The 72,089-nt window shown below is 40.5% G+C and overlaps 1 protein-coding gene across 1 annotated transcript; it reads left to right on the top strand.

Moving 5' to 3' along the window:
- Positions 1-19,240: 19,240 nt before the first annotated feature.
- On the top strand, positions 19,241-60,317 carry LOC122099527 (zinc finger protein 717-like). The gene is made up of 8 exons (XM_042670071.1): positions 19,241-19,370; positions 20,258-20,394; positions 47,339-47,465; positions 49,108-49,226; positions 55,672-55,798; positions 56,470-56,559; positions 58,083-59,025; positions 59,194-60,317. The coding sequence occupies exons 1-8, from the start codon at positions 19,241-19,243 to the stop codon at positions 59,480-59,482; spliced, it is 1,962 nt and encodes a 653-aa protein (XP_042526005.1). The 3' UTR covers positions 59,483-60,317.
- Positions 60,318-72,089: the final 11,772 nt, after the last annotated feature.

Genomic DNA, 72,089 nt, shown 5'->3' with positions numbered 1-72,089 from the left:
CCAGCAACTTTAGGCTATATACCTAGGGACCTCAGACTTGTCTTCCCAGACCTTATCCATTAGACTGTGGAATAAATTGTCTCCTTCCCTCATCTGAGATGCTATTCATCTCTCTTAAAGTTTTACTGTGATATTTGCTAAAACTTTGCATTGGTTCAGGGAAGGTTTGGGTAGAAAACTTTCATGACTGATATTCAGACCTCCAGTGTGTGGGTTCTGCATGCCTCTTTTGTGGACTTGAGTTATTCCTCATGAAAATGGAGATCATAGGGCATATATGGATGTACAGACTTCAACTTAAGAGCACCTGTAATAATATAAAGGAAAAAAAAATAATTTTATTGTGTAAAAGTACATCCTTTGGAGCCAAGGAGATAAGGATCAAGTAAAAACAGCAGTGCTTCCAAGACTAGCTGTGTAGTGTTATTGTAGATGTCATTGTTCAAGGTTATATTTTTGATAAATTTCTTATTTTTTCTTTCTTTTCTTTCCCTCCCTCCCTCCCTCCCTCCCTCCCTTCCTCCCTCCTTCCCTCCCTTCCTCCCTCCCTCCCTCCCTCCCTTCCTTCCTTCCTTCCTTCTTCCTTTCTTATCTTGGGGCTTAAACTCAGGGCCTAGGCACTGTCCACAAGCTTCTTTTGCTCAATACTAGCATCTTAGGACTGGAGTCATAGCACTGCTTTCTGATTTTTCTGTTGATGTGGTAGTGAGGAATTGAACCCAGGGCTTCATGCATGCCATTCAAACACTACCTCTAAGCCATATTCCCAACCCATAAATTTATTTCTCAATGTTTTATTTTTTATACTAATGTAAATAGCATTGACTACATTTTTTAAAAATTACCATTGTTCACATATATAAGTCCAGTTATTTTATGCAAATATTACATCCTGTTACTTCGTTGTTCTCCACTATTGCCTATAATAATTTTTATTGTATCTTTGTGATTTTCTAGATAAAAGATAATGTCAGCTTTGGGAGCCAGTGGCTGCTACCTGCAATCCTAGCTACTCAGCAGTCTGACTTGTGAGCTTTGCAGTAGGAAGCTAGGCTGGGCATGGAAGTATATGACAGTCTTGTTTCCAGTTAACCATCAAAAAGCCAGAAATGGAGTGGCAGCTCAAGTGATAGCTGTGAGTGAAAAGCACAGAGACTGCACACAATCCCTGAGTTCAAGCTCCAAGATGGCAGAAATAGAAAGACAATGTTACCTGCACATAAAGAGAATTACTCTCCTTCCTATATGCATCGATACTTATGTTTCTGTTGTCAAATTGACCTTGCTAGCAATTCTCCAGTACAGTGCAACTTAGAAGTGGTGAGAGTAGATATATTTATCTTGCTGCTGATTTTAGGATATAAGTACATATGGTTTCACTATCAAATAGGATATTTTTATTAACGTATTTTAGTTCTATAGGAGAGTTTCATGGTGATATTGTAATACAAGAATACAGTTTACTTCATTGAACTCACTACATCATTGTTCCTCATCCCTCTCCTCCCCAAAATAATGTTAACAGATTCCATTGCTCTGTTTTTATAAATGCTTGTATAGTTGACAGAAAGAGAATAAACATAATCAACATTGTTTGAATATATGAGAACAATACAATGAAACGTGTCAAAACTATTTTACAACATGATGAAAGGAAGGAGACTTAGGGGTGATACTGAATATCATACATTTTAAACATGTATAAAAATGTCACAGTGAAATCCTAAGTATATAACTAATGTGTACACTTTCTTTTGTTCCTGTCTTGGAACTGTCCTTGAGGTGTTTTTTCCCCCCCAAGGCTTGCTCTCAGCCACTGGAATGATTCCATTTTGATTAGGTTACTGGTGATTACAGTGTCATTGATTTTCCTGTTCAGACTGGCTATAATCCCTGATCCTCAGATCTCAGCTTCCTGAGGAGCTACAATCACAAACATGTGGGTATGTCTACACTTTTGTTATTGTTGTTGTTGTTGGTCGTGGGTCCTGAACTCTGGGTCCGGGCACTGTCTCTCAGCTCTTTAGGTCAAGGCTAGCACTCTACCACTTGAGCCACAGCGCCACTTCCGGCTTTTTCTGCTTCTGTGATGCTGAGGAATTGAACCCAGGGCCTCATGCTTGCAAGGCAAGTACTGTACCAATGAGCCACCTTCCCAGCTATGTCTACACTTTTTTATATGTACATTTTACATTCAGTCACCTTTACCATTTTCCCTACCTCTGCCACTGGGCTCATCTTCCAACTGAGACTATATGTTCTGTATGTCATTATTACAATTTTTTTCATACTTTTAACTATTAGTCTGATATCTGGCTTCTCTCACAACAGCCACCTTTTCCCCTGGTTGTCACACTTACTGTCCCTTTGCATATCTGATATTGTTAAAAAAGTTAGAACATTTAACGTGATTGTGGACAACACATTTCTCTGATTACTAAAAGACTATTGTGGAGAATTCTGCTTTTCCACAGAGTTGTTCTAAGGGTCAAACCTGAGCATGCACACAGGCTCTTCAGGGTTTGCCTAGCAAGCTGCTGCTTCTATTTGCCCACACCACACTGAGAAGTTCCACTAATACTAGCTGATGGTTGTCTTGTAAGAGGAGAATGGGAGCCTAGGAAGAGGAGAGATACCTGTTCCCACTCTTGGCAGACAGACATCTCTGTAATTATAGTCATGGGGAAGAGAGGCCTCTGTGGTTGTCTCTCACTGCTTGGTGGAATTTCTTTCCCTTAGAGATGGAGGATATAAATGGTTTACGTACATGGCCGAAATGATGTACTTTTTTGTTTTAAATTTTTGTTCTTTAAAAGCCAAAAATCTCATGAAAAACTCAGAAATTTTTACAAAGTTTTAGTGTTTTCTTCATTTGCCCTATGCCCTTTGGCTACATCCAGAGTGTAAATGGTAGTTGTGGTATGTTGCTGTTCACACAGTGAGACCCAGGAATGCAGTGTCTGGTAGGCAGAAAGGGACCGTACCATGCACGTATAGACAAAGTTTATTAAGACATCATACACTTATATATGGCATAGGGGCATAGAAGTAAGTCTGCAGTCACAGGACAGTCACAGGACAATCACAGGACAGAAAATTGACCTTAACCAATTTTGGGGGAATGTAGAGAATAAAATTTAGCCACTTTTAATCAGTGAGCAGGAAAAGTTGTCAACAGAGGTGGAGCAGTTCCTTGTGATCAAAGATAATAAAGAAAAAGCAAGGTGTAGGTGGGCCTCCATTATAAAACACTCAATGCCTCAAGATTGAGGCATTGTTCTATGGGGTTAACTAGGAGGCACAAGAATGCCACTTGCCACAAACCTTCACCTGAGTCTGAGATGGGACCTTTTCCCTGACTTGAAGGGGTGTCCCCCTTCCTCCTCCAGAGGGAACGCAGGCCAGCATGCACTCTCATAGCACACAGGAACTCAGATGGAGTCATGTGAGTCGATGCCTCCTACAGTGGTATTATATAAATATTGGGGTATGTCCAATGTATTTCATAAACCCCACAACCACCACTACTAACCTACTATTGCCCATTTTGATTCTTCCTACCCCAACTGGGAGATGCAGGTCTGAGTCATTCCAGGGGCAATGAGTCTGAGGAGAATATCCTTCATCTTGGACCTTCATAAGCCAGAGCAGGTATAATGGTTGCTTACCTCTTGCTAGTCCGAGATTAGCTCCCTGGTCTATTTCCTAAATGTATCATTCTGTCCTCTAGGCCTAGACTAGAACCTGGCATTGAGTGGAAGTTTTTTTCCATATTGGTTGAGTAAATGTTTGAAATGATATTGCTTAGGTAGAAATTTAGGGCATCTAGTGGTAAAGGAGAGAAACAGGACTGGAAGTATTGTTTAGAGAGGTCCCAGTGGAATAGTCTGTTTTATGTTCAATTTTTTTCAGTTATAGTTAAAAAAAATAGTTCTATTCAGATTGGTCAGATCAATTAATGGAACAAGATCAAGAAACCAAAAGTCCATCCCAGCATCAGTGGCATCTCATATAAGGGAAAATGAGTAGGGCCTGCAATGAATGATATTAGCACACCAGTCTGTCCTCAGTGTCAGTCTCTTATTCTTTAAATGACTATAAATTCCAAGTCAAAATTCTACAATTTCATTAAAAGATGCTTTTTTTTTTTCAGATCTGTATTGTGTATACCCCCCAAATTTACCAGCCATCTTGAACATTCACTATCTAGTTGTGGTCCTTTTTTTTTTTTTTCAGTCATGGGGCTTGAACTCTGGGCCTGGGTGCTGTCCTTCAGCTCTTCAGTTCAAGGCTAGTGCTCTACTACTTGAGCCAGAGCACCACTTCTGGTTTCTCTGAATGGTTTATTAAGAGATCAGAGTCTCATGGACTTTCCTGCCTGGACTGGCTTTGAACTAAGATCCTCAGATCTTAGCCTCCTGAGTAGCTAGGATTACAGGTGTGAGCCACTGGTGTCCAGCTTGTTGTGGTCCATTTTATTCCACATATTGCTTATCTTCATTTTCTTTCCACTTCATTATCTGGAATCAGACCTTAGAATAAGTGTGCTTTTCTTCATAATCTTGGTATTATCTCATTTCAGAAATGGCACTAAGTCCTTAATATCATCAAAGAGTGTTGCCATGTCCAGTATCTGTCTCTATGCTGTCTTAATTTGATTGATTTAGGGAACAAATAATATCCACACATTATGTGTAGACGTGACTCCTTAGGCACTATTTACCCTTAGGCCCAGACTCTTTTACTTTACCACACTTTACTAAAAACAAACAAAAAATCAGTGGTCCTGTGGAGTCTCCCAGTGTCTGGATCTTTCTCTGTGGTTATTTAAGTTTTGCTTGTTTCTTGCTTTTGGATTTTCTTTCTTTTTTTTTTTTTTGGTTGGTCATGGGACTTGAACTCTGGGCCTGGGCACTGTCCCTCAGTTCTTCAGCTCAAGGCTAGCCCTCTACCAGTTGAGCCACTTCCGTTTTTCTGGTGGTTTATTGGAGATGAGTGTCATCGACTTTCCTGCCCAGGCTGGTTTTGAAATGTGATCCTCAGATCTCAGCCTCCTGAGTAGGTAGGATTACAGGTGTGAGCCACCAGTGCTCCACTTGCTTTTGGATTTTTGAGACTCAGTCTTGTAATTTAACAATTCTGGCTACACTTCTGGTGGTCAGATCCCAGACTTCTTAATAGCTAGGATTCTAGCCATGAGCTACCAGAGCCCAGTTCAAAACCCTCTTTTAAATACAGATTATATTTTTTTCTTTTTTCTGGCTCTCTGGTTTTATGTAATTAATTATTTTAATTAATTTTGTTTTTGCTGGTGATTGGACTCAGAGCATTGTACATACTAAGTGCATATCAAACATTTAGCCTTACACCTATTTCTTCTTCTGTTTTTTTGGAGTTGGTGGGCTAGTGGTGATACCAGAGTTTGAACTCAGGTTTTTATTCTTGAGAAGGTATGCTGCCACTTTAATCATGTCATGCCTTTTGCTTTAGTTATTTTCAGATAGAGTCTTGAAGTTTTTCTAGTCCTAGACCACAATCCTGTTTAAGCTTTCAGTGTAGCTATGATGACAGGTGCATATCCCTACACCTATTCTGGGTGGAGATGGGGATCTTTATAAACTTTTTGTCTGATTTGGCTTGGAACCATAGTCTTTTTTTAATTGTGAAAATACCGTACAAAGGGGTTACAATTACACGGGCAAGGTAATGAGTACATTTCTTATCAAGCATTGTTGCCTCCTCTTTTGTTTCCCCTTACAGATTATATTTCTAATATAATAATCTGAAATAGAAAACTTCCAATTTTAAAGGTTGGGTATTCAGTCACTAGTGTTTATGAGCATAGTCTACATATCAAAACAAAAAGAAAATAGCCCATCCTGAAATCTGTAGCTCCTGATCTCAAGAATTCTGGAAGGGAACACTTAGCCTATAAAAATTGTTTTAAGTAAACTAAGAAAATATTCTTGTGATGTAGAAAAACCCAATACTAATGTGCAAACATTGCTTTTATATGATTCATATTGTCTTTCCTAGCAAAAACCACCTCACTGAAGTATACAGGGTAGACTTTAATTTTTTTGTAAATACTGTAAAGTTGATTTTATTTTATATGAACAGTTTTCATCCTATGTAATTGCGTAAAAACAACAGAACTCTGGATAAAAGAATTTTATGTGGCCAGGCGCCGGTGGCTCATGCCTGTAATCCTAGCTACTCAGGAGGCTGAGATCTGAGAATTGCAGTTCAAAGCCAGCCTGGGCAGGAAAAGTCCGTGAGACTCCAGTAAACCACCAGAAAACCAGAAGTGGTGCCATGGCTTAAGTGGTAGAACACTTGCCTTGAGGTGAAGAGCTGAGGGACAGTGCCCAGGCCCAGAGTTCAAGCCCTACAATGGACAAAAAAAAAATTTCCTATGTAATAAACCAACCAAGTACAAGCAAAAGCACATAGCTATTTGATTTGTTTTAAATTTTATGGATCTACATTTTGAGGTGTCAGGTTGGTATTTTGTGTTGATATTGTTTAAGTAACATATAAGACTTTTAATCTTCTAATTCCTTGGCTGAGGATGGTTGATTGGGATTTTGTCACTCCTAAAACACAGCATTTTAAGTTGTGTCTTTATTAGGCCTTGTATCTCCAGCAGGATGGCCAAGGTTGTTCATAAGTCTGTTTAGGAATGTATCAGGGACTTCTCAAGTCTGTTTACATTATCAGTAAAGATGTCCCTTTGGCCAAAGCAGGTTAAATGGCAGATTGCAATCATTTCACAAGGGTACTCTGAACATTTGTATACATGGAAAGGTGCCATTTGACAACCATTATTGAAACATTATAAAACAGGAAATTTGTATACCTTTTCCCTATATAACTTTAGGTGAAAATTTCTGAGTTATACATGTTCTCCATGGTGTTGAAATATGTAAATAAATGAAGTAGAACACAAATGCTCAATGGAGTCTTCAGATACCTTTGGGGTCCGGTCATGGGGCCTGAACTCTGGGCCTGGGCGCTGTCCCTCAGCTCTTCAGCTCAAGGCTAGCGCTCTACCACTTGAGCCACAGCGCCACTTCCGGCTTTTTTTTTTTTTTTTTTGCTTATGTGGTGCTGAGGAATCGAACCCAGGGCCTCAGGCATGCAAGGCAAGCGCTTTACCACTGAGCCAACTTCCCAGCCCCTCTTCAGATACCTTTGCATTAATAGAAAAATAGTTCATACATCCCTCCAGTATTTCCGTAATGACTAGTTTTAATGAAGATGTGATGTGTTTATTTGGTTTCAAATATTCAACTGTATTCTGGGACCATTAGTTTTTATGAATTCTATATGTATATTAACCTAGAAATGAATTGCTTTCATAATACCTACTTTCATAATATCTACAATTAATGGACTGTGGATTTGAGTTTAGTGGAGAGTTTAGTGCTCTACTTGAGACATAAAAGATTCTTCTCCCATTAGAAGGCTTTATGCTTTTCCAGCCCATGTATCATGTTTTGAGCAGGAAAATTTGGGGCAAAATCACACAGGTTTTTTTCCTAACTACCTCATTTGCCTTCTCTCCCAGCCTTGCTTGCAGAATCTTTTGTTCATTGTCAAAAGAAGGAAAGAATGAAAGGATCTCTGGTGAGTTATTTTTATGCCCCTGCTAACTTTAAATATCAAAAAGTCAGGGACAGTGGCTAGGCCCTGAGTTCAAGGTCTAGGACCAGCACTAAAACAAACAAAATACTAAAACTTGATGGAGCCTGGTAGACTTGAGAAAACAAACAAACAAAAACTTCATGTAAACTCACCAAGTCTTGAGTTCAAGCCATAGGACTAACAACACCAAGATTAAAAAAAAAAAATTAGAAATCAAACTTTGGTTCAAATTGTACTGCTAGCATTGAGAAAAAAAAAATCTCAGGAAGGGTTTACTACATCCTGAGTTAAAGGCCTGGGAACAGCACCAAAACAAAATGAAAAAAAAAATTAACTCGTGCCTAAAGTTGTAGAGACTACTAGGCTTGAGGAAAAATAAATAAGTAAATGAAAAGGATGGCTAAAGAAGGGAAGAGCCAATTAAGGTTTGTAAAATCATGGCTTACACTTTGAATCCTAGCTGCTCAGGTCACTGAAAATCTGAGGATCACAGTTTGAAGCCAGGCAGCAAAACAAAACAAAACAGAAGCTGAGCTGTTGCTCCAGTTGTAGAACCTGCTACCTTTGTGGCCTTGTGGCAGGGTGGGAGTGGGGTGGGGGGGTATGGCTGGGATGGAGACTTAGACACATGGTCATGAGTTTAAGCCCTAGGACTAGGACAAAAAACAAAAGCAGAAATTCACTATGGGAAAATTGTAGAACCCTCTAGCATCTAGGGAAAAAATAGCCAGAAGTTCAGCTGAGGCTCAAGGTGTGGAGCCTGCTAACCTTGAGCAAAATAAGAAAAATCAAAGCAAAACAAAAGAAAAACAAACTCAAGGGAAGTTGCAGTCCTTAGGATCAGCAAGATTGGCACTCAAAGATAAAGTAGTCAAAAACTGAGCTTTGGCTCATATTGTACAGCTCATTATAATTGAGAAAGAAAAAGAAAAAAAGATCAAAAGTTGGTATTTGGGCCTGAGTTCAAGGTCTAGGATTACCAGCTCCCTCTCATCAAAATAATAATAATAATAAAAAATAAAATGAAGGAATGAAAAAGAAAGGAGGGTAAAAAGAAGAGAAAATCCCTTGAAAGTTCTTGAAGTCATCAGGGTAATATTTGCTCATGCATATAATTCTAGATTCTCAGGAGGCTAAGAGTTGTGAATTTTAATTTTTATCCTGCCCAGGTGGGAAAATCCATGAGACTTCTAACCAAGGTGCCAGTGGCTCATGCCTGTAATCCTAGCTACTCAAAAGGCTGTTGTCTGAGGATCAGGTTTCAAAGCTAGCCAGGGCAGGAAAGTTCATGAGACTCATCTCCAATGAATCACCAGAAACCAGAAGTGATACTGTGGCTCAAGTGAGAGTGCTAGTCTTTAGCTGAAGAGCTGAGGGACAGCGCCCAGGCCCAGAGTTCAAAACCCACAACTGACCAAAAAAAAAAAAAAAAAAAATCACACACATGACACATACACAAAAAAACCAAACAACCCCTCCCCTCAAAAATAAAACAGGGGAGATAGAGCTGTAGTCAAGTGGTAGATCTGTATCCTTGACAGAAAAGCTCAGGGACAATACCTAAGACCTGATTTCAAGTTCCATTATCAGGAGAAAGGTTTGGATCAAATTGTACTGTTGGCTTTGAGAAAAAAAAAAATCTCAGGAAGGGTTTTTCCCTTTGTCCTCAATGGGGCAGAGGGAAAAACAATTTTAAAATGAAAACTAGAAGAAGTTGGAAAAAAGAAACCCTGAATGAATTGTTTAATAAGAAAAAAAGAAAAACTTAAGAATTTTTTTAAGGGAGGAAAGAACAAAGCAAAGAAGATTCAAGTAAAACCAAGCTGAGGGCTGGGAAGGTGGCTTAGTGGTAGAGAGCTTGCCTAGCATGCATGAAGCCCTGGGTTAGATTCCTTAGTGCCACATAAACAGAAAAAGCTGGAAGTAGTGCTATGGCTCAAGTGTAGGGTGCTAGCCTTGAGCAAAAGTAGTTCAGGGATAGTGTCCAGGATCTGAGTGCAAGCCCCAGGACTAGCAAAAAAAAAAAAGAAAAAGAAAAAAAAAAACAAAACAAGCTGACCTGACCAAAACTGTACCCCAAACAATAACCACAAAACCTTCTTTAGAATATTCTCAACCTATTGCAGTGGATCTTTTTTCTCTGATCCATTGGGCTGTGCAGCCTTCGGAAAAACTGATAAGCTGTGCACTATTTGACTTTTCTTATTTTCCTTATATCCTAGGCCCAGTCATAGGGTAGAGGAATTGTGGGCACTGGCAGTGATAATCACTCTTGAAGCACTTGCTCACATGAGGGGCTTGCAGAATTCAACAACTTCACCAGCAGTGATTCACGCAGGTTTCTCTTTTCTTTTTGCTCATAAAGGTGTTTTAGATTTTAAGGAAGGATGGAGTTACATCATACTTATACAATTACTTATAGAATACACAGATTCTTACAGGTTACTTACATAATTCATAGATTGATAGATTATAGACCTCACATATTCTTAGATTGCTTATGAAATTCACAGATTTATACCATGTACATTTCTAAGGGAAGATAATAGGGATTTGTCTACATACTATAAGTAAAGTTAGAATTAAAAATAAATTCAAGCTTAAAAGATAAGGTCATTTAGCTAGTTTTAAAGTGGGAACACAAATACCTCTTAGCTATGCCCATTCATCCTAAGTGTGCTAAGGATGGAGAATACAGAGAAAATGGCATTTCCAAGCAACTGCACACAGTTTGACCTTGTTTCCTTAGGATGATAAATGTTCCAGTTTTGTCTTTAGAGGACTTTCACTTATTTTTCCTAAAAAAAAATCAGTTTTTAGTGTTTTCAGGCAGTACAATTTGTGACTATCAGGTTAGGGGTTAGCAGTGTTCAGAGACTCAAGCTCATTTTCTCTTGCATGTTCCTGTTGTTACAAATCCCCTTGCTGGGGTTGTTTTGCTGTATCAAGATGGGTAGCAGAGAAGCTCTTGCATGTCACTGACAAGGCTTTTGGCTCTCATTGCTTTAGTGTTTTTTAGGGCTCTTCACTGCCTTCTCTGGAACTGCTCTTTTTCCAGGTCTGCAGAGAGCAGCACAATGTGTGAAGAACAGTAACTATCCTGCTAACCACCCTCTTCCTCCCCCTTTTTCTTCTGGAGTTACAGTCTGTGCTCTCATTCTTAGGCTGTCCAGAGGGAAGGGCATTTTCCTTTGATGTTTTATCTCTGTTCCCAAAGCAAGAGCAGCAGGTGTCTTTGCTGAGCATGATGGGAACACAGCAACTTGAACTTTCTGTGCAGCCTCCTCTGGCAGCTCTTTACTTCCATACCAGGCATATCTCCTAGGCCCCACTCCAGGCTCATTGCAGCCCTGCCTCTTGCTAATTCTTCTGACTGTGTTCTTATCTGGGGCTGAGCAGAGGTAAGGGATTTTGCTTTATAGTGCTGTCTCCTTATGTCTCTTAGGAAGGCAGCAGCTGTGGAGGGCAGGCACTGAATCATACAGGGAGTTGAGGCTGGGACTGGAGCTACTCTGCAGCAAGCAGAGGAGAATGGCAGGCAGGGAGACACTGCTGTGTCTCTTCTGCTTCTCATGGCAGATCTGCACAAATTCAGATGGTAATGACAAATAATGAAGCAGAGCAGGTAAACGTGTTCTCCTCTGTAGAGGGAAGGTGGAAAGCCTTGTGGGAGTTATGATCGAATACCCAGGTGCACTGATTTCACTTTCAGAGTACTGATAGTGTCTGGTTTGAAGCCATCTTTTATCAGAAAAGAGATGGCCATGACTTCATTGAAATCCCTCCGCAGTACTGATTTGCAGATCTGAGGTTGTGTATCCCAAGGCACACATTGTGGTGACAACTGTTTGGTCTAATTGGTCAGGTAGTGGCTCTGGATACAGGGAGTCTTCCTCAACTCGATCAAACCATGGGTGCACCATGAATTGTTGTATATCTGGCCTCTGCTGTGGGTCTACAGTTAAGAGCTTCAAAAGGATGCTAAGTCCCTTTGAAGTCAGGTGAAATGATATATTGTACCTGCCCTGTACAATTTGTGTACATAGCCGTTTAAAGAGGTCATTTTAAATATTTTCCTGTAACCATGAAAAGAAAGATGGTGCCCAGGTGCCAGAGACCCACTTTGAAGCCATCATATTCTTTTTTTTTAATATATTTTTTTTATTTTAAAGATACTGTAGAGAGGGTTACAATTACACGAGTAAGGTAATGAGTACATTTCCTATGAGCATTGTTACCCCCTCCTTTATTTTTCCCTACCATCCTTTCCTTCCCGCCTCCCCAACTCATTCCTTCCCACTTCCCTGCCCCTACCTCTGCTCCCAAAGTTGTAAAGTTTGTTTTCAATATAGTGTCTTGTACATCTCATTGTTACAATGGGTCAACCCTGTATCCCTATTTAAGCATTTTGTTTTTTCTCTCCCCAAATTAGAAAAGTGTAGATACAAGATGCAGGGCACCAGAATCAACACAGTGAAAACAGGGGTTAAACCATGGGGAACATACCAAAGAAACAAACAAAAAAAATCTCATAATGTATTATGAATATGTTAAAAACAATAGCAAGAAAAAAACACTTGTGTCCCTATCTTGGGGTTCATTTCGCCTAACAACATCTTATATGGTCCTATGTACATAGCTTTTGACATTTTCTGTTTGTCCTAGACATATACTAGTTATTGCAAATAAGAGAAGCCATGGGACCTATGTTTCTTTGGGCCTGGGCTTACTTCACTTAATATAATTTTTTCCAAGTCTTTCCATTTCCTAACAAATGGGGCAATATCATTCTTTCTGAGGGAGGTATAGAATTCCATTATATATATATATACCAAATTTTCTTGATCCATTCATCTACTGAGATACTTCTGGGTTGGTCCCATACTTAGCTATGGTAATGCTGCGATAAACATAGTTGTGCTGGTAGCTTTAGTATGGCCTTGTTTCGATTTGCATTTCTTTTATGGCTAAAGAAGTTGAGCATTTCTTCATGTGTCTATTGGCCATTCTTATGTCCTTTTCAGAGAAGTTTCTCTTTAAGTCTTTATCCCATTTGTTAATTGAGCAATTGTTTCTTTGAGGATTTGTTGTTGGGGGATGTAATTTTTTTCAGTTGTAAGTTTATTTTAGATATGAGACCCTTGTCCATTGTGTGGCTAGTGAAGATCTTCTCCCAATCCGTGGGCTTTCTATTCATCTTGCTAGCTATGTCCTTTGCCATGCAGAAGCTCTACAGTTTCATGCAATCCCGTTTGTCCAACCTTTCTTTGATTTGTTGTGTTTCTGGGTCTCTATTAAGAAAATTTTGAAGCCATCATATTCTTGTTGCAGGTACATTTTAGGGGCATGGAATATGATGATACCACACTTTTCTGTGAGTAACTGCCCCAGGGCGATCTGACACTCAGCCTCAAATTACCCACCTTGGCGTTGCCATTTACATCCAGTAGGATTTTTTTCTGGCTTTAGATCACAGTGTGTGATTCTGACTATCTGCTTCACAACCCTCCTGGCTAAATCCTCAAAAAGGCAGTGGTGTAAGTCTATGAGCCATGACAGGTGATTTCCCTTGGTAGCCATTTCCAACACCAGGTGTACATATTTCTCTCCCTGGATCACTTTGTACATTCTGATCACATGGGAGTGATGGAGATTTTTAATGATGTTTATCTCATTTTCCACCATGCTGAGGTGCTCTTCTTTCTTGAGATTTTCACTGCCACCTCGCTGTCTGATAGGTGGTGATAGGCCTTCACCACCACACCATAGCTACCACCTCCAATGATCTCATCAGTATCATACTGGTTGAAAAAGATCTTCTCCAACACAACACAGTATGACATGTATTCAGCCTGGCTCCATCTTAATAAATATGGTGGATAGTAAATCTTAACTAAACTTAGCTCAATAAATAAGGCAGGTAGCAAATCTTAGCTGAATGAATTTGGCGGGTAACAAATCTTAACTAAAATTAGCTCAATCTAAACCACAGAATAATGGAAATCCACAAACCCACACAACACAAAAATCTCCCTTTCTCGCTCTCCTCATGCCCCCAAAAGAAAGCATCAACCTAGCTCTGATTTAGTCTAGCAGGTCATCTAAAGGAGAGCTCCCAGCATTGTAACTGACAAAGTTAGAGCAACTAACCCCTGCAGGGACCTCACAATGGCATGTGAGGTCAGTGAGGAAATGGACCAATCACAGGTGGGCCTAGTGACATCAGAGAGGAATGGCCAATCACAGCCAGGCATGGATCCCTTGGAGATCTAGCTCCCAGGCCTGGAGTACTGTTGTCAAGGGCTCCAGGTAGCCTGGAGTTGAGGTGGGCTGCTATGTTTACCATCATGGCAGCTTTTCCAGAACCATGAGGACAGTAGCCAAGCACCTCCCTCCTCCAGGGACATCAGATCCTAGGACCTGTTTCCTCAGAGACACTGTCCCTGTGCTCCAGACACAAGGACCTCAGGCTTCTTGTGGCTAGGTCCTGGGACTTGCTCCAACAATCAACAATCAATCTGGATCAACCATTTGATCAAATCATCGTGGATCCCAATGAAGTCCTAGGCATGCCTAGGGTAGGAAGAGTCTACCAGAATGGCCTCTAGGTTTAAAAACACCCTGGTTCTTCATGTTTGGTGCCAAATTATATTATTTAAAAAATGACAAAATGAAACAAAACAACTCAAAACCTTTGGTATATAATTTGAAGAAATGATTTTAAATTAAAAGGCTACAAGAAAAAAGATGAAATCACAAAAGAACAAACCCTGAGAAGGAGAAGCTTCAAACCTAAAGCTGAGGCATAGGAGGTATTGCTAAGTAGGATACATTGTGACAAATATGTCCAAGAAGGATTAAACCAGGGAGATGAGGGGAGTGGGAGTCAGGAGGTGAAACCAGGTGCAGGCTGCTTTCCTCTGCCTTCTGTGGATTTCCATCATTTGCTTGTGCCTTTCTTTCCTTTTATTCAGGGTTCCCGGCACTGGATTCACTGGGTCACAGGGCCTCTCTCCATTCTCTCCCACTTCACTTGGTGGTGGAAATATGAGCAATTTCTGGTCAATTTCCACTCCCACTAGGAGTTACCAGCAGTTACTACCATCACCAAGTAAAAGAAAACATCATTTCCTAACAGGTCCTCATCAATTACTTTGCAATCCAGAGGCTGTGGGTTATGTACAAATTGATGAAGGGCAAGGGCTAGGGGAGGGGCTTCAAGTGCTAGATCCCCTGCCTAGCAAGAGGGATCTAGTTTGAAACTAGAGATTCTGTTTGAAACCTAGAACTTCTCTTTTAAAAATCTGTAACTAGTTATCACTTGTATTTCTGGCTTTAAAACCACAAAGTCTTATTTATATTTACCAGCTTACTTATGTTTACCCTCTTCATTGCTTTTATTTCATTCTTTGTGTGTGTATAGGGAAGGATGCTAGGGATTGAATTTGTGACTTTATGTTCTTGTTTGACTATCTTTTTCTTTTTGGGAGGATTGAGGGGGCTGGTTATAGTACTTGATCTCAGGGCATAGATGTCAACCCTGAACTTTTTTTTTTATTCAGGGCCAGAATTCTGCCACTCAAGTTGGCTTTATTTTCTCTTCTTCTTCTTATTCCTTTTCTTCTTCTTCTTCCTTTTCTTCCTCTTCCTCTTCTTCTTCTTCTTTTCTTTTTTGATAGTAATTGGAGATAAAATTCTCCTGGTCTTTTATGTCCAGACAGGCTTTGAACCATGATCCTGCAATCTCAGCCTTCTGAGTAGGTAGGATTACAGGCATGAGCCACCAGTGTCCAGCTTTGCTTGGAATACTTGCTTTTTTTTCTCTTGCTCTCTCATTTGAACCACACCTCCAGTTTGACATTTTGCAGGTTACAGGAGATGACATCTCATTGATTTTCTGCCTAGCCAGGCAGAATTCAGCATCATGAGTAGCTAGGACGACAGGGCCCAGCCATTGGTAATCATCTCATATCTCACTTTTGAAGGGAAGTTCTTCTCCTTTTATTTATTATTTATTTTATTTACTTATTTTTGTGCGTTGTAGGGCTTGAATTCAGGGCCCAGGCACTGTCCCTGAGCCTCTTTTTATTCAAGGCTAGAGCTCCGCCACTTAAGCAACAGTGCCACCTCTGGGTTTTGAGTGGTTAATTGGAGATAAGAGTCTCAGGAACATTCCTGCCCTGGTTGGCTTTGAGCCATGATCCTCAGATCTCAGCCTCCTAATTAGCTAGGATTACAGGTGTGAGTCATCTGTGTTGGGTGTCTTTTTCAAAGCCAGCCCAGGCAGGAAAGTCCATGAGACTTTCATCTTCAATAAACTACTCAGATAAAGCTGGAAGTGGTGCTGTAACTCAAGTGGTAGAGCACTAGTGTTGAGCTCAAGGACAGGGCCTAGCCCCTGAGTTCAAGCCCCAGTCCTCAGACTTCATCTTCCTGAGTATAGGGTTACATGTGTGAGCTACCACAGCCAGGCAACACTTTATTATATATTATATAATATGTATTACATATATTACATATTATCTCAATGCCTGTGACTGCCTCAATAGGAGGGCTCAGTAGCAGTTCTGGTTTCACTTTCAGTCAATTATCAGGTCTGTTTTTCCCCTGCAAGTAGTCTTGTCTCTGGGAAGAGGATAAGGTTCCAGAAGCCCCTTCCCTTGCTGGGTGCATCATATATTGCAAAAGTGATGAAAGAGGCCTGAGATTAAAGCTAGGATAGATTCCCTATTGGGGGGAGCCTGGATTGGTGTGCAGCTTTGATCAACAAGTGACTCTGGGAAGACTAAAACAAAAGAAAACACACCTCAAATCTAATTTCCTTTTGAGTCCTCTAGGGAGTTCGAAGAGGAGATGGGAAGGGAAGGGACTGCAAATAGTTTCCTTCCTATTATGACTTTGATTGCTATACTTTGCTCATGCAGTAATTACTGAATACAATAGTTACAATGTGCCTAGCCTGGGAAGATTCTCAGTTTACCTTCCCATGGTTGAGATATGTATGAGCTAAAATCCTCAGTTCTTAGCTCCACTTGGGCTACTTGGCCCAGGGAAGAGGCTCCTTTTTGCAAACTCCTCTGTCCAGAAGGAGCTCCAGTTTTCTGATTCTCAATAAAGGGAAGTAGGTACTGCTAAAGATAAGGGTGCTATAGAGTATGAGGTTGGAGCTCACATCCTACAGAGGGAGGCCCAAAATAAGATCTTCTCTGAGGAGAAATCAAGGAACTAGAGAGGGAGTGAATATTTTAAACCAGCTGGCCAGGGAAGGGCTTGCTGAGGCAGAACTTCTTATCTAGTTCCTGAGAAGATGTAGGGAACCACACAAAGTTTATTTTTATGTGTGTGTGTACACGTGTACCAGTACCAGGGCTTGAACTCCAGGTCTCATGCCCTTGCTTGGCTTTTCCTGCAAGTCAGATCCTCTACCCCCTAAGCCAATCCTTTATTTCAAGATTTTGCTAGTTTATTAAAGATACATGTCTTTAAGCTCTGTCTGCCCAAGCTGGCTTTGAACAGGAATCCTCAGATGTGAACCTCCTGAGTAGCTAGGATTACAGGCAGGAGCCATTAAGCATCCAAGTCCATACAAAGGTTTAGAGGAAGAAGTTTCTAGAGAAGAGCAGGGCAAATTTGCAAAGGCCCTTCCTATTTGTCAACTTGTTGGATATTTATTTGTTTATTTAGGAAAATATTAAGATCAGCATAATTAGGAGAAAAGCAAAAGGAGTAAATCAGTCACATCATATGGCCTCACAGGCTGTAAGGATTCTCATGGATTGTTAATGTGAGGAAAAGCCACAGGTGAGTTCCCACAGTTTATCTGGGTTTCTTATGAAAGGATGCCTCTGGTTGCTCTGTTACAGCACTCTGCTCAATATAAAAGTATTATTATTCATGACATTATTCATAGTAGTGAAAAGGTATAAACAACCTAAATGGCCATGGCTGAATAAACAAAATGTGGTGTATCCATCCAATGCAATACCATTCAGTCTCAAAAAGGGAATGACATTCTGACCCATGTTACAACATGAGTGAATCCTTAAAATATAGTAAGTGAAATAAACCAGATATAAAAATTATACTTTGTTTACACATCCATGAGATATGAGAAAATAGTCAAATTTGCTGGGTACCCATGGCTCACACAATATTAGCTACTCAGAGGGTTGAGAACTGAGGATGGAGGCTTGAAGCCAGCCTAGGCAGAAAAGTCTCTGAGACTTTTATCTCCAATTAACTACCCAAAAGCCAGAAGAAGAGGAGGGACTCTGTAATTACCCATGGGGCCTCATGGAGGGGACGATGAGCCTCACAGCTCCACAGACTGGGCCACCTGAGAGAGCAGCGCTTTGAGAGGCTGACATCACCCCCCACAGGGCCCCCGTGCCATGCCTCGGAAAGGGGCGGGACATGTCACCGGAACGGGTGGGGCATGCCTTCAAAAAGGGGTGGATGTGCTATTGGAGGGGGTGGTGTGGTGCGTTGAGTCCTACATGGTGAGCTGCCGGTTGGGATTGGAGAGGGGGCAGCTTGGGGGAGGAGCTTGAATGGCGGTTTGAAACCGTTAGTGGGGGAGGGGCGTAGCCTATCTGGGTATATATATAGGCTGCGGGCTCCAAGGCCTGGGGGAAGCAGGAGAAAAACCAGGGGCCCGAGGAGCGGTTAGGGGAGTAAGGGAAAACCCAGGAGACTCCTGAGGAGAGAGGAGGCCGGAGGAAACCGGGAGCAGCCCTGGGGAAAACAGGCGAGAGGAGACCAGGGTCCTGAGGGAGAGGTTAGAGGGAGGCTAGTGAGTTAGTTACCGTGGAGGGAGGAGAGGAGCAGGAGAGGAGGGAGAGACGGCAGAGCCGGGCAAGCCTCGAGAGGCCATTTGGGACTTCTTGGGAGGTCATCCGGGACCTTCCTCGAGAGAGGCCTGTGGAGAGGCGCCCCCCGAGCAGAGCAGGGCAGGCTGTGGACAGTGGAGAGGCCTGCATGTCGGGGAGGAAGGTAAGAAAGGGAAAAGCCTTCCCCTCCCGAGCTTCAGAGCTTCGGAGGACCGGGGCTGGAGGTTTGCAGACCAACTAGTAAAGGTCAGGGGGTCAGGACTGCCCATTGGAGGCTTGGAGGTTTGCTGGCTGAGGCTGCTCTTGGTTCTGGGTATCTAGCCCAGGGCAAGATAGTCTCAGGACCGACCCCCTTTCTGGTGTAAATAGTGTAAACTTCTTTTGTCCACCTTTCACCGTCTGTGCCTCGATGGATTGTCTCGCTCCCTGCACATCATCAGCAAGTACTCAACCGCAGAACATCAGCCTGGAGCCAAAAAAGTTCAACTTCGAATGGAGAATGAATAAGGTGGCCAGTGCAGGTGGAAAGGTAGTTGGAGAGGCTGAGGGCCTGAGGTGGGAAGACTGCCAACAGACACTGACAGCCCAGGGTCAAAGCAGGTCTTGGTGTCCTCAGGCCCAGCTCAAGACCAGAGGGGGCTGGGCAGTGATAGCCAAGCTCCAGCACTATCTGCAAAGTCCAAGGAGCTCGGCTCCCGGACCATAGCTCATAGCAGCAGAGGGGGCCGGGACCGGATCCTGGAGAGCACTCTAACCCTTCCAAAATGGACCATGATCTCCAGCGATCCGCTTACCAATTAGTGCCCAACAACCCAACTCTGCCCCCTTCTCACCGTCCTGTGGGCGGGGGAGTCATGGAGGAGCAGGAAGTACCATTGCAGCTCGCGAGTGGGGGTATCCGAAATCGCGGGTCTGGTGGCTCCACAATGCCCAACACTGACGTTGGCTGCGGCGACTTCCCCCTGCACCTGTGAATGACTCAGTGGCATCGTCCGGCTCCGAGCTGCAAGGCTTGGGAGTTGGAGCCAGGCGGCGCCACTTCGGCTGGGTGCCTGACTTGGTGCAGGGCTGCGGGGAGGAGAAGGGGCTTCTGCAGGCGGCTCTGGTACTGGCGGTCCTGCTCTTCCTGCCCTACGTGGGGCTGTGGGCTCTGTAAGGCCCGCTGCAGCCAGAGAGTCAGGAAAGGGGAGTCAGGAAAGGCGCTGCTCCCCGCAGGTGAGTGCCTCGGTGCTTTGGGGCCGGGAATGCTGTGCCCCTCTTCCTCAAACGCTGGTCTGCGGCTCCTTCTCCATCCCCTGTCGGTGTCCTCAGAAGCAGCACCAGAAAAAGTCTGCGCTTCTTCCCATCACTCCCCCCCCCCCCCCACCGCCCACCGCCCCCAGTGTGAGGTAAATTGAGGCTCTGGGGACAGGGATTTGCCCATTCCATAGAGACAGAATTAGAAGCCAGGGCCCTTCGTGTCCAGTCTGTGACTCTTATTTCTAATTTCCGTACATTACACTCAGTCCTCCTTCCTGTTGCCCTCTCCTGTCCCCTAACCTCGTCCAGGGTTCTCTTTCTGGGAAGTACCCTGTTTGCATCTGCCTGTATCCCAGGGTGTAATGCCTTCTTTAGGACTGGTTCCCTCATCATCTCTGCTGCCCTCCCTCACCCCCACCTGTTGATCATGGTGCGTCTGCTCAGGTCAGTCTCTTTCGCATTTTACCATTTGCACAGGGACCTCTAGGCCTTCCTGCTCCCCTCTCCCTAGTGGGCTTTCCCCCATCCCATTTCTTTCTCAGGTCCTGTGGATTCCTTGGGGAGTGACTGCAAAGATTCTTTTGGAGCTTCAGGTCCCTTGGATGGGGTAAAAGGTGAATTTCTGGTTCTTGAAGAATTTGCCACATTTGACTCTCCAGGAGTACAGAGGTGTCCTGGTGTAGGGATCCCTCAGAATGTCCCAGAGTGCAGTTCCCTGAGGGTGGAATGCCACATACCTCCCTTCTCTGAACTGATGGGATGTGGTATATTTTGCATTCCAAACTGTGATCATATTTGTGTCTGCCTCTTTGAAAGTTATTCATGTACCTTCGCCTGTGTATATGCATTTGGACTAAATTAGTATTTTTGTCTTGGTGTGTGTGTGTGTGTGTGTGTGTGTGTGTGTGTGTATATGTGTGTGCGCGTGCGTGCATGTGCACACATGTGTTTAGAACCTGGGTTTTGAACTCAGGGCCTGGGTGCTATCCTTTAGTTTTTTTAAACTCATGGCCAGTGCTCTACCACCTGATCCACAGCTCCACTTCTGGCTTTTTGGCGGTTCATTGGAGATAAGAGTCTTACAGACTTTACTGCCAGGGCTGGCTTAGAACTAGGATTCTCAGATCTCAGTCTCTCGAGCAGTAGGATAACATGTGTTATGTGCCACTGACACATGGCTTTGACTAGCATTTTCCTGCTCAGTCACATCACTCTAATCTCCTGGCGACTCTATGCATGTTTGAATTGCTTCATGTAGTGGGACATTTCAGACTTGCTTACAAGATTTTTCTGTTTCCATAAGAAGTGGGTAATTCGTGTATCTGGGTCTGACTTGACTGACTGTTGGCTGGCCTCAAGTGAAGAGGCTGACTTTTTGAGGTTGATGGTTTTCCTTTCTCCTCGGTGTCAAGCTGCTCTCTGGCCATTCTGGTATCTTGAACACAGAGGGCTCTTTGGCACAGGGCTAATCAGTTGGAGCTTAGCAAATGCTTTAGTCAATAACTTGAGATGAACTTGGCAGCTGGAAGTATGTCCTGTAGCAGCTGTCCCTGACTATGTTTGAATTGTGTGTCTTCTGTATTTTGCATATGCCTGACCTTCTGCATCTCATACCTGTGTCAGAGTCAGAAAGAGAAAGACTTGAGTGAGACTCTTGTTTCTACAACAACCACAATGGAATGGGGAAAGGAGGTGAGTCACTGAGCCCAGATCCCTCTTTGAGACTTCTCCTCTTTCTCAACTTCAGGTGAGCACTGGAGAACAGCTGGTAGCCAAGGCTACTAACTAGCCCAGGGTCTGCAGGCAGGGTTAAGCTCTCCTCACCCAGAGTCGATTATCAGGTCTGGCCATATGCTGGAGGATTGGAACTGGCAGCTGGCAAGATTCAGGAGCTCCTCAGGAAGCTCACCCCCCACTCCAGAGTGATGGATCCTGGGTGAGAGCCTGGGGTCTCTTACTAGCCCATGTTTCAGTCATGGCCTTATGGATTACTGGACCTCTGGTTAATAAAGAATATTGTTAATTAGGTGGGCATCAGGATGTCACGCCTGTAATCCTAGCTACTTAGGATTCTGAGAACAGAGCTCATGATTCGAAGCCAGCCTGGGCAGGAATGTCTATGAAACTCTTTTCTACATTTAACCACCCAAAAACAACAAAGTGTATCTGTGGCTCAAGTGGTAGGGCACTAAACTTGAGCATGAAAGCTCAGGGACAGCAGGCAGGCTGAATTCAAGCCCTAGGACCAGTCCCCAAAATAAAGCAAAACAACTAAAACACACAGTTACTCTCCTGGGGACTTTTAGAGAACTATACTGTGGTTGGCGGTTGTAGGCCCAGGTAGGACTGTCATCCCAGGAACCCATAAGGAAACTGGAGTCCTGGGGCTTGAACTTGTTTGAGATCCCCATCACCAGCTAGATTTCTGGAATTGTGCCCAAGGCTATCTCATTATTGGGCATGTACAGCCTTTTGACCTCTTCTTTTTTGTTTCTTTCACTTAACTTTCTTTCCCTTGGAAGTGGAGCTGTGGCTCAAGTGGTAAAGCATCAGCCTAGAGGGAAAAGGTTAAGAGACAGCACACAGACCCAGAGTTCAAGCTCTAGCCCTGGCACAAACAAACATTTTCTTTTAGACCTGTATGAGCCAGGGGGAGCATGGTGTAGGAGTGAATACAGTGTGTGCTCTCTTGCTTACTAGCTAGTGGGTCTTTTTGTACTTTTTGGTGGCAGTCCTGGGGCTTGTAATCATGGCCTGGGTAATATTCCTGAGCTTATGTGTTCAGAGTTGTATCACTTGAGCTACAGCTCTAATTCCAGGTTTTTGGTGGCTCATTGGAAATGAGTCACATGAACTTTCCTGCCTGGACTGATTGAAACAGATTCTCAGATGTCAATCTTCTGAATAGCTAGGATGACAAATGTGAGCCGCCAGCACCTAGCTTAGCGGGACTGCCTGGAGGCAGCCCCAGAGACTTGGAGACTTTGTGTGTGTGTGTGTGTGTGTGTGTGTGTGTGTGTGTGTGTGTGTGTGTACACGTGTGTGTGTACGTGAGAACGTGCATGCATGCACATGTGCATGCGGTTGCTTGAACTCAGGACCTCATAGTCTTGTTTTTGTTGTTGGTCCTGGGGCTCGAACTCAGGACCTGGGACGTATCCCTGAGTTTCTTTTTCTCAAGGCTACTACTTGAGCCACAGCACCATTTTCTGCTTTTTCTGAATAATTTACTGAAGGGTCTGATGGAGTTTCTGCCCAGGCAGGCTTCGAACTGTGATCTGCAGAGATCAGCATCCTGAGTGTGAGCCAGCAGCACCCACCTGATATTTTTAAAGAAGGATGAGGTAGTGATTATCATTAAATCTTACCTCCAGGCATGAATAGGTCTCTGTGCATAGTTGTCATTGCTATTTTCAGAGATGAGGATGGAACTCGGCCTTGTACTTGCCAGGCAAGTGCTCATCCCCAAGCTAAATCCCCAGCCCCATTCATATTTTTTATTGTTTTGTCTTTTTTTGCTCACAATTGGTGCTCTACCATGTGAGCCACATCTCTACTTGTGTTTTCTGTTTTGATTTTTTTTTCCTGTTAATTGCTGATAAGAGTCTCAGACTCACCTGCCCAGGCTGGCTTTGAAATGCAATGCTCTCATGTCAACAACCTCAGGAAGTAGAATTGTGGGCTTCAAGAGGCTGGGGAAAGGGATGGATGGGTGCTGCTAATAAATTGGTTCCCAATTTCAGTTTGGGGTATCGAGAAAGTTCTAGGGGTTGGTATCAGTGAGGTTGCCTGAAATGTGAAAGTACTTAAAGCCACTGAAGTGTACACTTACAATTGGTTTATATGGCTCATCTTATACTTATTTTCCCAGGATGAGAGAATTAAATGTCAGCCAGAAAGGGCTTGGACAAGAAAGGATGGCAGGAGGCAAGACCCTTGTAAAGTTCACTCGTTTAGTTTCTTACTACCAAATATCAGTTTGTGCTGGGCCTATGCCAGGTTGGAGCAAAGGCAGTGGGTAGCTACCTGGAACTGGCCCTCATTTGAGCTACAGCTGTACTTCTGGCTTTTTGCAGGTTAATTGGAGAAAAATCTGTCAGATGGATTCAAAACCTAGGCTGGCTTTGAACATCAATCCTCAGATCTAAGCCTTAATATACTATCTTAAACACAAGAATGGAACTTGCCCATTTGTTGTTGTTTTTGGTTATCAGGCTTCAACTCAGGGCCTGGGCACAGTTCCTGAGCTCTTCTGCTTCGTGCTAGTGCTCAACTGCGTTGAGCCTTTGCAGTTTTGCTTTCTGGTGATTCATTGGAGATAAGAGTCTCACAGACTTTCCTTGCAGGTTGGCCTTCAACCTCAATCCTCTGATCTCAGCCTCCTGAATAGTTAGGATTACAGGCATGAGCCACCTGCATCATGCTGGGAACCTGCTCTTCTCTGGTTATCTCCATTTTACAGATATAGAAATGGAGGCAAACAAATTAAAATGACTTGTCTATGATGTCACAAGTTAGTAAGACCTAGAGCTGGGTCTTTTATCCTGGTATTTACAATTGCAAAGCTCACCCTCAAATAATACTCCATTTGTGTGTGGCCTTTGTCATCCCCTACCCTCACATTCCTGTAGCAAGCAATCAACAACACCCACAGGTGTGATTAAGTACATGGCTCTGTTTGGTGAGGAGTCTGCCTGGGTTTGAGGCTCATCTTCACGACTAAAGTTGGATTGTGATGTTTTGGGGGCCAAGATTCAAGTTTTGTGATCTTGGTCTTGGCCAATCATTTGCTGTGTGTTCCAGTAGCCTGGTCTGTAAGACAAGGATAATTATTACCTATCTCATGGATTTATTAGCAAGTTCACAAAGCAAAGGGTGGGTTGGTGCGGGGCATATTGTCAGCAACCCATTAAAGTCAGCTGTTTGTTTCATTGAGTAGAGATGGCAATCTTGGGCTGAGTGTCTCATTCACTGGTAAAGTCTATACTTTTTTAGCATGATGAGGAGGAGGAGAAGCAGGAGGAAGGAAGGGGGGGGAGAGAAGGAAGAACTAAGAGGAAGAGGAAGATGGAGGAAGAGGTGGAAGGTAGTCAGGCACCAGTGGTGGATCAAGCCTGTAATCCTAACTACACAGTAGGCTAAGATCTGAGGATGATGGTTCAAACCAGCCAGGGCAGGAAAGTCTGTGAGACTCTAATCTCTAATAAACTACTCAGAAAAGGATGGAAGTGAAACTTGGCTGAAGTGGTAGAGCACTTGCCTTGATTGAGTATAAAGAGGCTCACGGATAGTGCTCAGGCCCTGAATTCCAAGTCCCAGAAACAGCAAAAAATAAATAAGCAAAACAAGAGGTGGAAGGAGAAGAGAAAGATTGGGTTTTGTGGTAGTCATATATTTTGTTGCTGTTGCTATGACAAATTACTTGACAGAAATAAGAGAGAAAAGATTTATGTTGCTCAGTGTCGCAAATTTCAGGCAATCATGGCAGAGCAGAACAACACATGATGGCCAGGGAGTTAGGGGGAGGGGTAAGAGATGGAAAGAGAAAGCCTGGATTGCAGGATTCTCTTCCTCCCCCCCCCCCGCCCCCCCCCCCCCCCCCACTGCTTCAATTCCATATGGAAAGCCAGCCTGTGGGATGGTGCCACCCAAATGCAGGAGGGATTTCTGCTTCAGTTAATCTGCTATGGAAACTCCCAGACTCTCCCAGATTGGTGCTTTACTAATCAGCTAGGAGCATCTAAACCCAATCAAATCAATCCCAATTAAGCTCATCCTCAAGATTAACCATCACAGGTGACTACTTCATTTGCCTCCAAATTAACCTTCCTTGTTCTCTCACAACTCAACCTATCATTGATCATTCTCATTTTTTTTCACTGTTAATTGTGTGTGTGTGTGTGTGTGTGTGTGTGTGTGTGTGTGTGTATGCACATGCACCTGCATGTGTATGCACTTGTGCTTGATACTATGGCTTGAACTCAGGCTCTGGGAGCTCTCCCTTAGCTTTTGTGTCCAAGATAATGCCAGTGCCCTACCATTTGAGCCATACCTCCATTTCTGGCTTTTTTGGTGGTTCATAGGAGATAAAAGTCTCACAGGCTAGGCTCTGTTGGGTCACACTTGTAATTCTAGCTACTCAGGAGTCTAAAATCTGAGGATTGAGGTTCAAAGCCAGCCAAAGCAGGGCAGTTATCTCCAATTAACAACCAGCTGTGATTTAAAGTGGTAGAGCACTAGCCTTGAGAAAAAAAGAGCTCAAGGACAGCACCCAGGCCCTGAGTTCAAACTCCACGAATGACAAATAAAAAGTCTCATAAACTTTCCTGCCTGAGCTGACATTGAACTCTGATCCTTAGATCAGACTGGCATCCAGTCTCTGTGATAATGGATGTTCCTAAAAGTGCCACAACTGTTTGGCTTTAATGGAGCCTGCAAGATACAGCACAGGGTCAAAGCTGGGTGTAGAATGGCTCTGCCCAGTGGAGAGGGCAGAACTGGTCATCACCATAGGCTGAGTGGCTCAGACAACAGTTGTCTTCCCCTCCCCTGGGGTCCACATCAGTCAGGCCTTGGAACCTTCCAAAGTAGCTCTGTAAGTCACAAGGAGATGTTGTATATGGAGTTACTTAGTCAACTAATCCAGTAAACAGTATCAGCAGGACCTAGCCGGATTTATGATGGGCTGCCAGAGGACCTTTTGCTAAAGGAGATGTGCCTGCTTGTGGCTTCTGCTCACCACTGACTAGGCTTGAACAGGATTTGAGCACTGTCCCTGAGCTCTTTTGCTCAAGTCTAGTACTCTTGTCACTTAGAGCCACAGCTCTGCTTCTCGTTTTCTGGTTGTTAATAGAAGATGAGAGTCTCACAGACTTTCCTGCCCAGGCTGCCTTTGAACCACAATCTGCAGACAGCTTCCTGAATAGCTAGGATCACAGGTGTGAGGTATCAGCACCCAGCCTTTTTTTTTTTTTCCTGGAAACCTAGTTGTTCTGTGTGTATAATGGTGATGTTCTGAATATGTTTTGCAGTGTTTCCATTGTGTGTGTGTGTCTATGTATGTCTGCTATTCCTGGGGCTTTAACTCAGGGCCTGAGTACTGTCCCTAAGCTTTTTTGAAATTTTTTGCTCAACGTTAATTCTCTACCACTTGAGACACAACTCCATTGCTGGCCTTTTGGTGATTAGTTGAGTAGTTAAGAAATAGGCCTACGCCACCAATGCCCAATGAGAAAAAGGTACGTTTTACCAATACAAATATGCCTACATCCAATAGAAGCATGCACATTTCATGTCGGGTGCCCATGGCTCTTTTCTGTAATCCTAGCTAATGTGTGAGCCACAGAGACATGCTCTACCTCAGTTAAAAGCAGTCATTTTTCCTCACTTGCTTGTGTGAAGAATTTAGTGGCTGATGCCTATAATCCTCACTACTCAGGAGGCTAAGATCTGAGGATCACAGTTCAAACGCAGCCTGTGCAGGAAAGTCCCTGTGAGACTCTGATCTCCAATGAGCCACTCAAAAACCAGAAGTGGAGCTGTAGCTCAAGTGGTAGAGTGCTAGCATTGAGAACAAAAACTCATGGACAGAACCCAGGTCAAAAGTTCAAGCCCCAGGACTAGAAAAAAAAAATTCTTGCATAGTGCAGAAGTGAAAGTATGTACCAATAAGTTCAACACTCAGAAGGCTGAGGCAGGAGGATCAAGTGTTTGAGGCCAGCCTGGACTATGTAGTTTAGTTTGAAGCCATCATACAATGCATAGTAAGATCCTATTTCACAAAATACAAACAAAAGGATTCCTACGTGATGAATATAGTGCACCTTCCTCTCCAGCCATCCATGTAGATTTGAAGACACAAAATAAGTATTAATCTTCTCAGGGACAGCTGACATCGGTATCTGTGGTCCAAGCCACTACTGGCAGCAAGAAGGGTATTAAAAGCCTATTTCCTGCCTTGATTAAGATTCCTTTCTAAGCCAGATGCCAGTGGTTCACATCTATAGTCCTAGCTACTCAGGAGTTTGAAATCTGAGAATGAAGGTTCAAAGCCAGCTGGGGCAGGAAAGACTAGGGGCCCTTATTTCCAATTAAGCAACCCCCCAAAAGCTAGAAAAGGAGGTGTCACTCAAGTGGTAGGACACTCAAGTGGTAGCACAAAAGCTTGAATTCAAGCCCCAGGATTGATTGGTCCACACAAAAATTTTTCCTATGGACCCTTCCTTCTCTTTGGGCTCTGCATACAGGCCATGAAACATGTTTGGTGTAGATTCAGAACCACCGCTGCTTGTGTGGGTGCTGATGATACCCATTGACCAACTCCCTCTGACCATTTTACCATTTCCCTGGTTCCTTGGCTTGCTGTGGGCTCTGCTCCTCAGCACTCAACAACTGTGGATTTCTTCAGAGAGAAAGCAAGCTAGAGGGGTGACCAACCTGAATGGGGCAGGAAGAGAGCTTGTTCACTGCAACTCAAGCCTTTCCTACAAGTTCAGGCTTGCACAGAACCCCACATCACCCCTTTACTTAGCCTCTTGTTCTTCTGCTTCTGATTCTCCTGGAACATGATACACCTTACATATAATCATTTCAGGGGCTCCCTGGGAACCTGAAGGCAGCATCACTTCTTCATTGCTGTCTAGTCTTCCTCTCTGTCCACATACTGTCTTCACTGAGTATATCCTCCCCTCCTCAGCATTCCTTCAGTCTCCCCATGGAAGTGCATCTTAGGGACATGGGCAGGCAAAAGAGAGTCACTGTTGCATCTACCGTGTGTGTGTGTGTGTGTGTGTGTGTGTGTGTGTGTGTGTTTCCTAAGGTGTGTGTGTGTGTGTGTGTGTGTGTGTTTCCTAAGGTTTGAACTCCAGATCTGGGTGATGCCCCTATGCTTAGTGCTCTACCACTTGAGCCACAGTTCCATGTCCAGATTTTTGGTAGTAAAATGTAAAAAGATAAGATTCCACTGGCTTTCCTTCCCAGGCTGTCTTTGAACCAGGATCCTCAGATCTCAGCCTCCTGAGTAGCTAGGATTATAGGTGTGAGCCACTGAGGCCCAGCTCAGTAATTTTTTTAAGTTTACTTTAGTGATCTCATCTTCATTACATCTGTAATGATACTATTTCCAAACAACATCATATTCTGAGATACTGATATTAGGATTTCAAAATATGAATTTTGATAATCAATACATGGATTGTGCTTTTCATGTTGCTTTTTTTTGGTGCTAATCCTGTGGCTTGAACTGAAGGCCAGTAGCTTTTTTCCTGAGGGATAGCATTCTACCACTAGTGCCACAGCTACATTTCTGGCCTTTTCTTAGTTGACTGGAGATAAGCGTCTCATGGACTTTGTTGCCTAGGCTGGATTTGAACCTCACTCCTCAGATTTCAGCCTCATAGATAGCCAGAATTACAGGTATGAGCCACCTCGTTTTGTGCTGCTTTTTAAAATTTATTTTCACATATTTGCTCATGGTCACAAAATGAATGAGGGAAAATTTGAATTGTCATCTAGATTTTCTGATTCAACAGCCTGTGCTTTCCTTCTCCAGTGACAATTATCTGATTGTCTAAGAACTTTTTAGATTTCCATAGTACACACTATTCCCACTACCTTCCAGACTGAGGCTACATGTTGTTTGTCTTTATGATTTTCTTATTGGCTTTCCTTGCATGTAACCTAATTTACACATTTATATAACCTGTTTTCTTCCTGTGGGCATTGCATTTACAAACTTGTGTCATGTCATACTTTACTACTACTACTACTACTACTTGATCCTCCTCCTCTTCCTCCTCTTCCTATTATGACTCTGAGGTAGGAGTGTCATTATGATATCCAGGTTGATTTCAATCTCCTGAGCTCAAGTGGTCTTCCCTCAGACTCCCAAATAGCTGGGACTATAGGTACACAACATTATGTTTGGTTTCTCCTTTATTATTGTTATAAAGATAACCCATGCCTTTTTTGTTTCATTTTGTGATGGTCCTGGAGCTTGAACTCCAGGCCTGAATGCAGTTCTAAAGCTTTTTGGTCCAGGCTAGTGCTCTACCAATTTAGGCCACTGCTCCACTTCCAGAATTTTGGTGATTAATTCATGGATTTTCCTGCTTGGGTTGTTTTTGAGCTATGATCCTCAGATCTCAACCTCCTGAATAGTTAGGATTATAAGCCAAGAGAGAGCCATTGGCACCTGGCTTGAGCACATTCTTTTTCTTTGCAGGGGACAGGGGGAGTCAGGGGGTCCAGTCGTGGGGCCTGAACTCAGGGCCTGGGCACTGTCCCTCAGCTCTTCAGCTCAAGGCTAGTGCTATACCACTTGAGCCACAGTGTCACTTCCAGCTTTTTTTCTTTTCTTCTTATGTGGTGTTGAGGAATCGAACCCAGGGCCTCATGTAGGCAAGGCAAGCTTTCTACCCTGAGCCACCTTCCCAGCCCTGAGCACATTGTGTGTGTGTGTGTGTGTGTGTGTGTGTGTGTGTGTGTGTGTGTGTGTGCGTGCGTGTGTTGTGGGGCTTGAACTCTGGGCTTGGGCACTATCCCTGAGCTCTTCAGCTTAAGGCGAGCGCTCTACCGCTTGAGTCACAGTGCCACTTCCGATTTTCTAGTGGTTAATTGGAGATAAGAGTCTCAGATTTTTCTGCCTGGGCTGGCTTTGAACCGTGATCCTCAGATCTCAGCCTCCTGAGTAGCTAGGATTACAGGCATGAGCCACTGGCGCCCAGCTTCCTGAACACATTCTTTTTTTTGTTTTGTTTTTGGGTCTGGTTGTGAGGCCTGAACTCTGGGCCTGGGCACTGTCCCTCAGCTCTTCAGCTCAAGGCTAGTGCTCTACCACTTGAGCCACAGCGCCACTTCCAGCTTTTCTCTTTTTGCTTATGTGGTGCTGAGGAATTGAACCCAGGGCCTCATGCATGCAAGGCAAGTGCTCTGCCACTGAGCCACCTTCCCAGCCCCTCAACACATTGTTTATGAAAGCATCTCCCCATGGCAAGGGACTCAATTAGATGATCTTTTGGCCACATTCTTCATGTTTCAATCTCCCAGTAGAGAAGACATAGGTTTGTACAGCTTAATAGCAGGCAGAGTCATAGGAGCTCTTCAATCCCTTACTGTTTTCTCCCTCTAGCCTTTGCTTTTGAAGATATCTTTTTTAAAATCCCTCACCTAGGAGTGGGGTGTATGGGTGTATGTGTGTGTGTGTGCATGCGAATGTGTGTGTGCGCGCATGCATGTGTATGCCCATGTGCAATGAATGCACTCACATACTGTCCCTTGTTAATTTGATCATTTCTAAGCTCTCACATATCTTTGAATTCATTCGCTCAGAGCACATGGTGCCACCAAATAGGCATGCTCAACAAATAGATACACCCTGGAGAACCCCACAGCAGACCTTTTCCCCCGTGCCAGTCAATGAAACACACATTATATGTACTTCAATTTTATCTTTAATCTTGCTGGCTGCCTGACTGCCTTTGTCCCCCAAATTCAGTTTCTGGAATTAGACTAAATGCAGCAAGATACCAAGTTTATGGATAGAAGTGCCCTTATTTTTCTAAGATCTGATTACAAGTAACTAAGTGGAAAGAAAATGAAGATAAGCATATGTGGAATTAAAAGCTGTAACCTAGATAATGAATGTTCAAGATGCCTGGTAAACTTGGGATGTATACACAACAGAGATATGAAGTAAAGTGTCTTTGAATGAAGTTGTAGGATTTTGGGTGTGGAATGAATAGTCATTTAAAGAATGAAGATGAGAGTCAGACTGAAGTTAAGAACAGATTGGTGTGCTAACATTACCTATTGCAGGCGCTACTTATTCTTCTCTAATCTGAGATGCCACTGTTAACATCAAACTACTTCTGTGCTGGGGAGGGCTTTTGGGTTCTTGATCTTGCTCCATTAAGAGATCTGAACAGTTTGGAAAGAAGTATTTTTAAGTGTAATTGAAAAAAACTTGAACATAAAACAGGCTATTCCATTGGGATCTCAGAAAACAATTCTTCCAGTCCTGTCTGTCCACTATATCCCCTAAATTTCCACTTAAGCAATATCATTTCAAACATTTACTCATTCAAAATGGATAAATCTTCCATTCAATGCCACATACTATTCTAGGACTAGAGAATAGAGCAACACATTGAAAAATGTGTTCTTAAACACAACAGCCAGGTACCCGTGGCTCAAGCCTGTAATCTAGCTATTCAGGAGGCTGAGTTCTGAGGATCCTGGTTCAAAGCCAACCCCAGCAGGAATGTCCATGAGACTCTAATTAACCACCAGAAAACTGGAAGTTGCACTGTGGCTCAAGTGGTAGAGTGCTAGGCTTGAGCTGAATAGCTCAGGAACAGCAGCACCCAGTCCCAGAGTTCAAGACCCATGACTGACAAAAAAGAAAAAAGAAAAAGAAATAGACCAGGGAGCTTATCTTACAGTACCAAAAGCTAAGCACCCATTATATCTGCTCTGGCTTACTAAGGTTCGGAATCAGAGATGTTCTCAGACTCATTGCCCGTGAAGTGACTCAGACCTGCACTTCCTAGTTAGGTTAGCAAGAATTAAAATGGGCAGTAGTAGGTTAGTAGTGGTGGTTGTGGGGTTTATGAAATACATGGGGAATAACCCAATATTTATAAACTACCACAACTACCATTTACAGTCTGGATGTAGCCTAAGGGCAGACAGCAAATGAAGAAAACACTAAAGCTTTTTAAGAAATCTGAGTTTTTAAAGACCTTTTTTGGTGTTTAAAGAACATAATTTAAAACAAAACACCATATCTGCCACATAACTAACTACTTACATTCTCCCTTTCCAAGGGACAGAAATTCCACAGAGAAGTGGGAAACAGGTACAGAGCTATCTCCTCTCCATGACTGTAATTGTAGAGATGTCTGCCTACTAGGCTCCCATTTTTCTCTCACAAACAAGACAACAGTCAAGCTAGTATTAGTGGAACTCAGTATGTTGAGGGCAAAATACTATAGAAGCATTTACAAAAACAGTGCAATGAAATAGGTTAAAATTATTATAGGAAAGAGAGTGGATAAGGAAGAATGATGACGAGAGGTCAGTGAAGTAAATCAGCAAGAAGATAAATAGGTCTTCTCTTGCCACTTTGAAGTTGCACTTTTAAAGTTGCTAGCAAGGTCAATTTGACGATAGAAATTTAAGTATCTAGGTAGATAGGAAGGAGTGCAATTATCTTTTGTGCAGATAACATTGTCTTTTTATTTGTGCCATCCTGGGCCTACAACTCAGGGATAGCGTGCTGTCCCTGAGCTTTTACTCAAGGTTACAGCTTTCCCACTTCAGCTGCAGCTCTACTTCTGCTTTTGATGGTCAATTGGAGATAAGATTCTCAGGTACTTCTTTCCCCAGACTGGCTTCCAAAGTCAGCCTCCTGAGTAGCTAGAATTATAGTCAGCAGCTACTGGCTCCCAAAGCTAACATTTTATTTAGAAAATCACAAGGATTCACTAAAATTTATTATGTTTAATAACTGAGTAACTGAGTTCAATGAAGTAACAGTGTATAATGTATGCATAAAAATAATTGGACTTGGGGCTGGGAAGGTGGCTCAGTGGTAGAGAGCGCTTGCCTTGCATGTATGAGGCCCTGGGTTCGATTTCTCAGCACCACGTAAGCAAAAAGAAAAAAACTGGAAGTGGCACTGTGGCTCAAGTGGTAGAGTGCCAGCCTTGAGCTGAAGAGCTAAGGGAAGCACCCAGGCCCAGAGTTTAGGCCCCACAACCGGACCCCCCCGCAAATAAATTGGACTTACATTCTGAGCAATGAACAATTTAAAACTAATATAGGGAGTCAGTTCTGTTTATAGTAGTATAAAAATAGAACACTTAAAAATTAATGTATCAAAAAATGTAACCTTGAACAAGGAAAACTACATTAGACAGCAAATCTTGAAAGCAACCCAGTGTTTACTTGATCCTATTCTTGCCTCTCAATTTACTTTTACAGAAAGAAACTATTATTATATTTATATTATTCATTTTTACTTACATTACTATCTTTATAATAATATATTATTACATGCATTCATGTAAATCCAGATATGCCCCACAATCTCCATTTTTATGAGGAATAGCTCAGGTCCACAAAAGAGGCATGGAAAACCCATACACTGAAGGACTGAATATCAGGCATGAAAGTTCCCACCCAATCCTTCCCAATCATGTGTGTAAAGGATCATCAAAAATCACAATAAACATTTAAGAAAGAAGCATAGAATCTCTGATATGAGGGAGGGAGGCAAAAGATTTATTCCATAGTCTAATGGATTGGTTCTGGGAAGACAAGTCTGAAGTCCTGTAGATATGTAGCCTAGAGTTACTGAGAGGAATTTTCAGTATCAGAGAAGAGGTAAGAACTCAAATACACAGTAGGACATGCAAAACAGAATGACAAAAACAGACTGGTTTGGGACAAAGACTCAAGCTTCACTTCATGGCTCTACCCAAACCCACATTCATTCTGATCCCCACAAACCACCCTCTCTTTAAAAGAGTAATGGAGGTGACATACCAGGCTCTAAGAAACTCCCTGTAAGGGAATGTTTCAGTAGTTAGTTGAAGAAATTTATTAAAGGAAAGGCAAGTAGAGCTCAGCAAATGCTCACAGACAGTGGCCAAGCTCTCAGTTCAAGCAACAGGACCAACAGCAAATAGAAAAAAACAAAAAACTTAAAGGCAAATTTCAGAAACAAATAACCAGCAACTCCTTAAGAGTTCATAGATGGAATTTAGAAATTTCTGAGAAATTGTTAGATTTCAAGAAATCTAAATTGACACAATATTTTACTGTACTTCGCAATCATGCTACTTTATTCCAGTGTACACATTAGCACAGTGGAAAATGGTCCGAGAATCAGTTTAGTGGCTATAAATACCTTTTGAAAGTGAGAGGGGAGATATTCTAAAATTTAAGGCAAAACAGTAATTTAGAGTCAGCGAGACATATGTGTTAAGCAAAAATATAAGCATAAGCAACAGAGTCTCATAACCTCTATTGCACTGTTATAATTAAGAATTAAAATATGAAATTATGAACTGTTCCCAAAACAGTTCCATTATCTGGCTAGTCTCACAACGTTTCAGGAGGCAAACTGATTTTCAGGAAGAAACTCCTTTTAGCTGCCACAGTTGGGAGACAAAGGACACCATGCATCAAGGCATCCTCAGATCTAGGGTCTGACACTGGTCCAAGCCCACTTTCTCTAGGGTGTCCCCACATTGTGGGAATTTTAGTCTCCATTGGAGCACAGATTCTTTGAAAGTGGTGTGTGGTTTTTTTTTTTTTTTTTTTTTTTTTTTTTTTTTTTTTTTTTTTTTTTCCCTGTTCATTTTTTTTTTTTTTTTTTTTTTTTTTTTTTTTTTTTTTTTATTGTAAAGCTACTATACAGAGGGTCACAGTTACATGAGTGAGGTTATGAGTACACTTCCTCTTGAACATTGTTACCCCCCTCCATTGTTTTCCCCCTACCATCCCCTCCCTCCCTCCCTTCCCCGAGGTTCTTTTTTTTTTTTTTTTTTTTTTTTTTGATTGTGATTAAATGATTACATAATTTCAAAGTCACAAGTTCATTCTAACTTCCCTGGAGCAAATTGTCTACCACAGTCTGTAATATATAACAGTGTTCACATGTTATATACCATATTTGTGATCAGCAGCATGAGGATATTTAGTAGTGGTTCAACCAGATGAGCGGGAGTTCTTTGTTTCTTAAGTCCTGTTAGTTTTGTCGTATCACTAACATTTTGGATTTAGCATCCACTTATGAGGGAGACCATGTACCGTTTGTCTCTTCGTTCTTGGCTTACCTCGCTCAACATGATTCCTTCTAGCTCCATCCATTTCCCTGCAAATGCCATTATTTTGTCATTTCTAATGGCTGCATAATATTCCATTGTGTATAGATACCACAATTTTTGGATCCATTCATCTGTGGTGGGGCACCTAGGTTGTTTCCATATCCTAGCTATTGCGAACAGTGCTGCAATAAACATGGAGGTGCACGTGTCCTTGTATATTGGTTCCTGTTGTTCAGGGTAGATGCCTAGAAGTGGTATGACTGGGTCGTAAGGGAGGTCAATCTTTAGCTTTCTAAGGACCCTCCAGACTGCTTTCCAAAGTGGTTGTATAAGTGTACATTCCCACCAGCAGTGTAATAGGGTTCCTCTTTCTCCACATCCCCTCCAGCATTTGTCGTTGGCTGATTTGTGGATGTGGGACATTCTGACTGGGGTAAGGTGGTATCTCAGGGTTGTCTTTATTTGCATTTCCTTCACCACCAGGGATGATGAACATTTCCTCATGTGTTTCTTTGCCATTTTTATTTCTTCATTTGAGAAGTCCCTCTTTAGTTCCCTTGCCCATTTAGTAATTGGTTTGTTAGGTTTGGGAGGGATTAGTTTCTTGAGTTCCCTGTATATACAGGATGTTAACCCCTTGTCTGATATATTGCTGGTAAATATTTTTTCCCAATTAGTTGGTTGTCTTTCTAGCTTAGTTGCGATAGATTTAGCTGTGCAGAAGCTTTTTATTTTAAGGTAGTCCCATTTGTCGAGTCTCTCTCCAACTTGTTGTGACCCTGGGACTCTGTTCAGGAAGTTCCTTCCTGTGCCTATTAGTTCAAGTGTCTCTCCTACTCTGTCCTGCAGTAGTTTCAGAGATTCAGGTTTAATGTTAAGGTCTTTAATCCATTTTGAGTTGATGTTGGTGCATGGTGATAGGCTGGGGTCCACTTTTAGTTTTCTGCATGTGGCTGCCCAGTTTTCCCAGCACCAGCGGTTGAAGAGGCTGTGTTTCTTCCATTGTATGTCTTTGGCTCCTTTGTCGAATATCAGCTGGCTGTAGGCCTGTGGATTTATATCTGGATCTTCTATTCTGTTCCATTGGTCTTCGGGTCTGTTTTTGTGCCAGTACCATGCTGTCTTTGTGATTATAGCTCTGTAGTAGAGTTTGAAGTTCGGCATGGATAGCCCTCCCATATTGTCTTTATCCCCTAGAATTGTTTTGGCTATTCTAGGTCTTTTGTTGTTCCATATAAATTTTTGGACTGTTTTCTGTATTTCAGTGATGTACTTCATTGGGATTTTAATAGGAATTGCATTGAATTTGTATATTAATTTTGGAAGTATCACCATCTTTACTATATTAAGTCGGCCTATCCAGGAGCATGGGAGGTCTTTCCATTTCCTAGTGTCTTCTGCAATTTCTTTCTTTAACTTTTTATAGTTCTCATTAAATAGTTCTTTTACATCTTTGGTTAGGTTAATTCCTAAATATTTTATTTTTTGGGAGGTTATTGTGAATGGGGTTGCTCCCTTTATTTCCCTCTCTTCCTGTGCGTTATCAGTGTATAGGAAGGCAACTGATTTTTGTGGGTTTATTTTGTATCCTGCTATTTTGCCGAAGTGACTTATGATTTCTAAAAGTTTGGGGATGGAGTTTTTGGGATCGTGGAGGTATAGTATCATGTCGTCTGCAAAAAGGGATAGTTTCACTTCTTCTTTCCCTATGCGGATCCCTTTAATGTCTTTTTCTTGCCTTATTGCCCTGGCTAAGGGTTCTAGGACTATGTTGAAGAGGAGTGGAGACAGTGGACATCCTTGCCTTGTTCCTGTTTTTAGGAGGATTGGTTGTAGCTTTTCCCCATTAAGTATAATATTGGCTATTGGTCTGTCATAAATGGCTTTTATTGTTTTTAGAAATGTTCCTTCTATTCCTATTTTCTCCAGAGCTTTTAGCATGAATGAATGTTGAATTTTATCAAAGGCCTTTTCTGCATCTGTGGCGATAATCATGTGATTCTTGACCTTGGCTCTGTTGATATGCTGGATTACATTTATTGACTTACGTATGTTAAACCATCCCTGTGTCTCTGGGATGAAGCCTACCTGATCATAGTGTATTATTTTTTTTATGTGTTTCTGGATTCTGTTAGCTAGAATCTTGTTAAGGATCTTTGCATCTGTGTTCATCAAGGAGATTGGCCTGTAATTCTCCTTTTTGGTTGGGTCTTTGCCTGGTTTGGGGATGAGTGTGATATTGGCTTCGTAGAATGAGTTTGGGATAGCTCCCTCCTTCTCTGTGGTGTGTGGTTTTTTTGAGCAGAAGAACCTGCTGTGTGTATACCTCCGCACCCACTGTTGGTGTTTTCACTTTGCAAATTCTAACTTCTTTCCCTTTGCCTTGCTGCTGGAAGTGTTCTGAAGTACTATAGTTGGAGCCCCAAGGCAGGCGCCCAGACTCTCTTCAGTGGACCTTGACAACTATGACTTGAAGGGATCCCAGGCTGTGGAACTGATGTCAGGTAAGAAGCCCCAGCTGAGTGCAGGACGTGCCCTCCACGTGTTCCTCTGGTCAGGACTTCATGATGTGTTTGTGGTTCATGAGTTTGCACTGCCATTAGTGTATGTGCCTCCAGACATCTGAAAGTGGCTCCCAGAGTTCTGAGAGCAAATTGGGTATTTCTCCAGACTAGGAGAGCCGGGAGCTGTGCATTAATATTCCATGACCAAGAGATTCTGCTGTTAACCCATGTGACTTTATTCACTTTGCCCAGCTCTAAGATGAGCACAGTAACAATTCTAGTGAAATTGTGCAGTGTGTGCCTGCCTTGAGTCCATTTATATTGCATTTGTATTTTAGGGTTCTTTGTTGTTTCTCCTACAGGTGTCTGCTGTGCTCCTGCCTTGTTAGCCTTTTTAGCACTTCTGGCTTCAGTTCAAATATGTTTGTACATGAGTTTTTGTCTAGAGACAGTTCTACATAGGATATTGGAATAGTGTGTGGTGGTGCTGTATTTTTAGGAATGAAGCCTAGCAATGTTTGAAGGAAGGCCCCTATGAATTGGAATCTCCTTCCAGAAAGAACAGACCTTATCAACTCTGACAAGCCCTAAAGAGCAAAGGCAGAAAAGCACAGGAAGGGTTAAATGTTTTTAGCTTTCCTTGCTTTAAACAAAAATCGGTTCTACTTCCCAGAGCACAAAATTCACATGGAACTCTTTCCCCCAACAATCTCAATCACTTGGTGCTGTTGGAAAGTTTAGACCAACTTTCAGGAGTGGTAGGCAACTGGACTGAGGAATGAGCCAGAGCCTAGTTATCACAGGGGATATGTGGCTGGAGTTTGGTGTGGAGGGATCACTATCACCGCTGAAAGTTTCTGTCTATGTACTAATCTCTAAATCTATTCTCATTGATTTATGCAGCTTTTCCTGCTATCACTTCCAGTATGTGATCTCTCAAACTTACCCCAAATGTGCCATCTCTGGAATTGCCAATGCTAGATCTAGTATATTCCTTCTTCCTATTCAAGAAGTGTTAGTCAAGGATCCTTGGCCTTATTAAAAAACTTACAAAAGCAAACTTGAGGTAATATATTTGCTCAAGGTTGTATGAATTGTAGATTTTACATATTCTCAAGTTTTATCTAGTGTTATCCTTTTTGGCACAATCTGCCTACAGAAGTATTATTTCACTTGTTTAGGAATTGAAATAAGTAAAGCATAAGCACTCCTTTAAAATACCTTATAGAAACATGTTGAACCAATTTTTATCCTCTGCGTATCCTATGGCTTTTGCAACTTTAAAATGTTACTTACATGGATATACTCCACTTTATTTATTTGGTCTTTGACAAATTCCAATTTCTCCGATTTAAGCCTATTTTACATCGCTTAAAATGAGAGAGACTGACAACATGTATTCCAAACAATTGATAAAATATAATTTAAATGTAATGCAGTGCCAGTTTGTTCTGTGCTAGTGGTCTCTCTTAAACTGAATGCCTGAGCACTGACCATGAGCTTCTTTTGCTCAAAGGTAATGTTCTACCACTTAAGCCACATCTCACTACCAGCTATTTTTGGTAGTTTATTAGAGATCAGAGTCTCCCAGACTGGCTTCAATCTGTGATCCTAAGATCTCAGACTTTTGAGTAGCTCAGATTATACCCTTCAACATCCAGAGCCCAGTTACAATGCCCTCTTTTAAATACAGATTATATTGCTAATAAACCAGTCTGAAATAGAAAATTTTAAAATTTTCAGGAGGGATGTTCAGTCACTAATATATATAAGAATAGTCCAAATTACAAAGCATAAAGAAAATATCCCACCCTGACATTCGTAACACTCCTGGTCTCAAGCATTGTGAATACAGACACTTAGAGCATACAGTATTTTTTTTTAAAGTAAGAAAACATTCTTGTGATGTAGAAAAACCAAATCCTAATGTGCAAACATTGTTTTAAATGATTTATATTGTCTTTCCTAACACAACCTAACTGAAGTCTACAGAGTAGATTTTCAGTTTCTTTAAATGTCAGTGTAAAATTCATTTTATATTAAGAATTTCCATTCTGCATTATTGTGTTAAAAAAAACAGCATTGTAGATAATAGCTTTGCCTGTGTAATAATCCAACAAGTACAAACAAAAGGACAAAGCTATTTAATTTGTTTTTTGTTTTGTTTTATGGATCTACATTTGAGGTATCCTCAGCTTGGTATTTTGTGTTTATATTGTTTAAGTAACATGTAAGACTTTAATCTTCTGGTTCCTTGCTTGAGGATGGTTTGTGGGGATTTTGTTATTCCTATGACCACTATTTTACGTTGCATCATTATTTTTTTAATATTTTTATTGTGAAAATACTGTACAGAGGGGTTACAATTACATGGGCAAGATAATGAGTACATTTCTTATCAAGCATTGTAGCCTCCTCCTTTGTTTCCCCTTCCCATCCCTTCCCAGCCTCCCCTACCCCCCTACCCAATCCTCCCCCCCCCCCACCAAAGTTTTAAAGTTCGTTTTCGACATGACAACTTGTACTTCTTATTGTTGCAATGGGTCCACCTATATCCTTATTTAAACGACTTGTTTTTCCCCTTCCCCTCCACAAATTATACCGACATCAAATACAGTGAAAGCAGGGGTTATACTGTGGGGGAGGGACATACAAAGCAACAAAGAAATAATCTTATAAATGTGTTAGAAACAAATGCATGAAAGAAAAAAATTAAATACATATCTTAGGGTTCATTTTCCTAGCATCACCTTATCTGACCTTTTCTGCTTGACTCATACATATACTAGATAATGCAAATAAGGGAAACCATGGGACCTATGTTTCTTTGGGTTTGGCTTACTTCACTTAATATAATTTTTTCCAAACCTTTCCATTTCCTAACAAATGGGGCAATGTCATTCTTTCTGATGGAGGCATAGAATTCCATTGTGTATATATACCACATTTTCTTGATCCATTCATCTACTGAGGGGCATCTGGGTTGGTTCCATATCTTAGCTATGGTAAATAATGCTGCAGTAAACATAGTTGTGCTGGTAGCTTTAGTGTGGTCTTGTTTGTAAACATTTGGGTAAATGCCCAAAAGTGGGATTGATGGGTCATAGGGGAGCTCTATGTGGAGTCTTTTGAGGAACCTCCATACTGTTTTCCAAAGTGGTTGAACAAGTTTACATTCCCACCAACAATGCAGTAAGGTTCCCTTCTGTCTACATCCCCTCCAGCATCTGTTGTTATTAGAGTTCTTGATTTTTGCCATGTTGCATCATTATTAAGCCCTTAAATGGTTAAATGGTAAATTGCAAGTCATTGGCACAGAATACTCTTGAGTATTTGGGTACAGGTAAATGTGCCACTTGAGAACCATTATTGAAACATTAGAACACCAGAAATAAGTCTTATATACATTTTTCCTGCATAACTTTGGATGAAAAATACGAAGTTATAACATATGCTTTCTAGGGTGTTTAAATATCTAAGTGAATGAGGTAGAGCATAAATGCTCAATGGAGTCCAAGATAGCTTTGCATTAATAAAATACTTCATATGTGCCTAAGTGTATTTCAGTAATAACTACTTTTAGTGAAGATAGGATGTGTTTTTTTTATTTCATATTTTTGTGGGAGCATTAGGTTTTACAAATTCTATATGTATGTTAACCTAAAAATGAATTGCTTTTATAGGATCCAGCTACCAATTTATGGACCGTGCTCTACTTGATACAGAAAAGTACTTCTCCCATAAGAAGTCTTTATGCTTTTCCAGCCTGTGTATAATGTTTTGAGAAGAAAAATCTGGGACACAATCACATAGGTCCTTTCCAGACTACCTCATTTGCCTTCTCTCCCTGCCATGCTTCCAGAACCTTCTGTTCATTGTCAACAGCATAAAGGAATGAGAGGATCTCTGGTGAGTTGCTTTTTATTTCTCACTTTTTTTTTTTTTTGGTTGGTGATGGGGCCTGAACTCTGGGCCTGGACACTGTCCCTCAACTATTGAGCTCAATGTTAGCATTCTACCACTTGAGCCACAGTGCCACTTCCAGCTTTTTCTGCTTATGTGGGTGCTGAGGTATCAAACCCAGGGCCTCATGCATTCAAGGCAAGCACTCTACCACTGAGCCACTTTCCCAGGACCTCACCTTTTCTTTCTTTTTTTTTTTTGGTTAGTCATGAGGCTTGAACACCAGGCCTTGACGCTGTCCCTAACCTATTCAGCTCAAGGCTAGCACTCTGCCACTTGAGCCACAGCGCCACTTCCGTTTTTCTGGTGTTTTTTTGGAGAGAAGAGTCTCACAGGGACTTTCCCGCCCAGGCTGGTTTTGAGCCATGATCCTCTTATCTCAGCCTCCTGGGCAGCTAGGATTACAGGTCTCAGCCACCAGCACCCGGCATGTCTCACCTTTTTTACATTCCATTTTATGAACCTTAGGGTATCTCACATTGAAAAACAGAAAAACAGATTCAGCTTCAGGAACATGTTTCTAAATAAGATAAAGATGGCTTGTAGATTTAGCAGATTAAAAAAATCTTACATTCTGTCTGAGTGCAAATTTGCTTTAGTTTTTTTCTAGTTTTTCTGATGTGAGAAAAAGTAGTCAAACTTGTTATGTGATTGAGTGACACCAAGGAGGTGACTTCTCATGGAATGTGAAGGATTGTTAGTAACTGGTGAGAGATCACATCCTTATGAGTAACATTAAACTATCTTAATGAACTTTACTGGAGTTGCTGAAATAGTGTGGCCTCACATAACTTTGGATGTTCTAAGGGACTGAGTAAGCTTAAATTACTCTCCATACATACTTCTTGGAGTGTTTCATGGTCTTTATCTTACTTAATTCTTAGACTGTATTTGATGATATAGTCTATGGCCTTTCTAGAAATCCCTCTGTTTTATTCTAAAGTATCTTCACAAGACTTTTCTTCTAAAATGTTCTCTATTTATTCTGTTTCCTGCTCAGTAGCTTTCTTTATTTCTCTTTCTCATTGTATCTGTTTTTCTCTCTAATTTCCTCAGTCTGTCTGCCTTCTATATGTCTCTTACTTTTTTCTTTTCTTCAAATGCTCTATCTAGGAACTAGTTTTCCTTACTGATCAATTTTCCTTTGCTGATGTGGCGCTTAATATTACTGTTTCCCTTTCCCGTTATAGAGGGAAATTGTTGCCAACTATAATCCCAGGTAGTTCTACAGGATTCCAGAGCCAAAGAAAATTAGACAAACACACACAGGGGTCCCAAGGCTCACTAGCCTTTGGACCCTGAGTCTCCACAAGCACGCATATTTGCTTGAATTTACATAGCGAAAGTTACCATGGGTACATGTAAAAACTAAAGCATCCCTCCTGGCGCCTAGCTACTCAGGAGGCAGAGATCTGAGGATTGTGGTTCAAAGCCAGCCTGGGCAGGAAAGTTCATGAGACACTTATCTCCATTTAACCACCAGAAAACCAGAAGTGCCACTGTGGCTCAAGTGATAAAGCGTTAGCCTTTAGCTGAATAGCTAGGGAAAGTGCCCATGCCCAGGGTTCAAGTCCCATGACCAACAAAAAAATAAATAAAGCATCTGTATTTCTATTACAATCAGAGCCAAAACAGAGTTTGTGAGAGACAATTTTTCCTGTATTGTTTTGAGACAGGAGTCTGCAACCAGAGAAAGTCCAGACATGAAGTCCACATTACCTTTGCCTTCAAGGTCAATAGCACTGAAAATTCAGTGAGCCTTTCCAACACTAAGGAAGGGGTGTGGCACTCCAGTCCCTTAACCCTCTCAAGAGGTGTCTGTTTTAACTCTTTCATGGCCAGCTCTCAGCATTCTGAGTACAGTTGATGTAGAGTTCCCAACTTCTCAAACCTTTTTCATCTTCAGATCAACTTCAGAGTTCCCTATAGAAAATTACTACCTTCCATCCTTCAATAAACAGCAACAAATTGATTTCTCCTGATTCTCTTGTCTTTGTCTGGTCTAACCTCATTTGATGTGGTACTGAGGTTCTGCTTTTTCTTCTCTGTTTGAATATTTTCATTCGCTGCCAATATGATATAGAAGCAGGTTTTGATAATAAACAGTGAATAGGGTTTTTTATATTTGAAATATCACTGGTGGCAAAATCTGACAGACTGCTCAGTAATAGACTTTGATCTCTCACTAATGTTTGTGGCAATATGTCCTTAGGAATCTCCTGGGACAAATGATTCAGGAATATATGACACATTCAAACAGTTGTCAGTGAAAAGATATACAAAGATTAAAAGCAAGGCACACAGATTATAATAATTTGTATCTTTTGTCCATATGTGTTTATTATTAATGCTATTTGTAGTGTACCTTTCCAGCTAAAAACTTGTGATACATTTTCAAATACTTTCAACTTGTTATTTCACTAGGAAAAATAAATACGTCATATCTCTAGAATCCAAAATGTGAGTTTTCCATGTTGCTTTTTTAAGCCTGTTCTTGCTGTGTAGTTCAGGCTGCTCTTAAATTTGTTATGTACCTTAGGCTGGCTGTTAATCCTTTTTGAGTTTCCCAAGTTTAGAGAGTTTACATGTGTTTCATCCTGTGTGGCTACATTAACCATTCTTATATGTCAATTCAGTGATACAACATACAGCCAAATTGTTGTGCAGCCCTCCTTTCCATCTATCTACAACAAATTTTCATGTTCCATATATGAAGCTGCATAATCATTAAATATACAGCTCCTGTTCCTCTCTATCCTAGTGTCTGGAATCATCTTACTTTTTGGTTCTATGAGCTTGTTGATCTTTGGAAGCTCAGTAAGGGAGATCATACCATGAATGTTGCTTTATGACTGGTGTGTTTTGTTCAGCATATTGTAGTAGTCTGCAAAATGCAGTCATTTTTTTCTTTTTCAACACATTTATCTATGTTTTCCTGCTTCTATCTTTTGGTTATTGTGAGTAGTTGTTATGAAGTGATTCCCCAAATGTTTGTTTTAATGCCTGCTTTCCCTTCTGTACAAATCTAGAAATAAAAGTGATGAACCATATTACTATGTAATTATCTATTTAGTTCCTTTTAGGAGTCTCCATACCATCCGTGATAGTCTTATATTCCTGAGAGAAATGCACCAAAGTTCACATTTCTTTCACATCTTGCCCAGCAGTTGTCAGACTTTGGAAGCTTTGTTTGTTTGTTTTTGTTTAAAACTATGTCCATATTAACATGTGTAAAATAGTTATTTCATTGTAATTTTTGTGTGTGTCAGTTGTGGAGTTTGAATTCAGGGCCTGGGCGCTGTCCCTGTGCTCTTCAGCTCAAGTCTAGCACTCTACCACCACTTGAGCCACAGTGCCACTTCTGTACACTGAAAAATCACCTCTAATATAACCTGCAGGCCTTCTTCTATGTACTGTAAATCAACTCTGATACCTATTACAATTTAAATCCTATGTATATAGTTGTAATACCACATTGTTCATAGGATAATGGCAGGTGCCAATTTTTTTTTGGTCTGGTCGTGGGGCCTGAATTCTGGGCCTAGGCGCTGTCCCTCAGCTCTTCAGCTCAAGGCTAGCGCTCTACCACTTGAGCCACAGGGCCACTTCCGGCTTTTTTCTTTTTGCTTATGTGGTGCTGAGGAATCAAACCCAGGGCCTCATGCATACAAGGCAAGTGCTCTACCACTGAGCCACCTTCCCAGCTCCAGGTGCCAATTTTTTAAAACTATTTTGGTTCTCTAATTGAGTCTGGGCAACTCACAAATATGCAAGTGTTATTAATGAATTCTCTTTCCCTGAAAATATCTTCCATCTACATTTTTAAAAGAGTTCCTCTGACCAACGTATTGTGATTTGAAGGTTATTTTCATTTAGCACTTTACAGTTATAGTTCCTTTATGTAGTTTAGTCAGTATTCACCTGTGGTATTGTCAAACATAGCTTCATTGGAGGAATTGTTGGCCATTCTTCATCTGTACTGGGGTTTGCACAACAAATTGGTACTATATTTCTCTATTTCTATGTATATATTATATTACTATATTCCAACTTAAAAAAATTCTTCTATAATTTTTAGATCACATCATTCTTTATTCTTATTTTTCTGTTTTGTTTCTAGTAGTCATATTTCACTTTTTTTTGTTTTTGTATTGTGAATGTTCCTTAAGCCCCTATTTGCCTCCATCCTTCCAGGAAGGCCTATTAAAATGAAGATTTGGTCAAGAAACATTTTTATTCCCCACCCACCTATATTCTGTATTGTAGGAGATAGGTGATGTGCACAAAAGTTCATGCTGGAACTTCTTCGTTTACTCAGGAAGGACGTATCAGGATACTATGTCCACAATTCCATCTTTAAAATTTAATAACAAAATGATTAACATAGGATTTTTTTTGGGGGGTCCGGTCGTGGGGCCTGAACTCGGACGTATCAGGATACTATGTCCACAATTCCATCTTTAAAATTTAATAACAAAATGATTAACATAGGATTTTTTTGGGGGGTCCGGTCGTGGGGCCTGAACTCTGGGCCTGGGCGCTGTCCCTCAGTTCTTCAGCTCAAGGCTAGCGCTCTATCACTTGAGCCATAGCGCCACCTCCGGCTTTTTTCTTTTTGCTTATGTGGTGCTGGGGAATTGAACCCAGGGCCTCATGCATGTAGGGCAAGTGCTCTACCACTGAGCTACCTTCCCAGCCCAACATAGGATATTTTTATTGTGGGAACTAAGTCAAATTTTGTAAGTGCCAAATCACTCATTAGCTATTTTCTTGAGTACTGTTATTCCCTTTTCATATTCACCAGGACACTGTGCTGTTTTTAGATCTACTAATGGAAAATGTAATCCATGGTATGTACTGACTATGTTCTGATTGCTTATGAGACCACTTTTTAATAGATGATCTAAATAGGCTTTTTAGCGACCCAGAATATGAAAATGCAGGAAAAAACATTTGTTTGCTTCTTTGTTTCCCTGAGATGTAGTAAACTTTATCAAAATAAGCTAAACACACTCTTTCAGATACCTACTTTGACCTAATGTTGTCATGCCACATAACTACCTTCTTAAAATTATTGACTCGTCTGTATTGCTAGCACCAGAAATGTGTCTGATGTATTAGGGAAACTTTCTATTAGTAATGACCAAATTAATATAGAGGAAAATATTTTTAGTTTGATTTTTGTTTCTCCCACTGTATAGATAATACTGCAAGCTCCAGACATTTTATGTAATACGAAAGGATCTGTGTAGAAGAATGAAATTCCAGACTTAGTGTTCTTATGACTCAAGGCTAATTACTTGATGGAAATGTGCCGTTACAGAAGCTGGTGTCATTTCATGATGTTGCTGTGCGTTTCAGCTGGGAGGAGTGGCAGCACCTGGATCTTGCTCAGAGGACCCTATATAGAGATGTAATGCTGGAGACCTACAGCAACCTTGTGTTCTTGAGTGAGCAAAAGTCATGTTAATTTGCAATGTCAAGTGATGTGTTTTTAGTAGATATGTGAATATTTATGAAACTTGTACTGCTATTTAGGTATAAGATTCCAGTACATGAGAAGTGTCATTTCTTTCTAAGGAAAACTTCAACTTGATTGTATAACACCTGAGGCAAGTTTATTCTCATTCTTCCAGAGGCTAAATCAGCAGTTTGTCAGAAGTTCTAAACTATGTTCCACTAACAGGAGACTGTCTTCCAAACTTGAGATTATTTAGGTGGATATACAATCTAGAATAGAATGTATATCACTGTTGGAAGTATGATCTGGAAATCACTAAAGCGAGTATTTCTAATTCAAACCTGGCACTGGCTCCAGTGATTCATGCCTGTAATCCTAGCTACTCAGGATGCTGAAATCTGAGGATTTTAGTTGGAATGGCAGAAAAGGCCCCATGAGATTCTTATCTCCAATTAACCACTCAAAAACTGGAAGTAGAGTTAATATTCAAACTGGTAGAATGTTAGTCTTGAGGAAAAGAGCTGAGTTCAAGCCACACAACCAGCGAAATAAATCCAAAGTTGGGCAAATGTCACCCATGGAGCCAGAGAGAAATGAGAAACAAGAGTTAGCAGCAACTTTGTGTACAGGATGTATAAAATTTTACAGCATTTATGACCCAGTATGAGCAGTAGTTCTATACTATTTCTTCCTAACAGGGCACTGTGCTCCTAAACCTAAATTGATTGTCAAGCTGGAGCAAGGTGCAGAACCATGGAGAAGAGAAGCCTCAGACAAGAATCTCACAGGTGAGATAAAGCATGTTGCATAGTGATGAAGCCAGAGCAATAATGTTCCTAGTTACCCTGAGTCCTGAAAGTAATAAAGAACTAGGTGTCAAAGACTTGTAAACTAAGAATGCAGTGAGTATTTGGGTACAGGGAAATATACCATTTGACAACTATTATTAAAACATTATGGGCTCGGAAGGTAGCTCAGTGGTAGAGTGCTTGCCTCACATGCATGAGGCCCTGGGTTCGATTCCTCAGCACCACATGAGCAGAAAAGGGCTGGAAGTGGAGCTGTGGCTCAAGTGGTAGGACACTAGCCTTGAGCTGAAGAGCTGAGGGACAGCACCCAGGCCCAGAGTTCAGCCCCCACAACTGACCAAAAAAACAAATATTATAACATAAGAAATAGGTCTTATGTACATTTTTCCTGCATAACTTTGGGTGAAAAATACAAAGTTATAACATATATACTTTCTATGGTGTTTAAATATGTAAATGAAACAGGTAGAATACAAATGCATAATGGAGTCCTAGGATACCTTTGCATTAGGAGAAAAATAGTTCATATATTTTAGCAAAAAAAAAGTTTCATATATTTTAGCAATAACTAATTTTAGTGAACTTGTGATCCATTTTTTTGGTTTCAATTATTCAATTATTTTTTGTGAGAACAATAGTTTTTATCATATCTGTATGCATTAGCCTAGAAAAGAATTGCTTTAATAATATCTGTCTATCAACTAATGGACTGTGGATCCATTTTTAGTGTAGAGAGTTTAATGCTGTACTTGAGACTTAAAAGATTCTTCTCTCAAAAGAATGCTTTATGCTTTTCCAGCCTATGTATAATGTTTTGAGCAGGAATATCTAGGGCAAAACCAAACAGGTTCTTTCCTGACTATCTCTTGCCTTCTCTCCTGGCCATGCTACCAGAACATTCTGTTCATTGTCAACAGCAAGAAAGAATGAAAGGATTTCTGGTGAGTTGCTTTTTATTTCTCACTTTGTCTTACATTCCATGTTATAAACCTAAGGGTGTCCAAAACATAAGAACAGAAAAACAAATTTAGCTTTGGGAATATGTTCCTAAATCAGATAAAGATATGCAAAGTTAGATTAAAAAATGGATGATATGACAAAGTAAACAGGACTCAAGATACCCATACACAATGAGATGGACAGAAGATAGTCTTAGAAGAAAAGTACTAAATTGTAATACCCAAGCACCTCTTCATATGTAGAATATGCAGCTGAAAAGAACCCCGAGACAAGGAAACAAAGGACTTCTTAATTTGTCTTATATTTAGATGATGCTGTGTTGTTTACCTCATAAATGTACATACCACCTGATATATGTTACGTTAACCCTGTTGTATATCACCTTTAAAACAATAATAAAATAATCAGAACAAAATACTCTCAAAACTCATAATTACCTCAAAAAAAAGATGGCTTGTAGATTTAGCAGATTATAAAACATTACAATCTAATTGGAATGCAGATTTGATTCCATTTGTTTCAAACAACAAAGCAGATTTGATTCCGTTTGTTTCAAACAACAAAGCATCTATAATAATATTACAGTCTTGGCCAGGTACTGGTGGCATACACCGTAATCCTACCTACTCAGGAAGCTGAGATTTAAGGATATCAGTTCAAAGCCAACCCCGGCAGGAAAGTTCCTGAGACTCTTTATCGTTAATTAGCCACTGGAAAACCAGAAGTGATGCTGTGGCTCAAGTAGTAGAGTGCTTGCCTTAAGCTGAAGAGCTCAAGGACAGTGTGCAGTCCGAGAGTACAAGCCCCATGACCAACCCAAAAGACCAAAAATTACAATAAGAGCCAAAAAGAAAGTTTGTGAAAGACACTTGTTCCCTTATTCTTTAGAGACAAGAGACTGCAGCCCAGAGACAGTCCAGACATGAAGTCCTCTGGACCTAGCCTTCAAGACCAACAGTACCCAAGGTTCCATTCCCAGGGGGTACCACTGCAATCCCTTAATCTTCTCTAGAGTTGCCTGTTTTAACCTTCCCATGGCTGGCTAGCTGTCAGCATTCTGAGTATTGTCAAATGGAGTTCCAACCTCAAACCTTTTCCGCTTTCAGCTCCACTTCAGAGTTCCCTACTGAAAATTACTACCTTCCACCCATCGATATACAGGAAAAAAAATTAATTTTTCCTGATTCTATTCCCTTTGATTTAATGTCATTCAATGTGGTTGTACAGTAGTGCAGTTTTATTTTTTCTTTTTGCTCTATTTGAATATTTTTATTTACTGCCAGTATAAGATAAAAGCTAGGGCTTGGAAGGTAGCTCAGTGGTAGAGTGCTTGCTTTGCATGCATGAGGCCCTGGGTTTGATTCTTCAGCACCACATAAGCAGAAAAAGTTGGAAGTGGCGCTGTGGCTCAAGTGGTAGAGTGCTAGCCTTGAGCTGAAGAGCTGAGAGACAGACCCAGAGTTCAGGCCCCACAACTGACAAAAAAAAAAAAAAAAAAGATAAAAGTAGTTTTGATAATAAACAGTACAGAGGCTAAAGTTTTTATATTTGAAATAACATGGACGGCAGAATCTGACAGATATTTGCTCAGTAATAGACTTTGATCTCTCAGGAATTTCACTATTAGCTAATATGTCTGGGAATGTATCCTTAGTAATCTACTGGAGAAATGACTCAGGAATACATGACACATTTGACTAACAGTGAATGAAAGGATATATAAAAACTAAAAGCAAGATGCACAGATTATAATAACTTGTATATCTTGTCCATGTGTGTTTTTTATTAATGGTATTTGTAGTGTATGTTTCCAGCTAAAAGCTACCTTAACATGTTTTCAAATACTTTTAATTAGTTTATTTCAAAAAGAAAAATAGATACGTAAGTCATATCTCTGATAGCCACACAAGATGCATTAACCATTCTTAAATGTACAGTTCATTGATATTATATATGGCTGCATTGTTGTAAGACCATCCCTTCCATCGATCCACAGCATTTTTCATCTTCCATATATGAAACTGTATAATCATTAAATAGGCACCTCCTGTTCCTTTAAATCCCAGTCTCTGGGTCTATGAGATTGCTGATCCTTGGAAGCTCAGTGAGGAAAATCATACCATGGCTGTTCCCTAGGATTGGTGTATTTTATTTAGCTTTTTGAATTCAAGATTCATCCCTGCTGTAAAATGTACTAAACTTGGGGCTGGGAAGGTGGCTCAGTGGTAAAGTGCTTGCCTTGCATGCTTGAGGCCCTGGGTTCAATTCCTCAGCACCACATAAGCAATAGGAAAAAAAGCCAGAAGTGGCGCTGTGGCTCAAGTGGTAGAGTGCTAGCCTTGAGCTGAAGAGCTGAGGGACAGCGCCCAGGCCCAGAGTTCAGGCCCCACGACCGGACTCCCCCCCCCCCCCCCCAAAAAAAATATACTAAACTTTTCTTTCTTTTCAATACATTTATCTATTGTTTTACATACTTCTAAGTTTTGGTTATTGTGAGTTGTTGTTATAAAGTAATTCTCCACATATGTTTTCTAATCCCTGCTTTTTCTTCTTTTGGATACATACCTAGAAATAGAAGTGCTGAACCATATTCCTGTTTTATATTTTATATTAGTTTTATATTAATTTCTTTTTAGTACTTTCCATGCCATCTTTGATTGTCACTATTTGTTACCTTCTTTTTAGAAAAGTCTCTTCAATATTTTCCCATTTTATACTCAGATTTTATGTGAGGGTAGTTAGTTGTAGGATTTTGTTTTATATTTACTCATTCATTCTAGTCATTAATCTATTTAGAGATGTGTGCAAATACTTTCTTTCATATTAGGCTTTTTCCTCTTTTTTTTTTTTTTTGGTCAGTTGTGGGGCTTGAACTCTGGGCCTGGGTGCGGTCCCTCAGCTCTTAAGCTGAAGACACACACTCTACCACTTGAGCCACAGCACCACGTCCAGTTTTCTGTGGTTTATTAGAGATAAGAGTCTCACCGACTTTCCTGCCCAGGCTGGCTTTGAACCACGATCTTCAGATCTCAGCCTCCTGAGTAGCTAGATTATAGGTATGAGCCACCGGCCGGCTTTTTCTTCCTTTTTGACTGTGCTTTCTGATACATAAGGTTTTAATTATATGCATTTAATTTTGTTTACTTTTGTTTCAGGCACTTTTGGTATTCTATCCAACGAATTTCTGTCAAATCTAATGTCGTGAAGCTTTCCTCTCCTACTGTCTTCTTTTCTTCCTTTCCCTTTCTCTCTTTTTCCCTCCTCTCCTCTCTCTTGTCCCCTCTTTTTCCTTCTTTTCCCTGTCCCTTTGCTCCCATTCTTTCCTTCCTCCACTCATTTTTTTTAATCTTTATGTCTCAGATGAGGACTTGCTGTGTTGCCACAATTGGTGTCTAACTTAGGAACTCACGTGCTACACCTACCTCAGCCTCCACTATGCCTTTCTCATGCTAGTAGTGGAACTTGAATGCTCAGGCCTCACAGTCAATCAGCTTCCTCGTTTGCTGTTGACACTATCATTTGAGTCATGCTTCCAACCTGTTTATTAGCTGCTTAAATTGCGTTGTCTATCCAGGCTGGCTTCCAGATTTCATCCTCCTTAGTAGCTAGGATAGAATAACAGTCTTAAGTCAGAAGTACTTGTTTTGTTTATTCTTACTTGAACATTTAACATTACCAGTTAATTGGATACTGCAATAAAACAAGATTATTGTTACTGGTTTATGTAGAATTAATATTCAACCCTATTGAAATATTTCATGATTCAAACTAAGTGTTGTATTTTGTTGCTAATAATTGTGACTGTTCTCCTAACTGTGGTAGATTTTCTTCCCTAAGCAAATAGTTTATGCTGGCACAACTCCATGGAGGAATTGTTTTAAAATTAATTTAATTTATTGTTATTATATAGGTGCTGTACAGAAAGATTACAATTATATGAGTCAGGTAATTAGTACATTTCTTTTCACACAGTGTCTTCCATTTGCTCACTCTCTCTCAATCCCTCCCTCCCATCTCTTCTCTCATTTTGTATAGTTTACTTTCATCAGTGTTTGATGACATCCCCTGCTGTATTTTTTCACCCTATTTCCCTGGAGTTCTATGGCTTTCCCCACCGTCCACAAGATATATGTGTGAATGCACCACACATAATTTTTGTTTTAAAGGTGAAGTACGAAAGTGGTTACCATTAATATTTTATAAATCACAATGATACAGTACATTTCTTCCAGCTTCATTCTAATTTTCCTTACTTATTGCACTGATAATTAGAAGTACATTATTTAGTTTAAATGTATTTATAACATAGCTTTATATCTCATATTGATTTCTAGAAAGTTTGTCTTGAGACTTATTCACAGTGTGTCTGTCTTGGAAAATGAAATACCACAGTGCTTTAGAAACAACATTTAGGTTCAGGTAATGCCATTATTGTGTGTGTTCCTGCCGACTTTTTGTCTGGTTGTTCTATCAGTAAGAGATGCATTAATTCTCCAATAGTAATTGTAGATTTAATAAATCTATGATCTTTTTTTTCTTTTGGTTTGAACTCAGGTCCTGGGCACTGACACTGAGCTACTTAAGTAGCTCAGTTCTTCCACTGTCCCACTTGAGCCACAATGCCACTTCTGGCTTTTTCTGTTTATGTTGTACTGAGGAATCAAAACCAAGGCTTCATGCATGCTAAGCACGTACTCTATCCATAAGCTACATTCCAGTCCTAAATCTATTGCCCTTTTAATTTCTTTATAATACAATTAACTCTCTGAAATCAGGCCTTCATATTTTCCATGTAAGTACAATATTAATTGATCCATATGCCTAGTACATATACTTGGTTTTTAATATACTTATATGTTTATGTACTGAATCTTTACACATTATGCATAATTAATATGGTGCTATCAGATTTTTCTTATGTAAATGATTTTAGGGACATTGCATAAAATATATACTATATATTCCTTTATACTTACCTACATATTTATGATTTTAATGACCTTGTCCTTTGTGTTTATCTATATTACCATCTTTTGTTATTCTCTTGAAGCAGGATTATTTCTTGTGACACTATTTAAAATGTATATATATATTTTTAATGAATTGTATATCCCTGAAAATATCTTCAATCTACATTTTAGAAGAGTTCCTCTACTCAATGGATTATGATTTGAATGGTATTTCTTTCAACACTTACAGATATATTTCCTTCCTGTTTATTAGTCAGTATTGCCCTCTGGTATTGTCAAGCATGGCTGGATTTGAGGGATTATTAGCTATTCCTCATTTATAATGGGTTCAGTGTGGGAGTCAAAAATCTCTCCTTTTAGCCTTGATTTTTTTCCCCCTCCTTTTAGCCCTTGGAAAAGAAATTAATACTACATTTCATTCCAACTTTTAAAATTTCCTTCTATATTTTTACATCATATCCCTCTTTATACTTTTTTCTCTATCTTGCTTGTGGCGGTCATATTTCACATATTTTGTCATCTTCAGTGTTCCTTAAGCATCTATCCATTTGCCTCTATCCTTCAATGATGGCCTGTTAAAAGGCAAATATGTTCAAGAAATACTTTATTCTCCTCCCACCTATGTGCTGTATTGTACAAGGTAGGGAATGTTCACAGAAGTTCATGTTAGCATTTTTTTTTAATTGCAGGAAGTATCAGGGTATCTATGACCACACATCACTTTAGAATTTTAATTAATGGTTAACAAAGGATATTTTTATGCATGAACTTAGTCAAATGTTGTAAGGGTCAAATCAGTCATTGTCTACTTTCTTGAGTACTGTTACTCCCTTTAATGTTCACCTAGATACTGCTTTTCAGGGATCTATTAATGTGGTTTGTATTCTTTGTAGTGTCCTGGATGTGTTCTGATTGCTTATGAGAGCATTTTTTTTTGTTGTTGTTGGTTATGGGGCTTGAACTCTGGGCCTGAGTGCTGTCCCTCAGCAATTCAGCTCAAGGCGAGTACTCTACCACTTTAGCTACAGTGCCACTTCTGTTGAGAGCACTTTTTAATAGAAGATCTAAATAGGGTTTTCAGTGAGTCACACTATGAAAATCCAAGAAAAATTGTTTTCATTGTTACCCTCATATGTAGCTAACCACTGTTTTAGATACCTACTTAGTCTTAATGTTATCATGCCAAATTATTAGCTCCTTAGAATTGTTCTTGTCTCTTTTGCTGGTACCAGAAATATATTCTGATATATTAGGGAAACTTTGTATTTTAATTACCAAGTTTATATAGAGGCAAAATATTTCTACTTTGATTTTTCTTTCTTCCATTGTATAGATAACACTGCAACCTCCAACTATTTTATGTAAGACAGATGCATGTATGTAAAAGAATGAAATTCTGGACTTGGTCTTCTCATGACTCAGGGCTAATTATTTGATGTAAACTGTGCCCTTACAGAAGCTGATGTCATTTGATGATGTGGTTGTGGACTTCAGCTGGGAGGAGTGGCAACACCTGGATATTGCTCAGAGGACCCTCTATAGAGATGTAATGCTAGAGACCTACAGCAACATGGTGTCCTTGGGTGAGCAAGAGTCACATTCACTTCCAAGTTCAATTGCTTTGTTTTTAGTAGATACAGGAATATTTATATTGTTTAGATAAAAGATTCCAGTCTGTGGTAAATACTAAGAAATACTTCAACTTGATTATATAACTCCTGAGGCAATTGTATTCTCATTCTTCAAAAGCCAAGTCAGCAATTTGACAAAAATTCTTAAGTATGTTTTACTACCAAGAGACTGTCTTCCTAAACTAGAGGTGAGTATTCCAGATGGATATACACTCTAGAATAGACTGTATATCACTATTGGAACTATGATCTGGATATCTCTAATGTGTGTATTTATAATGCAAATCTGAAACTGGGTCCAGTGGCTCACACCTATAATACTAGTTTTCATGAGGCTGAAGTCTGAGGATTTTGGTTTGAAGCCAGGCCAGGCAAAAAGCCCCCATGAGATTCTTATGTCCAGTTAAAAATTCAAAAACTGGAAATAGAGCTGGGACTCAAAACTCATAGAATGGTAACCATACAACTGGCAAAGTAAATCCAAAGCTGGGGGAAAGTCAACCATGTAGTGGTTAAGAAAAAAGAAACAAGATTTAGGAGCAACCTTGTGAGCAGGATGTCTGAGATCTTTGAGTAATATGGCTCAGCATGGGGAATGGTTCTCCACTGTTTCTTATTAACAGGGCATCATATTCCTAAGCCTAACTTGATTGTCAAGCTGGAGCAAGGTGCAGAACCATGGAGACGAGAAGACTCAGACAAGAATCTCACAGGTGGGTTAAAGCATGTTGCATAGTGATGTTGGAGCCAGAGCCCCATTGGTAAGTGCATCTTGGGCTGTACACAGCAATAATGTTCCTCGTTCCCCTGAGTCCTCTGTATGGCAGAAAGCTAGGTGATCCTTTGTGTCAAAGACTTCTGAGTCAAGAATTCATGTGGAGACATGCTGAATTCTGTGTGGCAATAGAATGAATGTTAGTAATTCTCTTTCCATTTTTGGAAATCATTCTGAAAAAGAAAAAGTAAAAGAAGTTTAGAAAATGAGATTTAATTTTCTTTGAAACTAGGACTCTGCAGGTATGACAAAATATGTAGTATACTCTAGCTGCTATCCTGCATTAAGGAAAATACAGCTTATCAATGGTGGTGGGAAGAGACTGTGTTTCAGAATTGAAGCTTTCAGTCTAAAGAAGATGAATACCTGGGAGATGAGATAGGGAGTATCCTTGGTCTTCCATGGTTTTGAGGGGCAGGAATGTCAGAAAAGGAATTTTGGTGAGACTTTGTGGAAGGTGGAGAGCAACAAAATTTAAAATTCCCACAGGTATCTAAAGTAATTCTTTTTTTTTTTTTTTTTTGGGGGGGGGGGTCCGGTTGTGGGGCCTGAACTCTAGGCCTGGGCGCTGTCCCTCAGCTTTTCAGCTCATGGCTAGCGCTCTACCACTTGAGCCACAGCACCACTTCCGGCTTTTTTCTTTTTGCTTATGTGGTGCTGAGGAATCGAACCCAGGGCCTCAGGCATTCAAGGCAAGCGCTCTACCACTGAGCCACCTTCCCAGCCCCTCTAAAGTAATTCTTAATGAGAAATTAGAACTGAAGAGATGTAGGGATAAACTCCTGGGTAGGTGAAAGGAAAAGGATGTACAAAACACTCTTATGCTCTCTGAAAATAGAAATTATTTCTGTTCCTCACCTAATGGTTGAGAAGCAAAGCAGCAAAATATATGAATTATTTCAATAAAATAAAGCAAAGCAAAGCAATTATTCTTTTCTCAAAGAATATTTGAGAAAAATGCAACCCCAAGAATATTAAAGACAAATCCTAAGGACTCAGCTGAAAACTTTAATAGTAAGTAGTTGAGTAAATTTGAGTAAACATTTCCTCTGCTATAAAAGAAGAAAAACCTGAAACAGAGAAAATCATAATTTTACATTCTAAAATATCAATTACTTTTTTTTGTCAGTCATGGGCCTGAACTCTGGGCCTGGGCACTGTAGCGCTCTACCACTTGAGCCACAGTGCCACTTCCGGCTTTTTCTGCTTATGTGGTGCTGAGGAATCAAACCCAGGACCTCATGCATGCAAAGCAAGCACTCAACCACTGAGCCACCTTCCCAGCCCCTCAGTTATTTTCTTAATTGATACATTAGGGAAAAAAGCATATATTTCTCATGAATCAATTACTACTTCGATATTTAAAAATCTCAACAGGATGGGAGAAAATGTCTTTATCTGCACATCAAGGAATCTTTTGATCTGATTTGTTTTTGTCTTTTTTTGTGTGACTCATTTTAGATGTCCAAGCAATGAAGGATGTGACTTCCTGCCAGGAAAGTCCAGATGAATATCTACGTGAAGTATCAGTCACAAATAGTAACACAGTGGAAGAAAGAACGAGATTAGTAACAACTTCTAATTTGAGCTCAAAAGATAAACTAGAGCTGATTAGGAATAATGGGAACTCTTTAGGGATGAGGACTGAGGTGTTCATTGAGTATCAGAACATGCTTCCCTATGGTGAGCCTGATGAGGTGCATGTTGCATATAAGCCTCCTGACCAATCCCTCAGATATTTAGATCATTTTAGTCAAAAGGATAAGAGTCCAAATGAGCTGCAGTATTTTGAACATAGTGGAAAAAGGAAGGTATTAAACTCAGAGATCATATTCTTTAGCCGTAATTGGGTTCATGTGAGAGAACCCTCCTGTAAATATAATGAATATAGAGAAGATTATAATAAGTCTACATTCCTTGCACAAGGAGTACATCAGGGAGGGAAAACCACACCTGAATGTGCTGTATATGGAAATTTGTTCTACTTAAGACCTATAGTCAGTACACATCAGAAAATGTACAAGGGAGACGATCCTTGTATTTGTAGTGAATGTGAGAAATTTTTCAGGAAGAAAATACACCTTACAAAACCTCAGAGCAAATATCCAGAGGAAAAATCCAATGAGTATATCCAGTGTGCAAAATCTACCTCTCAAAAGTCAAACCTGACTTTCCAACCTCAAACACCCATAGAAGACAAACCTTATGAACATGAGGAATGCAGGAAATTTCAGAAGTCAGCTCTCAGCAGGCATCAGAGAGCTTACATGGAAAAGGAACCTTATGAATGCAACCAATGTGGCAAATCTTTTACCTGTAAGGAACATCTTGATGTTCATCAGAGAATACACATAGGAGAGAAACATTATGAATATAAGAAATGTGAAAAGTCCTTCACCCAGAAGTCACAGAACAACAGACAAAAGTTATGTCACACAGCAGAGAAATTATTTGAATGTAACAAATGTGGAAAGTCTTTCACACGGAAGTCACACCTCACTTCGCATCAGATAACACACACAGGAGAGAGACCTTATGAATGCAACCAATGTGGAAAGCTTTTCAGGTGGAAGTCAAACCTCACTTTGCATCAGAGTACACACACAGGAGAGAAACCTTATGAATGCAACCAATGTGGAAGATCTTTCAGAATCAAGTCACACCTCACTTCACATCAGAGAACACACACAGGAGAGAAACCTTATGAATGCAACAAATGCGGAAAGTCTTTCAGAAGGAAGTCACATCTCACTTCACATCAGAGAACACACACAGGAGGAAACGTTATGGATGTAACACGAGTGGGAAGTCTTTCAGAGGCAAGTCAGACCATTTTGCATCAGAGAACACACACAGGATAGAAGCCTTATGAATGTAGCAAATGTGGAAAGTCTTTCATACGGAAGTCATTCATCCCTTTGCATGAGGGAACACACACAGGAGAGAAACCTTGTCAATGTAACAAGTGTGGAAAGTCTTTCAGAAAAGAAGTCATACCTCACTTTGCATCAGAGAACACACACAGGAAAGAAACCTTATGAATGTAACAAATGTGGAATGACTTTCAAGTGGAGATCAGATCTTGGCAGACATAACAGAATTCACACTGGTGAGAACCCTTATGAAAGTAACAAATGTGGAAAGTCTTTCCCCTGAAAGATATACCTCAGTGATCATCAGCGAAGTGACTCACCTAGGAGAAAAGAAAACTAATGAATATAGCAATGTGCAATGGCCTTTAATGAGAAATCAGTCCCCAGTGTATCCAAAAACCTACACAGGCGAGTATAGTAAATGTATAAAAAACACTTTTCCAGAAGTCACATCTTTACAGGTATCAGAGACCTGGACCCATGACAGAATCTCTGTGAAAGTAACTGTTAGAGGAGTTTGGTCAACCAGCAGTCAACTGATTCATGGCAGAGGTAAGCTAGGTTTAATGGGAAACTATTCTTTACACTCTGGTAGTCAGTGACCCATTTCTCATTCTCTCATTGTGTTGCGTGGGGATGATGTAGCTGCATTATTTAAAGGATTTGGACACAGTAATAGACATTCACTACTTCCAGGCTTGCACAGTAATTAAAAGAGTGAAGTCTTTTATAAGAAGGAATGGTTTTTCACAGTAATTTTATAAGCTCTTCTCAGAAATAAGAGCTGCAGGCCTTTCGGGCTGGAGTCAGATCATCTACAAGGTGTTTTGTGGAGCAATACATTAAAAAAAAAAAAACTTTACAGATTTGAGCCAATGATATGAGAATATAGATTTCTCTACTGCTCCCCTAAATTCTTCCACTGTATTTGTGGTCCATGCATTATTTCTTCCACTGTATTTGTGGTCCATGCATTATAACACAAATGAGTATTTACAGTTTATTTTTTGAAGGGAAGATCTTATGGAAGATACCAGTACTGTATTACAAAATATGCACAATAGTAAAATTTTTTTTATCACCTTTTGCCCTAAATTGATAAAACAAATTCAGAGAACCTGGAAGTACACACATTTGTAGATACATCTTCTTAGTGTATGGGTACAAGTCAAGAGACTAGACATTGTCCTTAAGAATTTTATCTTAATGCTAATGCTCTACCATTTGAGCCACCAGCTTCACTTCCAGTTTCTTTGGTGGGCAAATAAAGATAAGAGTCTTAACCATTTTGTTTTGAATGTGTAACCCCTAAATGACTTTTTTTTTTTTTTTTTTTTTTTGGTCAGTCATGAGGCTTGAACTCTGGGCCTGGGCACTGTCCCTGCACTCTTCAATTCAAGGCAAGTGCTCTACCACTTGAGTAACAGTGGCACTTCTGGTTTTCTAGTGGTTTATTGGAGATAAGAGTCTCACGGACTTTCCCATCCGGGCTGGCTTTGAACCGTGATCTCAGATCTCAGCCTTCTGAGTAGCTAGGATGACAGTTATGAGCCACTGGCACCCGGCATGACTTACTTTTTTTATTCACCTAATCACTGATGATGTGTCACTTGTGATTGATTCACTCTTAGCCCATTCTGTAGTTCTGCTAAGTAAGCTATAATACAAGTGTAGAGGATGTGAAGAGCCTAGGTTTTCTCACTGTTCTGGAGTCTGAAAGTGAAGTTCTCAAGAGGATGAATATCTCTCTCCAACTCTGTTCAGATAATTGTGCCAAAACACAATGAAGACATAGTTTTTATTCAATTCTATTCTGGTAGTAATGTAAAAAAATTAGAAATGTGGAAAAAATGAGGAACTAAGGCTAGTTAGAAGATGGTTACAGAAATCCCAGGGATGAGGGAGACAAGTCAGTAGGACTGTGCTAGACATTTGGTATGGTAAAATTCAGGTAAAAAGTCATCCTCGTCACTTCAAAATACTGTATGTACAATATTATGTTCCATATTTTCATTGTGCAGTGACTTCATATCCAAAACCCAGAATACATGTATTTCTTTGTGATGAGAAGTCATCTATCATTTGTAATCTCATGAAGAATTTATATTAAGTTAAGGAAGATATTATATTAAGCCAACCTGGTATAGAAAAATACTTAGTAATCTGTCATAAAATTGGAAGTTAAGAAAAATAGAACCAACTTCTCATAGAGGTTGAGAGTAGGATAGCTGACTCTGTGACAGTAATATTTCTTTACAATCATTTATCTGACTACAATTATATTGTACTTATTTTGAAGTACAGTGTGTTGTTCCACAGTTTCATCATGCAGTGATTGCATATCCAACAGCCAGAATGCATACATTTCTTTGTGAGAAGGCTGTCATTTGCAGGCTCAGGAATGATCCAGAAAGACATTAAGTGAAATAGCCAGGCAGAGAAAGACATTGAGCAATCTCACCCAAAAAGGGAAGCTAACAAAAATAGAACCAAAAATAGAATACTTGTTACCAGACGAATGAAGAGATTGTTCCATGTCTCCAGGAGTCTCTGTTCAGGATTTTGGTCTTCTTTGTCCTTTAGTGTCATTGCCATGAGTCAGTGTGTGCTTTTGAACACTTTCCAGTATGGCATGTGCTTAAATATCACAGACTGTTTATGTGGAAATGCCTTCACTGAGAGGAGTTTACATAGAAAAAACATCAGAGAAAATCGTGACAGAAATCAGGTTTGTGGCCGACAGAAATCAGGTTTGTGGCCTGATGTCCTGGTTTCAAATGGAACTTGGAATCTATACAATGTATAGATGAATTGATTCATTTTTTAAAAATATTTGCTTTGTGAAATACCAACATGAAACCACTTTGCACAACTAGCATGAATACAAAACAAATAAGAACACTGTTCAGAAAGAAATGTACTCAATACCTGACTTCAGTAACTGTGACCCCTCTGTATATCACCTTTACCATAACAATGTTTAAAAAAAGACAAAAAAAGAGGAATGTAAGATAGGTTCTGTTAAGGATGTATGTAGCAATGGGAACAGGGATGGTGAACAGATAGGGTAAAGGAATGTGAATATGGTCCAAAAAAACTGTGTGTGTGTGTGTGTGTGTGTGTGTGTGTGTATGTATATATGTGTACATATATATACATATATATATGTATATATATATATTATATATGGAACTTGCTGGCATTGATTTTGTTGTTATTGTTAGTGTTTTCTGCCATTCCTAAGGCTTGAACTCAGGGTGTGAGCACTGTGCCTGAACTTCTTTTTGCTCAAGACTAGCACTCTACCCGCTTGAGCCACAGCACCACTTCTGGCTATTTTTTTTTGTTTATGTGGTACTGAGGTATCAAATCCAGGGCTTCCTGTACGCTAGGCAAACACTGCCACTATGCCACATTCCCAGTCTTGCTGACATTGTTTGAAGAAAGGGGATGAGGAAGAGAAGAGAGTAAGGCTAAATTCATATGCATATATCAAAATATCACAATGCACCTCCTTTGTTCAACTAATGCATGCTAATTAAATATAAGGGAAAATAGCATAGTCAAAGAATTATAGGGTACAAAAGAATGTTCAACCTTCCAGGTGCTGGTGGCTCTTGCCAGTAATCTGAGATCTGAGGATCACAGTTCCAAGTCAGCCTAGTAAGGGAAGTCTGTGAGACTCTTACCTTCAATTCATCACCAAACAAAACAACCTAGAATTTGAATTGTGGCTCAAGTGGTAGAGCACTAGCCTTGAGCACAAAAACTTAGGGAAAGCCTTTAAGCCCTGAATTGAAGCTATATTTTTATGTCATAGTTGTCATAGATGTCAAATGCATTGTGATGTCATAGTTGATGATGCTACTTTATTTAAAATGAATCAATTACTGATATAGTTGGTTTAGTAGAGGTCATAAACAAAACTGATTAGTAGGCAGGCTCATTGTTTGTTCGTTGTTCTTGTGTTTTTCCTTTACTTATCCCCCCTTTTCCTTATCTAGTTGTAACTGGATATTTCATTTCATTCCATTTTCTCTTTTCACTTTTGATGCTCTAACCATGGGACTTGCACATGGAAGGTAGGTACTACACATCAGTCTAGTCTTTTTTTTTTTTTTTTAACATAAAAGTGTGCTTATTTAGTCAATTTCCCCTGCTATATAAAATATAAACTTACCAGTGACTTTAGTTTACTTTCAATAGTCCTTTACAGTGAGTGCAGTGGCCCAACAGAGAAGAGACTCAGTTCCTCTGCTGTCCCTTATAAATTTCACTTTTCCACAAACTAGCATCAACGGATATATTTCTGCTCTTATTACATTGAACACAATGTCATTTGTTGGGGTAGATAAGAAAAGTGAAGAAAACCTTTTCACTTATTTATTGTGAGTTTGACTGTTCCATCTTGCTGTACACTTAAGGTTCTCACTCTTGTGATTTCAGGTCTCCATGAACTACTTTTCAATTTGTTTTCTTTTTAGGACACAGGTGATACTACTGGTGATGAATCTATAACTTAGCACTTTATAAGGATATGCCATAAACTTGAGCCTTACCCAAAGCCCTTAAGTATTTTTGTTTACTTCGGACATTTTTGTGAATTTGTAACAATAGGTAAATCTAAAGGGTTGTTTCAGAGATTGAAATCCTCTTACTTAGGCCTATGTAGCTAGAATGATAAGCATGATCCATAATATCTCACTTATTCAAGCTATACCTGATGGCAAGCTATTTCATTTCTGCTTTTTTTTTTCTGAGCTAATGAGCTTAGAGCCTCTGAGTTTTCCTTGAGTTGTTTCAATGTTGGTGCTGTATCCCTGAAAGCCATGCTCCAGTTTGACAGTTTAGTAATTAAAGATAAATCTGAAATACTGCCTGACTTTACTGTAATGTTTGATTTTGGTTGTGATCCTCAGATCTCAGGCTGCTCAGTTTTTCCCCCCCACCTTTTAGAAAGTCTTCATTGCTCCTTTACTTTGAAGGATAATTTAAATGGCTACCAATCTTATGATTGGACAGGTTTTTCAACATTAAGATATTTAGTTCTGTGCTGTACCTATCCTAGCAAAGACACTTGGGGACATCTCCCAGCTCTGAGAGGAAGAAAGAAAGAATTGATGGGAAAATAATTCTCAAAAGAAGAATATTTAATATTTGGTGAATCTGAGAATTATTCTTTTAGAACTAGCACTCAAGAAAATAGCTTTTACAGTTAGCAATTTTTTAATGGTTTTTTTTTTTTTTTGGTAAAATACTGTTCAGAGGGTTTACAGTTACATGAGTAAGGTAATGAGTACATTTCCTATCAAGCATTGTTACCACCTCCTTTGTTTTTCCCCTACCATCCCTTTCCACCTCCCCAACTCATCCCTTAACCCCTCCCTGAAGTTGTAAAGTTTGTTTTCAACAAAGTCTCTTGCACATCTCATTGCTACAATGGGTCAACCTGTATCCTTATTTCTGTATTTTGTTATTTCCCTTCCCCTCCCCACATTATAAAAATGTATATACAAGATGCAGGGCACCAGAATCAAATACAGTGGAAACGGGTTATACCATGGGGGTAGAACATACAAAAGAAACAAAATCATGTAGTACATTATCAGTACATTAAAAACTACAGCAAGAACTACACAAGAGGTGTCCTTATCTTGGGGTTCATTTCACTTGGCATCAATATGCAAATTCTTTAACTGTTCAAAAAATGATGCAGAGGCTCTGTCATTTTATAGTGTTTGAATATAACAACTAATACCCTTCATTTACATGGACACAGAAAAGTTGACCTAAATTTAAAATTCTTAGAGCCAAGGTAGATGCCATTATATATTTAAGTAATTAAACATATGCTGCAGGCATTTAGAACCTGTTTTTTACCTGAGGAAGTGCTTAACTAGTAAACCAAGACCAGGACTCCAGATCCTATATAACCCAGTCATTCCTGATAAGGCCTGAACTGTTTGCTTAAATTAAAACCTCTACTTTCACACTTTCATGAATAATTTTTTGTGTGCTGATCTGCGGTCTTGAACTCAGGACCTGAGTGCCATCCTTGAACTTTTATCTTTTTTCAACCAATGCTTTCACTGTACCACCTGAACCACAGTTCTGCTTCACAATTTTTGGTGGTTAATTGGAGGATTTCCTGCTGGGGCTGGTTTCAAGTGAGATTCTCAAATATTGGCCTCTAGAAAAGCTAGGAATAAAAGAATGAGTCCTAGGGGCTGGGCTAAAGTAACCTTTTCTCCCTGGGCAAAAGAAATTTTATCCAGAGCCTCTCCTGGGGCTTCCTAGGGCTGTGGCAATTCCAGTATTTATTTTAATTGTTCAAACAGGGCCATTAAGTCCTGGCCATGATTCCATTTACAACATAATGACTGTAGACTAACATGCCCAGAGATGGCTAGGTTGCTAGCTTAACTTAATATGCACGGACCACAATATCCCACTGATTCAAATTACATCTGCTGGTAACATTTTGTCATTGCTATTATTATTATTACTTTGCCAACACATAGGTTTCAGCTCAGAATTTGAGGGTTCTCTTGAGTTTTCCACTCAATGATGGTGCTCTACATCTTGAGACAGTTCCACTTCTGTCTTTTGGTGGCTAATTAATGATTACATGGCAAGCATCCTTTCAGAGTTATTGCTTACTGGATTGGTAAGATACCCTTTCCTTCTTTTACTTTAAGACCGTCAATTAAAAATGAGCCAATTACACTAGCGCATGTATGTAATCCTAGCTACTAAGGAAAGCAAGATGAGAAAGACAGTATTTCTAGGCCATCTCATGCAAAAGCTTCATGAAATGGTATCTTAGCCAATAAAAGGATGGCTCTGGTGACATGTGCCTAACTTTTTTGCCACTTGTGACATGTAGTTATAAAAATTAGTGTCTAGAAATGCCGAGGCAAAGAAGCAAGACACTAATTGGAAAAATAAGTGATACAAAAGGGCTTCTGGTATGGTTTTAAATGGTAAAGGAAATCTCAGAAATGTGTGCCCCTGAGTTCAAACCAGAGGACCACTAATATGAACAATACAAACAATAAATTCTTTTTTTTTTTTTTTTGTCGGTCGTGGGGCTTGAACTCTGGGCCTGGGCGCTGTCCCTCAGCTCTTCAGCTCAAGGCGAGCGCTCTACCTCTTGAGCTACAGCGCCACTTCCAGTTTTCTGGTGGTTTATTGCAGATAGGAGTCTCACAGTCTTTCCTGCCCCGGCTGGCTTTGAACCGTGATCCTCAGATCTCAGCCTCCTGAGTAGCTAGGATTACAGGCGTGAGCCACCAGCACCCGGCTAAAACAATAAATTCTTGAAAATATTCTTTGTAGGCATTTGAATGTCGCTTATGAAATGATAGGAAAACAGACTTCTACCCACTAATTGTGAAAATACCTTTGAAAATGGCAATAAGATGTTCTAAACCTTCTGCTTGCTGTCCCTTTCTTTGGAATTAATGAGTCCTGCATGGAACTAGAAGTTAAGAACTCATGATCTATCACGGCACCAGTGCCTCACATCTGTGTTCTTAGTTAACAGTATGAGATCTAAAGATCACAGTTGCAAGCCATACTAGGTAGGAAAGACTGTGAGACTGTTATCTCCAATTCACCACCACCCAAATTGCCATAAGTCATGCTGTGATTCAAGTGATAAAATGTTAGCGCTTTTGGTCTTTTATCACAAAGCTCAGGTACAGTACCCAGCCCCTAGGTAGAAACCTGAGGACTGGCACAATTTTAAAAATGGCTCATGTGCAAAGAAGTTGCCATTTCTGTATAAGCCTAAATTACTCCATATAGTAACATCACTGTCCCTCAATTTAAGTTGCTTTTTCAATGTCATATAAGCTAGGGTACTGATAGACTTTCACATAGAGTTTGGTATCTTCATTCATGTGAGTGCACATAAGTATATCTTTATGTTTCTGAGGAAGTCATAGGTTCTTTCAGAGGTACAAGTTACTATGTAGGGCAATGTGGCCCACATCTATAAATTCTGGATTGATGCCTTTGAAGAGCAATCTCAGCACATGAATATGGTTAAATATTTCAGTATACTTTAAATGGCAGCATGAGAGATAAGAGTTAACTAGTGATCATTTAAGATCCCAAAAGACCAATATGTTTGAATGTGGAAAGTGTTCTTCTGGTCTGGGGCCATACATGTAGGAGAAACACTGTTTTCATCTTAAACTTTTTAGATGTGAGTTAGTATTTTGTTGTTCTCCCCTTACTGTTTACAATTCATTGAAAGAAGGATGAATGATAGGATGTGTAGTTTCAGCTCATTGTAAAAGCTCCTGTGTCCTGAGATGAAAAGGGGTGAACCATGACCTGGATGCACAACTACCCTACCCAGTGGCTAACACTGGAGTGAGTCACATAATTTTTCAGAAAGTCAAAGGTCCAACCATAAAGTTCATCCTGTAGTAATTTCCAAAGTTAGGCTTTAGAAGATTTCTGCCTTTGGGGCTGGGAAGGTGGCTAAGTGGTAGAGCGCTTGCCTTGCATGCCTGAGGCCCTGGGTTCATTCCTCAGCACCATATAAGCAAAAAAGCCGGAAGTGGCGCAATGGCTAAAGTGGTAGAGTGCTAGCCTTGAGCTGAAGAGCTGAGGGACAGTGCCCAAGCCCAGAGTTCAGGCCTACGACCGGACCCCCCCCCCAAAAAAAAAAAAAAAAAAAGATTTCTGCCTTCGTATGAAAGATTTCAATTCTAAATTATATTTTCAGATTTCCAATAACCAAAATGAATGTTACAGGATAAATTATGCAATAAGGCATCTGTGTATGTCTGTATTGCAGAACGTACTGATGTCTTTAGAGAGCCATCATCACCAGGAACAGTTAATGCCACCTAAAGTCCTCACCCTGAAGCACCTGCTCTTCAGAGATTAAGCATTCAAACAAGAAGCTCCAGTTCCCTGGAGCTATGTAAAGGACAAAAGTCCTACAGAGCAGGATGGTAGGTGAACCTAGCTTAACCTTGAATGATGCGCCCCAGAGTCTGGGAGGGACAGAAGTTGGAATGCTGAGCACAGTGGGCCCTGAACAAGGCTATCATCATGGGATTTCCACTAGACCCTCAGAGGTAACACAGGGCCCACTTGCATTACTGTAAGCACTTTCATGACTTTCTGTTTGTCCATTTCTATTTGTCTTCCCCATAGTTATCACAATGTTAAGGGTATATTTTTTCTATCCTGTGTAACACATCTTCTCTTTTTTTGTCCCATCCATGGATTTTTTTTTTTCTTTCAGGTTTCTGGATCTCAGACAGTAGTGTTTGAAGTTCATATTGCAGCGATCTCTGTACTCTGACAAAAGTACTATCTGGGGCACCCACAGCCAACTGTCTTTTCACTCACTTTTAAGCCAAACAAAACAAATTCTTTTGTAGTGCTCATTCTAAATCTAATATTTGTTACCAAAAGTTTGTGATGGAGACTCATCTGGTGTGGATGTTAATTGGGCTGTCAGGTTATACTAGACCTAAAAATGGAAGTTACTTGAAGGAAAAGTAGGGAGCCAGCTGAGGAGAGGAGGGCAGTACTGAGGCCTTCATGTGACAGGCAAGTCTAGCAGGCACCTTGGGATAGAAGGAGAAGCTCAGAATGAGGCCTCTGCTGACCATCAGTCTGTCATCAGCACAGCATGGCATCTCTCGCATGGACCAGGGGGCTATAGGGGCCTGGGCAGAGCCCAGGTACATGGGTACCTGTAAGGTCATCAGCCTTCCCTCGAGAGTTAGACCTGATTTCAGGTCTGACCCAGAGGCCTTTTCTATGGATGGGTTCTCTCAAAAATTTGTTTTGAAAATGGACTATACAACTTTGAAGGAAGGGAAGTCAGGAGGGGAAAACTAGGGAGAGGCTGGGGGAGAAGTCACACTGTTCTAAAGGAAATGTATTCATTACCTGATTTATGTAACTGTAATCCCTCTGTGCATCATCTTTACACTAAAGTTTAAAACAAAAAGTCATGCCCTTGCTTATCTGCCAACCCCAACTATTATTAAACTATGAGCCCCAAATTAAAGTTAGGTATGTTACCTCTAGTCACAGGTTGATGGGTAACTTTGTTTCATTTATATATGTTTGTAGTCATGAAGTGAGAGATTGGGTTGAGAAGGATGGGAGGATATTGAAAGGTGTGACATTAGTCAAGATTCATTGAACTAATAAACTGATTTGAATAATACTTTCTTGACATGAGTACTTAAAATAGAAATATAATTTTAAAAAATTTTGTTTTCATAGTTTGTTTCTGAGCAGCAGATAATGAGATGATCAGTCTAGAGGTTCCATTGGGCTGTAACAGCTCATTTCCCTCTCAGTACCTTCAGACCTTTCCAAAATAGGTCTGATGTGTTCCCTTTCTTCTGTGAATTGGCACACTATGTTGTTACATGGTGGAAATACTCTACTGATATGTATTTATCATCCATAACTAAGATGACTAATCCAAAAATTCATAGGAAACTTTGCACAAGATGCCTGGACTAGAGCTGGGGGAGGGGAGGAACAATGCTGGTTATAATCACAATTCCAAAGTTCTAATTTGCTACAGCTCTACAGTGACAGAAACAGTTTGATAATGGTACAAAAATAAGACTGAAGAACAATGGAACAGAAGTCCCAAAAGTAGCCTATATACTTACAGCCATGTAATACTTGACAAGAAATACATAGAAGTTGACAAAAAGACCCTATCTTCAACACATCACACTAGGGAAACTAGATATCCATATGCAGATGAGTAAAACTGAATCCCACAGCCTGTTGCATTTTACTACTATCAATTCAGAAGATTCCAGAAAAGCTCAATGTAAAACGTGAAGCCCTTAAATTACTACACAAGAAGTAGGAGGAATGTTAGAACTTAATGCGCATAGGAGGAACTTTTTGAATAGACGTCAGGGGCTGATCAGATCACAGAAAGAATTGACAAATAGGATTACATCAAACTAAAACATTTCTGCATAAGAAAGGATGTACTTAATAAGCTAAAAGCCTGTGGACTAGAGGAACTTTTCTGGCTATACATCTGACAAGGACTTAATTTCCAGAATATACAGAAAGATCAATAAATGCTCAAAGAAGTGATCTGATCCAATGTATAAATTGGCAAGCTAAATATAGATGTATCATAAGTTAATGGCCAACAAATTTGAGGAAATGTTCAATGTCTTTGGCCATAAAGGAAATGAGAATTAAAGCCACATTGACTTTACATCTCAGCCCAATGTCAATTATGAAAAATAAAAAGTTTCTGTTGGGGATTCAGGAGAAGAGAAAATCCTATTATGCAGTTAGAATTTAAAAGGTACAGCCACTGTGGAAGGAAGTTTTGAATTCTTCAGAGAACCAATACTAGAAGTACATATGATCCAGCTATACCACTCGTGAGCATTTACCCAAAAGATTACAAATCAGGCTACACAAGTCATTTGCATACCTATGTTCATTGTTGAATTATTCATCATAGACAAGTTATGGAAACAGCCCAAATGCCCTTCAATGGACAAATAGATCAAGAAAGTAGAATTTTTAGGGAATACATAATTCATTAGCAGGGAAATGAGTGAACCTGGAAAAAAATTGTTATATGAAGTCAATAAGGCTCAGGAAGACAGTCACACTTAAATTACACACACACACACACACACACGGAACCAAGACATTCTGGAGAGGATGGTGCACAGAAGTTCCTGTGACATAGGTCCTGGCTACTGTGTGGACCCTGAGGTCTGGGTGTGGGATGGGCGTGGCTTAGGGGCCCAGAATCTTGTACTGTCAGGTTGACTGGGCAGTGGATCTCCAGCTGCAGTCTCCTTTGGTCTCTTCTCCCCTGTCAATGGCCTGTATGGCACCTGCCTAGCTATCAGCTCTTGGAGGAAGTGGGGTACAGCAACAGAGCCTAGCCAGGAGGTCAGTTTAGGGCCGGTCCACCAGCCCAGGCATTCCCTGAAGCTAGGGTGCAGGGCAAGCATGATCACAGAGTTGTCTACAAACAGAAGCAGGAAGTGGGAATACTGAGTAGGGTCTTCATCCTTTGGACCTCATAATCTCACCCTCCTTAGTAGCTAGGATTACAAGCATGAGCCACCAGCAAGAGACAGTGTCAGAAACAACTACAGCACCAACACAAACTGAACACGCTAATTTAAGAAAGAAATACATCCCCAATGGGTAAAGGCAAGCTCCAAATACTGCACCTAGGAGGGAAGCATGTATTGGAGAACAATTTAGCTTTCCTTCCTTCTCACAGCCCTGATAGGCCCCTGCTGCTGCATGTACCCTAGATTTATGGGCCACCTTTTCTGTCTCTTGGCCAGTTTTTGGAGCTTTCCTCACCGCTGAATTACATCTTTTTTCATTTCTTCATTCTTGGTGAAATCTTCACAACTTTAACTTCACATTTTGATTATGACACCATCCGCTCATTGTGACAACAAAGCTATGATGACATGGTCACATGACGTCACCTTGTCATGGTGAGGTCCAAGACACAGACGGTGACTGTCTATTGTGTGATATCCTTCTATTTCACAGGTGGCATGTGGGTTGATTACAGAAACTCAAACCC

The sequence above is a fragment of the Dipodomys spectabilis genome, unplaced genomic scaffold (genome assembly GCF_019054845.1).
Source record: "Dipodomys spectabilis isolate Male_0828 unplaced genomic scaffold, ASM1905484v1 ptg000517l, whole genome shotgun sequence".
Lineage (NCBI taxonomy): Eukaryota > Metazoa > Chordata > Mammalia > Rodentia > Heteromyidae > Dipodomys > Dipodomys spectabilis.
Note: the sequence above shows the minus strand (reverse complement) of the source record. Positions and strands in the feature narration are given on the sequence as shown.

Coding starts and splice junctions, on each gene's coding strand:
- LOC122099527 (XM_042670071.1), top strand. CDS start 19,241: ATGGACCATGATCTCCAGCGATCCGCTTACCAATTAGTGCCCAACAAC. Junction 49,227..55,671: donor AAAGAATGAAAGGATTTCTG/GTGAGTTGCTTT, acceptor GTGCCCTTACAG/AAGCTGATGTCATTTGATGA. Junction 59,026..59,193: donor GAAAAGTCCTTCACCCAGAA/GTCACAGAACAA, acceptor TTTCAGGTGGAA/GTCAAACCTCACTTTGCATC.